Raw genomic sequence first — 72,089 nt, 5'->3', positions numbered from 1 at the left:
CCTAAATATAGAAGATAAACATAAGAAATAATTTAAAATGGAAACTTAAAGAATAAAGCTCATACGTACTCGATATAAGGTAGGACTTCCTCCGTATTCTCCAAGACATATAGATGTGCTTGATTCAACAGGTCCTGATCAACTACGCTCACTGTGCAACCTGATAATGGCTTTGAAAGTCCCATCTTTTGGCTTGAAGGCACTCCAACTGTACTAACATCAGATAAATGCTGAGTACAAAACTCTACCGCTTCTTCAGCTATATACCGCTCAGCAATGCAACCTTCGGGACGAGTACGATTCTGAACATACCCCTTCAGCACTTTCATATATCTTTCAAACGGATACATCCACCTAAAATATACTGGCCCACATAGACGAACTTCTCTAACAAGATGTACTACTAGATGAACCATGATATCAAAGAATGAAGGGGGAAAGTACTTCTCAAGCAAACACAGAGTAACTACTACATCTTCTTCCAACTTATCTAGCTTGGAAACATCAACAGTCTTTGCACATATAGCATTGAAGAAGAAGCACAAACGAGTTATTGCATACCTTGCAGGCTTCTCCAAAACAGAACGAATTGCCACAGGGAGCAATTGTTGCATTAAGGTATGACAATCATGTGATTTAAGGCCAAGAAGTCTTGAATCTTGTAAAGATACAAGATTTTTAATATTTGAAGAATAACCTTCAGGGACCTTCATACCATAGAAAGAATTGCAAACCTCTCTCTTCTCTGCTCTTGACAAATTCCAAGGCCCAGGAGGCAAACGAGTACGTCTTTCTCCATACTCGGGTTGCAAATCAGTTTTGACCCCCATGTTCAATAAATCTAATCGAGCAGCAATCCCATCTTTATTTTTTCCAGGGATCTCCAATAATGTACCAATGATACTATCGCAAACATTCTTCTCAATGTGCATAACATCTAGGGCATGCCTCACAGGAAGGTATTCCAATACTCGAGATCAAAGAATATTGATTTCTTCTTCCAACAAACTCTGTCACCATTTTCAACCATATGCAGCACTTCTTCTCCGGTTAATGGCTCGGGAGGTATGCCATATTCAGGTTTCCCATTAAAAGCTGCACGTTGCCTCCTATATGGATGATTGATTGGTAACCATTTTCTATGCCCAATGTAACAAATTTTGTGGCCATTTTTCAACCTGTGACTAGGTGTATCATCGCCGCATATTGGACAAGCTTTATATCCTTTAACAACACAACCAGATAAGTTTCCATAGGCGGGGAAATCATTAATTGTCCACATTAATGCAGCTCTGAGTGTAAAGTATTCTCCATTATGTGCATCATACACTCCTCTAATCCCAACCCACAAGGATTTTAAATCATCAATCAAAGGCTCCAAGTAGACGTCTATATCATTTCCGGGTTGTTTAGGACCGGAAATCAATAAGGTTAACATCATGAACTTTTGTTTCATGCACAGGCATGGAGGGAGATTATATGTAACTAAGATAACCGGCCAACAACTATATCTGCTACTTAGAGAACTGTGGGGATTGAATCCATCAGATGAAAGAGCCAATCTCAAGTCTCTCGGCTCATTACCAAACTCAGGCCATTTATCATCAAGAAGTTTCCAAGACGGGGAATCCGCCGGATGAGACATCTGACCGTCAATTGATTTTCTAGCAGCATGCCACCAAGTCAAACTCTTAGCTGTCTCATGTGATTGAAACATCCTTTTAAACCTTGGAATTGGGGGAAAATACCACACCACCTTCGCTGGCACACCCTCTTTCAAGATTGAATCTTTGCCTTCCTTCCACCTTGAGATACCACAAGTAGGACAATTAGTTGAATCCTCATACTCCTTCCTATACAAGATGCAATCATTGGGGCATGCGTGCATTTTCTCATAACTCAGTCCCAATGCACACAAAGTCTTTTTAGCCTCATACATGGAGGTTGGTATTGTATTTCCTTCTGGAAGCAAATCGCCTTGAAGTATCAATAATTCTGTAAAACAGACATCACTCATCCCATGTTTTGCCTTCAAATTATACAACTTCACTAATGCCGATAACTTCGTGTACTTTCTACAACCAGGGTACACTGGTTGATCTCCATCCCCAATCACATTGGCAAACTCATACGGATCCGAACCAAAATCACCAAAATCATTATCATCCATATCAATTTCTTCAGACACAAAACTGTACCTACTATGGCCATCATCTTCTTCAACATTTCTACTAGCATTAGTAGTTGCTTCCCAAGGTTCTCCGTGAAATGTCTAATTCTTATAACTTTGGTCAATTCCATTAAAGTATAAGTGATCCCTTATAATTCCAACCCCAAACAACTTCAAATTAACACATTTAACACATGGACAACGGATATGTGTTGTAGTTAGAAGATTTTCTACAGCAAAGTTCAAAAATGCTTCCACCCCAAATTCATATGCCTTCGATCTTCTATCCGAGTGCATCCATGACTTATCCATCTCCGACACTATAACCTATTATCTATAATAAAGTGAAAATACAGGCAATGACCATCACTATAGCAGATTATACAATGATCTAATCGCAAGTAATACACAACAGAGACGACGGGTTTTAAACAAAAACAGACGTATTTGGCATATATAGACGACGGATTTTCAACAGACGTCGTCTATTATAAGTAATACAAACGACGGTTTATGAAAAAACCGTCGTGTATAAGTAATACAACGACGGTAGTTTAAAAAAACCGTCGTGTAATCGTCGTCGTAAGCCTTAAAATTCGTCGTGTCTCAGTTTATTTTCAAGAACACAAAACCCATTAAGAACACAACATATATATGAAACCAAGCAAGAAACCAACATATACATGAAACCAAGCATGAAAACAATAAATCCATTCCCAATTCAACATAACATAGGGTGATTAAAAGATACGACAAAATTAAATCCATTCCCAATTCAACATAACAGATAATGTAATCCATGAACCCATTAAACAGAAAATCCATGAACCCATACCTATAAGCACATTATTAACAGATCGCAAAGCATACACATAAAACCCTTTAACAAAACAACCTAATATAACTCGAATCGTTACTAGAATCATCACTCGAATCCCCATCTTCATTATCAGTTTCTTCCTTCGTAGGTACTATTTGCTCCCCATCATTGGTGCACTTTGCACCTTCTCCATAGCGGAAAATGACAAGATCAAATAAAGGTGTACTTTTGCTGGAAATCATTTGGAAGTTGGTGATCTGTGTCTTTTTGTGTTGATTTCCAGCAAAAGTACACCTTTATTTGATCTTGTCATGAACCCATTAAACAGAAAATCCATGAACCCATACCTATAAGCACATTATTAACAGATCGCAAAGCATACACATAAAACCCTTTAACAAAACAACCTAATATCATTCAATGAATTTACAAGGGGAAGATATGGTTTGTACTTACAGGTTGGACGAGCTCACAGATTCGACGGAGCCTGGAGAGTGCAACTTTTAATTAGAGCAGAAGTGAGAGAGCGAAATGTTATGTCGCGCGAAATCTGAAAATTTTAGGTTTCAGGGTTCGAAGTATAAGAATAAGAGCCAAATCTAAAAAAATTTAGGTCGCGCGAAAATTTTTAGAGCTCGCGCGTTTTAAAACGTCGAAAGAAAAACCAAGGCGAAAGTTCTACAAGTACCGACGTAAATTTAATATTCCACGACGGAAACTTCATTTTTCGGATTAAGAACGTAAGGCCGTTCATTTTGAAGCTTCATTTTTCGGATTAATTTTAAATTTATTTTGAATTTTTTATATAACGACGACTGAAAAACCACGTCGGTGTTAAGAAATTAAAGACGTTGTAAATTATATAAACCGACTTACATATTAAAATGACGTCGTTTAAAGCGTAAACCATGTCGTATGTTTTTCTGTACGACGTAAAATATGTATTCCACGACGCAACCACCGTCGTTAAAAATTAATGACTTCATAGGAGTTGACTTTTCAATTTTCTGATTTATTTTAAATTTATTTTGAATATTTTGATATAAAAATAATATATACCCTAGACTACCCAAAAATTATACTTTAAAAATAAACCCCAATAAATAACAACCCTAATCTCTAAACCCTAGACTGACGTCGTTAAAATGAGAAACCATGGCGGCTATTTAACTATACGACGTAAAATATATATTCAACGACTTAACCGCTGTCGTTACATAAACGTCGTCGATGATACCCTGAACCCTTAAGAAATTGAAGATGTTGTAAACCATAAACGACTCAATTGTTCAAAGAACGTCGTCTAACTATATTTTTACGTCGTATTTGTTTAAAACACGAAACAACAAAATACGACGGTTTTTGACTTTATTAGGTCGTTGGAAAAGTATTACACGTCGGTTAAGCAATTTGTATGTTTGTTTTTTTTTTTAATTTAAGAAAACCTCAACAAATTTTTACATTACATATTATAGAGAAAATTTGTACATTATACATAAATATCAAGTGTTCAATAATTGCCCTGTTTAATAATTTGGAAAACAAACTCTGCCCATTCATTCCGGACTTCATCAATGGCTTCTTGGGGGTATGAAGCTTCCTGGTTTCCCTTGGCATACTGCATAAACAATGACTATTAGGGTTTATAAATAAAAAGAAATTCAATCACAGACGACGATATTTTTCATAACCGACGTAGTATATCCATTCAACGACGTTAATTTTACATGACCGTCGTTGATAATACAAAAAACGACGTGAAATGTATGAAGGTAATTTCTTCTTACCTTATTCTCAAACCCCAAGGAAGGATCCATGATGATGTCCCTCATGAAGCGCATCACATAATACCCGCATTCGACATTGCTGGGTTGCTTTGGTGTGCCTGAGAGAGTTTTTCAAATTACATTTTTACGTCCTGCTCGGGCTATGTGGGTATTATATATTTTTAAAGCACTGTTCACGATGTTTTTCGCCTCTTCGTCGACCACACGATGACCTGGCAGAGGATCCAGAAAATAGACGGTCTCCTTCTTTGCTCTTACAATCAGCAAGATCCAATGACGGCTGCACAAAATTAATATAAAAACGACGGTTATTTACAAAAACGACGTATTATAGTATTTCGCACGACGAAATAAAGTAGATAACGACGACATTATATATTTATCACGACGACAAATAAATACCGACGTGGTTAGTAGTTTCAAACGACTAAATAAAATAAAACACCGACGTGGTTAGTTTATAAGCTGTCGTTTATTGAAAATCATAAAAACAAAATCCTAAGGAGACTAACCCTGGATTGTAAGGCATCATGAAAATCTGTTCACCGTCTGTCTTCTGAAGTCGAGCTGCTACCAGTCGTGATCTTTCAGTTATTGTGCCAGAGTTGGCACTAACTGTAGCAGGGTCGATAAAGCCAACCATGCTGCACATATTGGCGTGTTTCAAAACATCGTGTAAGTACCTAAATACATAAAATAATATAAACAAGTCAGCAAAAACAAACACGACGGTTATGTATAAAAAAACGACGTATTATAATATTTCACACGACGTACTGAAATAGATGAGAACGTTATAATATATTTATCACGACGGTAGTTAGTTAAGACGACGTGGTTAGCTAGTTAAGACGACGCAATATATAAACCAACGAGTTATTATTTTAGAAGTACAAACCTCATATATACAGCCAATACAATAGCTCCAATTTCTTCCATGCCTGCAAATTGTGTAATATCTTCAGGCAGGAGGAAGGTATCGCGCTCACCACCAAACACCTCCTTATCAATTGTAAATTGGAGTGTCTTATCCTCAGGCAGGAGTGTCGTTTCCACAAAACGACAAAGGGTTTTTAAAGAAGATGGCGCCTCCATATTTGAATAAGCACCAACTTCAATAACCTGTTTAAAGAAATAAAAAAAATGACGTGGTAATTCAATAAAGACGACGGTTTAAGGAATAAAACGTCGTCTTAAAAGGATTTAAACGACGGTGAAAAAACTGTCGTGGTAATTCAATAAAGACGACGGTTTTATTAATAAAGCGTCGTCTGAAACCATTTAAACGACGGTGCAAAAACCGTCGTTTAAATATTTTATTACGTCTTAAAAAAAGTCCGCCGTCTAAGTTTTAAACAAACGACGGATTAAATAAAAATATCGACGTCTGAAATTTTGAAAAACAAATAAAAAAGGCAAAGTTATGTGAACATACCTTGTCGTCATGCTTTTCTTCATCTTCTTTCTCCTTTTCTTCTTCCTTCTCTTCATCTCTTTTTTCTTCTTCCTTCTCTTCATCTGGCTGATGTTTCCCCATTTTGGCAGTATCATCCTCCAAATGTAGGGATCTCACATCACCTCCAGAGCAGCTAGCTTTGTCAGACATTGGATTTTTGGGGCTTTGGCTAATTCTTGGTTTAAGCATGCTTGGATCAAAATTGGGAATTAATTGGGAAAGCTGACTCAGGAAATGCTCCCTCTCAGCCTCTACCAATTGTTTTGTCCTAGCCTCCATCCTTAAGGCCTCTTCCCTTGCCTTAGCCTCCATCTTTTTAGTCTCTTCTTGAAGGAGAACTCTTAAACTGTCCTTCAAACGGTCGTCAAAGCTCACTCTCTGTGGTTTGGGTAAATTGAAATATTGCTTTGGTGAGATCCCAGCACCTACTCCTCTGACTCTGCTTGGATGCTCGGGGCCCAAAGCCATGGTCAGCACATCATTGCTGCCAGAGACGGTGACTTTGCCTTCCGAGACTTGTTTTTGCAAATCATCCTGAAACAAAGATATATAAAAAAGTAAGAACAAAAACACACGACGGTTATTTATATACAAACGACGTATTATATAATTTCATACGACGCAATAACGTATAAACCGACGTTATTATAACTTATCACGACGGTAGTTATACAGACGTGGTTATTTATTTAAAACGACGAAATGAATAAACAACCGACGTCTTATGCTATAATTAAAGAAAACAGAGTAGTGATTCCTATTTAGACCGTTAACGACGTTTTTAAAAAAGTTTCGACGTGGTAATATCATTCAAACGACGCGAAAATGAACCACCGACGTCTTATGCTATAATTACAGAAAATTAGTAGTGATTCCTATTTAGACCTTTAACGACGTTTTTAAAAACTTCTCGACGTGGTAATATCATTCACACGACGAAAAATATAACATACGACGTAATAAGAATAATTCACAGTTTAATAAAAATTTAAAACAGAGTGAGTAGGCTTACAATTAATTTTGCTTTCTCTGCCACCTTTGGATCAGGGATGTTACCATGTTTGTCCTGTCTAGCTCTCTTCCATAAGGTAGATCGATCAATTTCTACCCCAGGCATGGTTTCCTCCAATTGATCCTCCAATCCAGCATATCCTTTTCGAGACAATCGATGATTGTACTGAGTTTCTCCCTAATCTGTGCATGTTGAGAATGCACAGACTCAAAATCTTTGGATAGCCTTGAAGCTACAAAGGCATCCCATTGTGCTTTCTCTATGAATTTATATGTTTCAGGGGGTTGGCTTAATTTCTCCCTGTCATTGGTGTATGGAAGGATATAATGCCTCGTTAGTGTACACTTGAAATCCTTCCATTTCTTGGAAGCAGAAGCTAAAACAGAGGTCTTGCCCCCTTGGCCTACGACAAAAGCCATGTCAACTGCTTCCCAAATCTGCTCCTTTATATCCTTGGGGATTTGGGACCATTTCTTGTCCACAAGTGGGATCCTGGAGCGTGCCAACACACCAATATACGACTGCATCTCAATATGTGCTTGGCCAACACCTTTCCCCCTTTTATTGTACTCAACAATTGGCCTCAGTTTCTGAAGCTTTCTCTTCACAACACGAGGCATTGTGCTCATACCTCGACCAGTCTTTGAATCATCAGAGATTGTTGTCTGGCTGGTTGGTTCTGTCTCAGCAGATGATGAAGCAAACTTCATCTTCTTCGAAGACTTCATCTCCTTCGAAGACTTGTCTTGAGGAGCTACCATTCCAAGCTTCTTGGAGCCAGAATCCTTAGTTTGTTGTTGAGAAACCATTTTAACAGACAAAACTGCAAGTGAAAATATTTCAGGAAAACATTAAGAACACAAACGACGGTATTAAAAAAATACGACGTATGATATGATTTTAGACGACGCAATGAAAACATTAAGAACACAAACGACGGTATTAAAAAAATACGACGTATGATATGATTTTAGACGACGCAATGAAATAATCTCAGACACCGTCGTGGTAAAACTATTATTTATATAACGTCGTGGTATTTATGTTCATACGACGTCAATAGTAATACACCGTCGTGGTATTAACTATTATTTATATAACGTCGTGGTATTTATGTTCATACGACGTCAATAGTAATACACCGTCGTGGTATTAATATTTTATCAAATAAGGGAAAAACAAAAACCATTGTTCAGAGAAATCAAACCTGCAATTAAACAAGCATATAAAAAAAGACGGGAAAAACAAAAACCATTGTTCAGAGAAATCAAACCTGCAATTAAACAAGCATATAAAAAAAGACTATTATTTTAAAAACAACTTTGTCAATTTTCAGACGACGCTAGAACAACTGACGAACCGTCGTGGTCTACCGTCGTCTTATTTAGTTGAGGTAGTTGTCTTCAAAGTTGGAAACTTTCCCTCTTTGTCTGTATATTTTATCAAACTTGGAAAGAAGTAAAATGATTTTGGCCAGAAAAAAGGTAAAAAGATTTTTCAAACAAAAAACGTATGAGCATGCAAAACAGTAACCAAAATAGTGAAAATGAAAGCTTACCTTTTGCGTGCAATGAAAGCAAGAGGAAGATGATCGATGTTTAAGTTCAGAGACGACGAAGAAGACGAGAGGAAGACGATGAGAAACTCTGACAATGCTCTGACAAGGAAAAAAGACGAAAAGGTTTCTCTGGGAGATTGAAATTTTTAATCGGGTTTGGAAACAGTGCATGTGTAAGTCGAAAAGTTGCTTACATATAAAACCATTTCAAAAAAATAATACGGCGGTTACATTTAACTACGTCGTTTTTAACTAACACGACGCAATATTTTCCGTTCGACGTGGAATCATTTCATTTAACGTCGTTAGGTTTAATATAACCGACGTGGATTTTAATTTTTAAATTATGAATAGAATTTTTTTTCCCGTGACCTTTCAATTTATTTTTCAATTACAGTGCGTTATAAATAGAGTTTTTTTTCCGGAGGAAATTTAAAACGAAGGAAATTAATATTCTGCAATATGTAAAGTTTCTTTTTTGGATGACAGATTTAAATAAAATAAGAATATAAAAACAACGAATGTGTAAGTCAAGTAGACGAAAAGTTGCTTACATATAAAACCATTTCAAAAAAATAATACGGCGGTTACATATAACTACGACGTATAAATTACAAAATACGACGGTACATTTAACTTCGGACGTGGTAAATAAATAGGACAGTAGTTTGTAGGTACCGTCGTAGTAAACTCAAAAATTAAAGTACATAAGTAATAACTCGCGTCATGGTAGATTATTTAACACGTCGTTTTTATTAATTTACCGACGTGGATTTCTGTAATATACGTCGATAATACCGACGTTGATTTTACAATTTAAACGGCGGTTTTTTTGTAAGGACCGCCGTTGGTTTTAAAAATTTATTCTATAAATTTGTCGCTTTCATTCATTTTCGGTTTACATTTAAGGTTCCAAATTCTTCCTCTCTCAGTCTCTCATGTCTCAAAGACAATAATTTGGATGTCTTTCTCAAAGAGAAATTGAGCTTACTCGCATCAAATATATGTCCACAAGAAGAAGCTTGTCAACTAGCCTTCTCACTTCCTTGATCAAGCCTGATAGGACACTTAGTGCTTCTGAATACTCCTTGCTTTCCATGAAAAGAGATGCAAGCCTGGCCTCCACTCGCTGTCGAAGGAAAGATCGCTTCTCAGGGAAATCTGAAGATCAGATGTGCCTGATCCTCTGCTTGATTTTCTTGCCTAAGAAGATCCGTCGGATTTGTGATAGCCTCTTCCTTTATCCGTAGAGCTTCAGAAGAAGAAGATGGGTTTCAAGAATGCGATAAAGAATAGAAATGGCTTCAGATGGCCTCTAAAGCATGAGCAATTGAATCAGTAGTTTCTGGGAGATATGATGAAGACATTGTTAATGCTTTGAACTATACAAGTCCTGCAGAAAGATAAAGGACCAAACTGTCAAAGAAACTGAAACAACGGCGGTTTTCTGTTCTACCGTCGTCTATATTAAGTTAAGATGGCGGTAGATTTATAATTACCGACGTAGATTATTTTGTTAAACGTCGTTAAGTGTACTACAACCGACGTGGATTTTATTTTTAAATTATAAATAGAGTTTTTTTTCCCGTATTCTTTCAGTTTTAGTTTTCAATTACAAAGCGTGATAAATAGATTTTTCTTTCCCGAGGAAATTTAAATGAGGGAAATTAATGTTCTAGAATTTGTAAACTAACACGACGCAATATTTTCAAATCTGTGTCATCTGTTAAGATTATGATGTGGAACAGAGTTCCATCTAGTAAGATTTCGTAACCCTTGGGATCTCAGACAAATCTGATTATGTCGGTGGTGTTCTATATAAACCGTCGTGGTTATTTCAATTCTTGTCATTAAGTAGATCTACCGACGTAGGATAAGAAAATCAAAGAAAAAAATTGTTAACAAAAATTCTTATTAAGACGACCGTTAAAATTAAAGGTACGACGTATAAAATGAATAAATACGACGTTAAATTTTATTGTACGATTTAAAGATAACGTCGTAGAACTATACGAGAATGACGTCGATATATTTATATTTTCCGTCGTTGTAAATTAATTTAATACGGCGATACTTTGTATTTTAAAGCCGTGGATTTGTTTGTAATTATACGGCGTCTTATACGAAAACCTCGTCGTGTTATTTTATGAGTAAAAACGGCAGTTTTTATTGAAATCGTCGTCTTTACTTTCTACGTCGGTCGATTCATAACTTCTGCCGTTCTTTGTTGGCATTGATTTTACACTGCGGAAATCTGTTTCAAATAGACGTCGGTTGTTTAATTATGTACGTCGTTGTTTTTGAACAGCCATTTGAATCTCCATTTTTTAGTTGTCTAAGGTTGTATTACACGACGGTGTTTTTAGAACCGTCGTCTTTTTATAAACCACGACGATTTTCACTTAGACCGTCGTTGTTTTCTGGTCGTCTTTTTCACTTTTTGTAGTAGTGCACCCCTGATTCTAGTTCACCTCTGCTAAAGAATTTCTTTGCTTCTGCACAAGTGTTGTGAAATCTTGTTTGTCCAGTTCGTGCTACAGAAGACATCATAGTAGACTACATCATTAAGAGATAGAACATATAATCAGACAGAGTCTTACTAAATCCACGGTGGCTATCATCCAATGACTACTGTAAGACCCTTACAAGTGCCATGGCCAAGTGTTGCAATAGCTGTGGAAAAGGGTTGGTAGTGCTTGTCGAAGAAATGTGCAAGTCTACCTTAGAAGCCTTGACACCGCATGTAGGACAAGTGCATAGCGCACACAGGCAACACAGGCAAACACATGGCTCGACACGCAGGCAATGCACGTAGGCTGCATGCAGCGAATGCTGGCAGATCGTGGGTAGTGGCGTGGGATGTTGCGTGCAAATCGTGGGGGCAGTTGGCTGGCAGGATGTGTGACAATTACTGGTAGTTTGTGTGGGCAATTACATGGGCAGTTGTGAGGAGAAATTCCAATAGATGTGCAGCGAGATTAAAGGGCATGTCTTGGCAGTTATGCATGGTAGTGGCGAAGTGGCACGCATGGGATGCATCATGTGGCGAAGGCAATGTCAATGGAAGGAGTGGGCAGTTACCTTGCACCTTTGTAGGCATACAACATGGCATGATGGCATGACATGGCCTTGACATTGACAGATGGCGCCATGAGCAAAAAAGAAGCCTTAAGAATAGGAGTTTGTGGGTTTCTTGGTGGGATAATGGCATGGCGGTTTTTAGGAGGAAAACTACCTACGCCATGGTGGTTGCGTGCATGGCAGACACATCACTTAAGTAGTTGGGGTTGTCAACTGTGATAATCTATAAATAGGCCTTAGAGTAGGCATTGTAGATGGGATGACAACACGAAAGGAAAGTAAGACACCAGAGTGCATGTACTGATCAACTAAGTGTCTTAAGCAAAGTGTATCCTTGTCTTGTGTAAAGAAAGGTTGGGGGTGTTGCCCTGTAAATTGTATTGTGGCTGAGACTGTTCTTGGTGCATAGTGCCATTACAAGGGTTGAAATTTGGGCAAAAATTTACCCCTTTAATAGCTGGTATCAGAGAGCCTAGTTGTGCATATTTGTTGCTAGTTTTGGAATGGCTAGTGGAAGTGATACGGTGAAAGACCGTGTTACCCGTCCTGAAGAGTTCGTTGGTACACCCTTGGTGAAGGATTCCGTATGTCTTGCTGCCCAATGTGCGGAGAGTGCCCAATGTCTTGCTGCCCTACGGAAGAGTCTAGAGGACTTCATGGCTGCAACAGACTCTAAATTCACCGCAACTGTGATAGACATGGAGTCCTTGGTGGATGTCTTCAAGTCTAATATCCGGGATATAGAGGAAGATGTCTCACTTTTGAAGAAGGTCTTGCATCTCAAGAGTAGAGGAGTCCTTTGTCCAAAGTGAAGGTGCCGGATTCGAAGCAATGCAGTGGGAACTGAAATGCTAAAGATCTAGAGAACTTCCTATGGGATATGGACCAGTACTTCAAAGTTGCCTGCATATCAGAGGAAGAGAAGGTGACAGTAACTTGTATGTTCTTGACTGGAGATGCCAAACTATGATGGCGTACGAGGGTGTCAGATGATGTAAGTGCTTGGCAACCGAAGATAGAGACATGGACAACCTTGAGTAAGGAATTGAGGGATCAATTCCTTCGTAACAACACAAGGTGGGTTGCTAAGAAGACTCTCAAAAAGTTGAAACACACAGGCACTGTTCGTGAGTATGTGAAGGAGTTCAGTTCTTTATCGTGAGTATGTGATGATACAGCAAGCAGTTCGAGTTCGGCTGGCTGTTTTCTTTGAGGGGGTCCCCATCCAGCCGAAGAAAGAAAAGCTAAGTGCCTTGGTAGCTGATCATCCCAATGGTGGTGATGATGAGGTGGATAAGGTAATGCCTCGATTGAACCCTTTACAATTGATCAATACGATCATCACTGTGGACAAACAACCTACATTTCAAGACGGCTTGATGTATGTGGCTGTGAAGATAAATGGTATTGAGACCTATGCCATGGTAAACTGGGGTGCTACTAATAATTTCCTTGCTAAGAGAGAAGTGAAGAAATTTGGCTTGGATCTTGCTCAGCGTTCGTGTCGAATCAAAGCAGTGAATTCAGAGGCGATGTCGGTTCCTGGGGCTGCTACGGCGTCTCTCAGGGTGGGACTTTGGGAGGGCAGATGCAGTTTTGTTGCTATTCCCTTGGACGATTTTAATGTCATCCTAGGAGCGGATTTCCTATTGAAAGAGAAAGCCGTTGTTATCCCTTATTTGAAATGGGATGATGCTTGCAGATGAAAGAAGCCCATGCTTTATTTCGAGTGTGGATCTTGGAAAGGAAAAGTGGTTGCGAAGAAGAAGATGAGTTTGCTTTCTACTATGCAACTGAAGTCGGGTTTGAGGAAGAATGAGGAGACTTTTCTTGCGGCATTGGTGGAGATCAAGCCAGACAAGATTGTGGAAGTCCCTGATTGTGTGAATGAGGTGCTAGATGAGTTTGTGGTCATTATTGCTTCATAATTACCCAGCAACTCCTTCCCCAACGAGCAACTGATTACAAGATAAAGTTGATCCCAGGTTCGAGACGCCCTGCACAGGCTCCTTATAGAATGGCACCATCCGAGTTGGCGGAACTCAGAAAGCAATTGAATGAGTTGTTGGAAGCCGGACTAATTCAACCGTCAAAGGCCCCATACGGTGCTCCAATGTTGTTCCAAAGGAAGGCCGAAGGAACTCTAAGGATGTGTGTGGACTATCGTGCACTAAGTAAGGTAACTGTGAGGAACAAGTATCCTGTTCCTCATGTGGCTGAGTTGTTTGATAGGTTGTCGAAGGCTACATACTTCACCAAACTGGATTTACGCTCAGGTTATTGGTAGGTGCGCATTGCGGAGGGGGATGAATCAAAAACTGCTTGTGTAACTAGATATGGTTCATATGAGTTTCTTGTTATGCTGTTTGGGCTTGTTAATGCCTCGGCTACTTTCTGCAATTTAATGAACGATGTCCTTTATGAGTATTTGGACTCATTTGTTGTGGTTTATCTGAATGATATTGTCGTGTATAGTGATTCGTTAAAGAGTCACTTGGACCTAGGGCTGGCAATGGGTCGTGTCGGGTTCGTGTCTTGTCAAGATTATATACGTGTCAGGAATGCTTAACCCAAATCCGACCCTTTTAATAAACGTGTCATACACAGGTTGACTCGTTAAGTTCTCGTGCGAGTTTCAGGTCGTGTCGGGTTGACCCGTTAAGTGGTAACAACTAAAAACTATTTTTAAAAAATTAGAAAAATGAAGAATAAACAAATAAACGGGTTAGTGGATTGACGGATTACATGGGTATTTTAGTGGGTTGACGAGTTACATTGGTATTTTAGCTGGTTGTCGTTTTGTTAAAGGGGTTTCATAGGTATTTTAGCTGGTTGGCGGGTTGACCCGAAACCCACTTGTTTATTAAACGGGTGATAGTGGGTTGACCCAAAAATGACCTGAATTGTAATCGTGCAGGTTGAACCCACTAAATTCTCATGTGGGTTTCAAGTCGTGTAACGGGTCATGTCTCAAATTGCCACCCCTACTTGGAACACCTTAGAGCAGTTTTCTCAAGACTTAGAGAATACCAGCTCTATGTCAAGAAGGAGAAATGCGAATTCTGTTGCCAAGATATCATGTTCTTGGGTCAATTGGTGAGCAAGGGCAAGATACGCATGGACGGAAAGAAGGTTCAAGCCATTCTTGATTGGCCCGCACCTACCAAAGTGCCCGAGTTGAGATCTTTCCTTGGGTTAGCTAACTATTACCTCAAGTTTATTGAAGGTTATTCCAAGAAGGTGAATGCTTCGACATATTTGTTGAGGAAGGATAGGCCACGGTGCTAGATGGAAAAATGCGATGAGGCATTTGAGAATATCAAGAAAGTTGTAGCTTCCGATCTCGTGCTCAAGCTACCTGACTTTGAGATGCCCTTCGAAGTGCACAGTGATGCCTAGGATAGAGCCATCGGAGGGTTGCTGGTCCATGAAGGACACCTCGTTGCTTTTTAAAGCTGTAAGCTCAAGAATTGTGAGCAACGGTACTGGACCCATGAGAAGGAGATGGTGGTAGTTGTACATTGCTTGGAGATTTGGAGACATTACTTGTTGGGTACTTAGTTCACGGTGGTGATAGATAATGTGGCGGACACATACTTCAAGACCCAAAAGAAGTTAACTCCAAAGCAAGCACGCTGGCAGGAGTTTTTGTCAGAGTTTGATTTTGCCCGGGTGCATAAGCCAAGGAAGCAGAATCAAGTGGCGAATGCGTTGAGTCACAAAGAAGTCCATGAATTCATGGCTACACTTACGTTGATGCAATCAGATTTCTTAGATCAGATTAGAGATCAGTCTAAGAAGGGCTTAGCCTACATCAAACTCCAACAGCAAGTCAAGGAGAGACTTGTGAGAAGATATTGGTTGGAGGATGATCTACTCTATGCCAAGGGAGGTAGAGTGTATGTTCCTAGTGAGGGTGGCCTACGAAAGGAATTGTTGAAGGAAATGAATGATCCGCAATAGGCTGGACATCCTGGTGTGGATAGGATGACGATGTTGGTTTCAAGGTCCTATTATTGGCCAATGTTGGAGGATGACATCGAAGCCTATGTGAAGACTTGCTTGGTGTGTCAACAAGACAAGTTTGAACGGAAGAAAGAGGCAGGACTGCTAAAACCACTTTCTATACCGAACAGACCATGGCAATCAGTGTCGATGGATTTCATCGCCAACCTACCAATGGTGGAAGGTATGCGGTCTATCCTTGTTGTGGCTGATAGGTTTTCAAAGTATGTGGTTTTCATAACCACACGGCACGTTTCTCTTGTGGATGTGACAGCAAGGTTGTTTTTCAAGCATGTGGTGTAGTACTTTGGATTCCCTAAGGATAGTGATCGGGATGCTTGGTTCATAGGCAGGTTTTGGCAAGTTTGTTTTACATGATGGGGTCTGGGTTAAATTTTTCCACAACTAATCATCCTCAAACTGATGGCCAAACGGAGAGAATGAATTAGTTGTTGGAAGAGTACCTTAGACATTATGTGACAGCAAGTTAAAAGAATTGGGTGGAGTTATTGGAGTCTGCTCAGTTTTGCTATAACCTATATTAGTCCTCAGCGAGAGGTTTGAGTCCTTTTGAGTTGGCAATGGGTCAACAGCCTCGAACACCTCAAGAAGTTGCAGTGCAACAGACTGGAAGGAAATGCCCCGTAACATACATATTCGCTAGTTCCAAACAAGAGTTGTTGGAAGAAGTTCGTGACAATGTGGCAAAAGCTAGGAGAAGGATGAAGAAGTATGAGGAAAAAGGGAGAAGGGCATTGGAATTCAAAGTTGGGGATAAGATATTGCTTAAACTTACTCTTCAAATTTGGAAAAAGCTAAGTAGCAAAGTAGTCCATAGGGGACTCATTCCAAAGTATGATGGACCCTTTGAGGTGATCAAATGTGTGGGGAATGTTGCTTATTGATTGAAACTGCAAGATCGGTTGAAAGTACATCCAACCTTCTATGTCAGTTTTCTTAAGCCATTCTTTGAAGATTCTGAGGATCCTTTGCGAGATCGAGCTTTGAGAGCACCTCTTGTGGTTCGAAAACAATTTGACAAGGAGGTTGAAAAATTTTTGGTTCATAGAACACAAGGATAGAGTAAGAAGAATAGGCAGACATATTAGTTGGTGTAATGGAAAGAAGGTGGTGAAGAGGATGCTAGCTGGGAGAGGAATGTAACTTCGTGGCAGTTTGAGGAACAAGTGCGGGAGTACTTGGGGAGGGCACCGACAAGCGTATCGGTCTCTTCTAATGGTGGTGGTGGTTTGTAAGACCCTCACAAGTGCCATGGCCAAGTGTGGCAACAATTGTGGAAAAGGGTTGGCAGCGGTTGTCGAAGAAATGTACAAGTCCAGCTTGGAAGCCTCGACATTGCATGTGGGACAAGTGCGTAGCGTAGCAGTGTGCAGCGCACATAGGCAGCACGCAGGCAGCGCGCATCACAAGCTGGCAGCGAATGCTGGCAAATCGTGGGCAGGTGTTAGCAGATCGTGTGGGCAGTTTGCTGACAGTTTGTGTGGGAAATTACATGGGCAGTTGTGAGGAGAAATTCTAGCATATGTGTAGCAAGATTAAAGGGCATGTCTGGGAGGTTATGCATGGTAGTGGTGTAGTGGCACGCCTGGGATGCATCATGTGGCGAAGGCAATGTCAGTGGAAGGAGTGGGCGGTTACCTTGCACCTTTGTAGGCATACAACATGGCATGATGGCATGACATGGCCTTGACATTGACACATGGCGCCATGAGGAAAAAGGAAGACTTAAGAATAAGAGTTCAGGGGTTTCTTAGTGGGATAATGGCGTGGCAGGTTTTAGGAGGAAAACTACCTATGCCATGGTGGCTACGTGCATGGCAGACACATCACCTAAGCAGTTGGGGTTGTTATCCCTTATTTGAAATGGGATAGTCTATAAATAGGCCTTAGAGTAGGCATTGTAGATGGGACAACGATACGAAGGAAAGTATGACAGCAGAGTGCATATGCTGATCTACTAAGTTCTTAAGCAAAGTGTATCCTTGTCTTGTGCAAAGAAAGGTTGGGGGTGTTGCCCTATAAATTGTACTATGTCTAGTATTTGTTTTTGAGAGTGTGAGTAGCTGAGACTGTGCTTGGTGCATAGTGCCATTACAGGGTTGAAATTTGGGCGAAAATTTACCCCTGTAACAACTACCATCACCAACAACATTGCTCTTCTAATAGCACAAGTCAGTAGCAATGTGCCACAATAAAATGCTCTGGTCATACTCAACATCAACAACGTAAGATAGTAACTTACTGAGCACCTTATGTTTATACTTATCACCATCTTCGACAACTAAATTACTGTCCTAAACAACCCTGTCCTCGAGAACCTAATCACCTTAGGCTAAACCTATTTTCTTAGCAGTTTCAGGATCATCTACAAGCAAGGACTTACCCTTTAACTCATCAAAGATGAATTTCCATAACTCTGCATTGAGTGGCTTGCTGGACCTATATTTGATCTTATCGCGGCAATCCTTGAAGCCAAAATATTCAAGGAATTTGATGAAGAAACTGCCACATCCGTCAAAAATTATTGGGGAGACTTTTTCACGTTCCTTGTGGGAAAAGTCTATCAAGCTGAACATGGAGATAGATCCATACCGCCTCCAAAATAGGATTTTCCTAGTCCACATCAAACACTTCGTTATTTTTGTACTGTTTTCTTGGAGGCCATTTGTTGTTTATGTACACAACAATGATGATCTCTTCAAATTGGGGTACTTTTCAAAAATATTACTGGTTTTAAATGATTTCATCAGAGAATATAAGCATGAAAACAGCTATTAGATCCAGGCCTATGGCATTAAAAAGCAAGGTATAAGTGACTCCAACATCAAATGAATGTAAAACCTCTTTCTCCAATTTATAGAAGAAAACAAGGGCTACGAAAATTGCACTGATGGAAATCGCCCGGAAAATGTATCTTAGCTTAGAATGCACCACAGCAGCCTTGGTGAAGAGAGCTTCATACAAAAAGTTGAGCTCGACCATGAATAATTTAAAAGCTTCTTCTGGCTTTCTGTCACTGAAAAAATGACGGCTCTCTTGGTGTTCTTGAAAGTTGAAAATGAGATCGACAATTAGACCCATGAAGATTTGAAAGAAGTGATAAGCATGTCTCACAACTGCAATATCACTCTCCAGCTCGTTTGCTTCAATCATGACTCTTGGTCCTAAATTCTTTGTTGCGTTCTGCTTTGAGTTCAATGTGAGTTGGAAGTTCAACCTCTTTTCTTGAGGAGTATTCTTCCATGAGCTTCCTTGAAACTGTCCAAGCTTGCACCATACAAACGTTGTATTCATTGGGCATACTTGATGATTCCAGCAAGAAACAGAAGGCACGTGAGGAGCCACAGCTTGTTTTTGTGGAAAGATTAACTGAAAACATAAAGCGTAGCTATGACCTGGAATATGAGGCCAAGTAAGTGCCTTTTCCCGAGGGTGCTGTCTTCAAGGGCAAAAGCAGTAATGTTGTCTGGACGGGCAAGGTGTAGCAAAAGAAAGGGAGCCCAAAATGCCAGAAGATCCTGAACTTTATTGAATTATAAGTCTATAGTTTATTTGTATTAGTGAAATAAGGTGAGTTTTATGTGTGTATTCACTTGAGCATATCTGCCAAGTGTGAGGTAAAAATAGTCATATGTAGTGATTCTAGAATTGAGACAGATGGATGGTTGAGATTAACAGTGACTTGTGTGAATCCAGCTAAGAGCAAACAATCATGTAGTACATGCTGTATGAGCTCATTCTTACGCATAGAAATATACAAAAATGTTTGCTCACAGACTTTGTGAATAAGCAAAGCATTTTTTCCATTATTCTCTATTCTTCCTTTCTTCTTTACCAGACCATTCGCAAAACCCAGCTAGAATACCAAAAACTCTAACATGGCTTCAGAGCCAGGTTCGATCATCTGAGCCTGGGCATAAATCTGTGAACCCATTGAGTTGAGTTGAAGCTCAATGAAAGCTGCCAGAGACCCATTATCATCTGAGAAGAGAAATCAACCCTTTCAGACCAAAGATGTCTGGATCTGGAGGCTTCGAAGTGAGAACTCCAATTTTCTCCGATGAGAACTACGAGTTCTGGAGAATCAAGATGATGAAGATTTTCAGATCACATGGGTTGTGGAATTTGGTAGATAAAGGAGTTAAAACTTCCGAGCGGAGAAGAAGAAGGCTGAAGGATCATCGGAGGATGATGTAGATGGAAAAATGGCTGCTGTGTTGATGTAAGATGCAAAGGCTTTGGGAATCATTTTGAATGTAGTCTCGGATCAAATCTTCTCTCGAATCGTCAATGCTGAATCAGCAAAGATGGCATGGGATTTGTTGTACGAAGAATATCACGGTGGTGATCAGGTACGATCTGTGAAATTGCAAAATCTGAGAAGCGAATTCGAATATGCTAGAATGCATGATGATGAAACTTTGTCTGGGTATCTTACTAGGCTAAATGAGTTCATAAATCAGATGAAAACGTTTGGTGAAATTCTATCTAATGAAAGACTTGTGCAGAAAGTTCTAATTAGCCTTGGTAAACCATATGATCCTATTTGTCTTGTAATTGAGAATACGAAGCATATAGAGACGGTTGAATTACATGAGATCCTTGCTATCCTTAAAAGCCAGGAACAACGTTTTGATATGCACACTGTTGATCTACTGATAAGGCATTTGCCTCCTTCTCTGTGGGCTCAAAAGGACAACAAAACAGGGGTAACTCTTAGTCCAGTGGTCAAAAGTCTAAAAGAATTGGAATCCTAAGGGGAAACCATGGGAGTCAAAAGGAAAGCCACATCAGAATAATCCTGCACCAAAGCACAGCTTCAATTCACCACAACCAGCAAACCAAGAAGCTGTAAAGCCTCAGTGCAAAGTGTGCTCTAAGTACCATTTTGGAGAATGCAGATACAAAGGCAAGCCAAAGTGCTACAATTGTGACAGATTTGGTCACTTGGGTAGAGAATGTACTGCAGCTAAAACAGTGCAAAAGGCAAACAGTGCTAACCAATTGGAGATGACAGGGAATCTATTTTATGCAAATAGCACAGTCACAGGACCAAGGGTGAATGGAGAGTGGTACATCGATAGTGGTTGTAGCAACCACATGACAGGGAATGTAGAATTGCTTGTTGATGTAAGAACCAACGTAGATGGCAAAGTTCAAATGCCGACTAGAGATCTTGTAAATGTAGCAGGAATGGGCTCATATGGTGATTGATACAAATAAGGGCAGAAAGTATGTTAATGTAATGTATCTGCCTGGTTTAAAAGAAAATTTGCTAAGTGTAGGTCAAATGGATGAGCATGGATATTTCTTGGTGTTTGGTGGTGGAATGTGCAGTGTGTATGATGGTCCATCACTGGAAAACTTAGTTATGAAAGTGAAGAAGAAAGTGAATAGATGCTATCCATTGGCTTTATTATCTGAGAACCAAGTGGTTTTAAAAGCTAGTGTCACTCACTCTACTGAGACTTGGCACAGGAGACTTGGACACACTTTGATGGTCTCAAACAATTGAGAGACAAGGAAATAGTGCATGGGTTGCCTCAACTTGAAGACTACAATGGAGTCTGCGAAGACTGCCAATTTGGAAAACAACACAGAGAAGAATTTCCAAGAAATCAAGCACAAAGAGCAACTGTTCCACTTGAACTAGTTCACATTGATTTGTGTGGATCTATGAAGAAGGATTCAATTGCTGGAAATAAGTATTTCATGTTGTTGATAGATGATCTCACCAGAATGACTTGGGTTTATTTCTTGAGGTATAAGTCTGATGCATTCAATTGTTTTAGAAAATTCAAAGCTATGACAGAGTTACAAAGTGGATTCAAGATTAAGTGCCTGAGAAGTGATAGAGGATGGGAGTTCAAGTCATCTGAATTCGATCTATTCTGTGAAAAGGAAGGAATACAAAGGCAATTCACTCTTGCATATACTCTACAACAAAATGGAATAGTGGAGAGGAAGAACAAGACGGTGATTGAGATGGCTAAATCCATGTTGCATGAGAAGAAAATGCCATATTTTCTTTGGGCAGAGGCAGTGCATACATCAGTGTACATTCTAAATAGATGTCCCACAAAGGCCTTGAACAACATCGCACCTTTTGAAGCTTATTCTGGAAGAAAACCAGGAATAGCACATCTGAAAGTATTTGGCTCACTATGCTATGTTCATGTCCCAGTTGAACGCAGGCACAAGCTTGAACCTAAAAGCTTCAAAGGAGTATTTGTGGGATATGCAACTTTTGAAAAGGAGTATAGGGTATTTGATCCACTATCTAAGAAACTATTCTTGTCAAGAGACATTGTATTTGATGAAGAAGCTGCCTGGAATTGGGAAGAGAACTCAGAGACAATATCCCCCAATACTGGAAGTTTTATTCATGGTGACATAAATACAGGAGGAAGTGAAAGAATGGTGTTGTCTCCTACATCATCTACATTATCTCCATCTAGGAGAGTTCTTAGTATTGAAGACTCTGAAGTTCAATTCAAGTTACCTATCTTAGGTGAATCTGCAAGCATGTCAAACTTAAGTGAAGGGCACAATCAAGCATTTGATCATACACCACTGAAGTGGAGGAACCTGAATGACATGTTGGCTCAATGCAATCTGTGCATCATGGATGTAGAGAAGTATGAGGATACCAAACAAGAGGAGTCTTGGCTAAAACCTATGGAGGATGAGATATTTATTATTGAAAAAAATGGCACCTAGACACTTGTTGACATACCAACTGAAAAACCTGTTATAGGGGTTAAATGGGTCTACAAAACCAAGTTAAATTTTGATGGCGCAGTGTTGAAGAATAAAGCAAGGCTACATCCTCGCAGGTCTTGGAACCATAAAGTTAACCGAGCCGTATTCCTCGCAGGTCTCAGAGATAACACTTAAATCTGAGCCGCAATCCTCGCACCACATGATTCAGGCATCCCCGAAACTCGTGGGGCATTATCAAAATAAAAAACTATCTCAAGGCAACTAGGGGGTACCCTCGCGACGGGTTTGAAAACCATAACTCGTCATTTATATAAATTTTAAATAGATTGGTTCTCAACTAAACTTAAAATATATACATATATATATATATATATATATCATAATCTGATAAAAGCCAAAAGCTAAGATTCATCCTTTTCAACTACTGAATATATATATATATATATACATATATATATACAGAGAGCTTCCATTGAGGGATCCCTCAAATAAGTTATTTGAGGGACACCCCTTGTAGGGCTCACTCCGGATTGTATTTCACTAATCCAAACCTTCTATTTTGTAGATACACATTCAAAGATCATCTCTACAAAAAATCACTTGAATCCGATATCATTTGACCATTCAATTGAGTTATTGAAATTTTAGTACTTTCTTAAAGTACTGTGTTCGTTGATTATGTAGGACACAATTGGATGTCAAAACGGTTTCCAATTTGTCTGATTTTTTGTAAGGATGATATATGAATGAAGACCTAAAAAATAGATGGTTTGGATCATTGGAAAAAAAAATTATAGGGTATCCTAAAGGGCGTCCCTCAAATAAAATTATTTGAGAGATCCCTCAATAGAAAGGGACTGTATATATATATATATACTAAATACTTCGCTAGTTTGTTAACTATCTCGATCTCTGCTTAGCATACCATTCCAATATTATATTTTACTCCTACCACACAATTAACCATATGAACATATATAAACAGGTGATAAATAAACAGATAATTAAATACTCATCTCGAAATCACAAAACATCATGAAATTAGAACTACAACTAAACCAAGTGAACACTCGCACACACATGAGCTTTCTAAATGCTCAAACATATCACGGGGAGTTCATCCTCATTATTTAATCCAAAGTCCTGGCCCTGGCCCCTAGAAGTGCGTGCATTGTATTTGAAGTCATTCTCAAGCCTATGTAAACTTTTTCAATGATTAGAACGGTCTAGGAGTGTCTCGGGACTCAAAAAGCGATAAGTCCCAAAAAGTCAACCCAGCACCCCGTGGGGTCTACGACCTCAAAATTCTGATCCAAGAGTTCCTAGAGGTCATAACATGCCTAGGATACATGTCCCGAGAGTTTGGTCTCAACTGGACGGTCGGATTGATCACGGTCGCGCGATCGGACGGTTACTATCAATCTAACCCTAGGGTTGGCATTTTCTGAGTATCTGAGTCTCCGTTCGATCCGTCAAGTCCTATACGATCCTGGAATTGTCTAGATCAACATATATAAAATTGACTACAATCCAACGGTTCAAACGTATTGAACCCGAAAATCGCACAATATGCGAGATCCGTTCGGGGTCTAAACGTTGTCCAAATTAATATCCGCGAATTCCTACGGGCTCCTGAGGACCAAGAGATCATTTTAGGTTCTGAAAGTGACTTCACTATGCTGCCCACACGCCGGCAGCGCGTGGGTGGCTTGATCAAATTTCGGCAACTGGAAATCTTCAAAACTGAAAACCCAGCTTCCTATCCTAGGTAAAACACCCTATTTAGAACCACTTTTGTTCTTGGAATTACCCCAAAAAGTGACTGGAAGTGGCCGGAATCGCGGTCCCAAAACCGGCTGAAACCCAAATCCAAAATCGAACTACCTAGGCTCAAACTTGATAAATCCCTACTCAACCATCAGCTAGATCATGAAAAATAGTTGAGAAAGCATACCTCACTCGTATGAAATGGTAGCCGGAGGAGGGAGAACGAGCTAGTGAAAGTTTACAGAAAAAACTGTCCAACACCGCCTGTTTCTTGGCTGTTTCCGACGCCTACGATGGCGGATCGGGGCAACTAGAGGCTGGATCTCGAAGAGGGAAGTCTGGTGGTTCTAACGGGACTGGTCTACCTTCAATTTGTGGCTGGAGTTATGAGATATCACCTTTGGAAGTTAGCTGGTCGAGCTGCCCAGAGAGGAGAAATCTGGGGTTTTAAAAAAAATTGAACTTCGAAATATTTACGATTATGCACTGAACTTCTTTTGATCGCCATTTCTTTGTTACAATTCCGATTTGAATCCACTATGTGTCTACGAGCTCGTTTTGACATTCTCTAAACAACAATATAGTCAAAATTTCCAAATTCTTTCCCAAACTCAAAATGACCTTTTTGCCCCTTTTAATATTAAATAATATTTTAATTTCTCAAAAACCTTAGTTAATTCAAATCATTTTATTTTAATGTTTACTTCAATTTATTTCCTCATTTAAATTTATTGTCTCTTACTTTAATTATTTTAACACTTTTTCGGACCGGGATGTAACAATTTCAACATGTAAACCTATTAAAATATTCTAGGTATATTGTCTTTTCCTTTAATAATTTCGTATTTAATTATTAGTTTAGGACCGGGTCGTTACACAACTCGTCTTGTAGCTACTGAGAAGTTATCTAAAGATGATGGAAGTGGATCTGCGAGTGAGGAAAGGTATAGAAGCGTTGTGGGAAGCCTTCTATATCTCACTGCTACAAGGCCGGATATAATGTATGCAAGAAGTTTATTACCAAGATTTATGCACTGTCTTACCAATAAACACTATGGAACTACAAAGAGAGTACTCAGATACATCAAGGGAACCTTGGATTATGGCCTGGAGTATGTGAAGGGAAGGAAAGCTTGTTTAATCGGCTTCTGTGATAGTGATTGGGGTGGCTCATTGGAGGACAGCAAAAGTACATTAGGATACGCATTCTCATTTGGGCGTGGTGTGTTTTCTTGGGCTTTAGTCAAGCAAAACTGTGTTGCACTTTCAACTATAGAAGCTGAATATATAAGCGCATCAGAAGCCACAACTCAAGCAATATGGCTGAGGTTCGTTTTGGAAGATTTTGGAGAAATACAAACTGAAGCTACTCCTCTTCACTGTGATAACACTTCTGCCATTGCCATTGCCATTTCCCTTACCTCTTCCTCGAAAAGCTCTAGAAAGAGCAAATTTAAAGTTACTTCTTACAAATTTATATTCATATATAGGGCAATATTTGTCAATCAACATCACATGCATGCAAAACGTCAACTGAATTCCTATCTTATCAAACTTTTTATTTTATTTATATAAGTGATATTTTAAATTAATCTAATTTATAAAGAGATGAGTATAAGGAAGCAAGCTCACTGCAATCTTAATAAAAATGTTGGGAAATAGCCCAAAATGCCACCATTTTTATAATTGTAATTGAAAATACCACCCTTTTTAAAAAAATTTGGAACTATGACCTATAAATAGAATTTTATTGTCCCCTTATTGCACAGATATCACTTTTGCTGAAATTTTATTGTCTCTGTTTTGCTGAAGTTCTCTCTCGCCTCTGTCTCTTCGCTGCCCTCTGTTTCTCTTCACTCTCCGGTGGCTTTGCTCCGAATCTGTGGTCCTTCAGCTCTCAGTCTCTCCTCACTCAGCTCCGACTGTCTCTTCTCTCTTCCTCTCCCAGCGACAGGTACTGTTCATCGGCATTTTCTTACAGTTTAAGGGTTTCTCTCAAGTTGTTTTAGGGTTTATGCATTTCTCTGAAATTGGCTGAGGGGTTTGTTCGAAATTGGTTGAAGGTTTAGGGGTTTTGCTAAAATTAGTTTAGGGGTTTGTTCGAAATTGGTTGAAGGTTTAGGGGTTTCTCTGAAATTGGTTTAGGGGTTTCATCGAAATTGTTTTAGGGGTTTGTCTGAAATGATCTGAGTATGATGATTCCTTGTTTCAAACAGTGAATGGGTTTGTTCTTTGTGGACTGATGCTTGCACTGCTGTTGTGTTGCTGTTGCTGTTGCTATTGCTGTCGTATTGTGTTTTTTTGCTAGTGTATTGCTAATGTAGTGATGTTGTGTTGGCATTTTAGTGCAGTTGTATTTTTAGTTTTAGTATGGTTTTATTATGATTTTTGTAGCAGTTATTGAATGGTATTTGGTGGCTTAGTATGAGTCTTTATGAGCATTGCATTTAACCTTCTTAGAAGTCTAATTGGTATCTATTTTGTTTGTTGAAGATGATATCTAAAGTGTAAGACAATTAACCTGTGTATGGTGATTTCTTCTCTGTGGATCATTACCAAAAAATACTCGCTGATTATATTTTACGTAGAAAATGTGGCCATGAAAAGAATTTGTGGCTAAAACTCCATGATGGAAGCAACCATTTTGAAATATCTTAAGCAAACTGTTGGTGGCTTGCTAATTCCTTAATTTTTTTCTCTTTATCTTCCAACGAGGTAGTGACCCTTCACATTACACTCAATTGTGCAAAGGATTTGCATGGTTGTCTGATGGAATCGAAGAATAATTTACATAGAAAGAATTTCCTTTGTTATCGTTCGTAGTTTTTCATATATGAAAGAAACTTCTAGATTGATAAAATATCTCAAGACAGAGTTTGACAAAATCAAGTATTGTATAAATATTTGAACTTGTAAACTCCCAACCATATCATACTTTTTGTTTGAGAATAATGCTTGTTAATTCGACATATTTTTGTATAACTTTGTTTACTAAGTTTAGGGCTTGCATATTGGATATGGATGAGTTTTGTTTAGAACCATATGTGGTGTAATATGAGTTGTTTAAAAGTTTGCTGTTTTGTGCTTGATCATTGTGTGCTTAAAAGAAAGCGGGAAATGAGTGAAGATAGGAACCTACCAGCAGCAGCTGTGGTTTAGAGAAATGGGGACATTGATTTTGCTATAAGCTAACTGTTTAAGCTTTTGCTTTTGTTGTTTGTGTATGGATACTTAGAGAAGTCTGTTTCTGAGGAGAACTTATAATTTTGTAATTGTACATGTCTTACAAACATTTTATACCGTTTTGATGGTTTATTTATGAATTTATCTTTCATTTTTTGTTAAGAAAAAACTGAAGGGATGGTGCCAATTTCTTTCATTTTCTTTCATTTTCTTTCATTTTCTTATAAATCACCCAATCATTCTTCTTGATTGGCCGCTCGAATATAAGAAAGGCGAGAACCAAACAAATGCTGAGTTGCTTAAAGAAGAAGATTGGGGAGTCCTGCTACAATTGGAAGAAGAATACATCGAGAGGCTATGTGTGCAAATATTGAAGTTTAAACCAGATGTGGTTATCACAGAATATGATGCATCATTATTATTTTGGTCAGAATATGATGCATCATTTAGATCTTAACCACAATTTTTTTTCCATAGCATGCAAATGGTGAAAAATCATGGATTGGCATTGATGGTAACACTGGTGTGATAACTGATGTGAAAGAGAAAAAGATAGGTGGATATCTTTTTGGCTTACTATTGTTGCTCTCTTTTATTTCCTTCGCTATCTCAATATTCACATTTGTTGGGTGATTTATATTTGCTGAAAGCTCTGAAATAGGACTTTTAATGTAGTATTGTTCTCAAATGTATCCATTATATGTCCCTTTATTGATATGGCATAAGTGTCAATCTTCTGGTTTATATTGTCGATTTGCTTCAGTAGTAGTTCTAGTTTAGAGCTTCTCCCAATATATTTCGACAGCACTCATGTGAGGGGAAGTGCTGTTGTCGTGGTTATTAAAAAATTTCCCAATAAATTTATTTTGTTGGTAAGGCTGTTCATTTTGAGGAATTATGATGTCAGATATGGGATGCCTACAACGTGAAGGGCCAGAGTTTTAAAACGGCCATAGAAGCTGCTTGCCTACTTCTCAGAATCGATGACATTGTGAGTGGGATGAAGAAGAAGCAGCCTCCTGGTGCCAAAGCTCCTTCCAAGCCTCAAGTTGAGACAGAAGGCGATGCAGATAATGAGCAAATAATTCCGGAGTGCTTATGGAGAGCACGTGGTTATCTCAGTTTGAATGAAGTTTTGCTTTAAAGAAGAAAAAAAGGAGCATTATAAGTTTGATGAGGATATTTTATAGGTTTGTAATGTCACCTTAACTTGGTAGTGTGTGTTTTGTCCCTCTTCTTTCTTTCTCAATCGACGAGGGGTTGGAAAGAAGAGAAGTCTTCTTATTGGAGAATGCTAATGTTAGTTTCACATGTCATCTGTGTATCGAACACAATTTCTTTGTTCAACTTCGTGGATTGGCACAGTGGAGCTTATTTCTACCATTCTTCTGAATGATTGTTAACAGTCCAAACTTAGTTATTGACACAAATATGTACTTTTCTAAAAGTAAGAAAACAAAAAGTTTTTCATGGCCAAGCATCAATTTTAATAAGCCAGTGTGGCACCTAAAACACACAACGTACGGCACTGTACACAAACTTGTGGAGGAAAGGATTCATATTGAGCATCTATTTTATCCACTTAGGGAGAGTAAGAATTGATCTTGTCACTCCCATATTCAGCCAATATGCCACGTATTGATTCAAAGCAGAGCTTAAAAATGAAACGAAAGCAGATAAAAAACCCTAGACACGGCCAGCTGATGCAACTGAAATTGGCAAATAGCAAAGATGACATGAAGTCTGGGACTTCACAAGCGAGGCTGAACGAGGATGAAGCTGTGAGGGTTGCATACAAGCATGGGACGCCTCTTGAAGGAGGCAAAATTGGTGATTCTGTGCCTGTGGATTTATTTTCCAGTCCTCATCATATTCCAAAGTAGGGCAATATGCCTACAATACAAAGGCAATACGAAGGCAATACGAAGGCAATATGACCACAATAAATATACAATACGAAGGCAATAGTAGGGCAATATGGCCACAATAAATATACAATACGAAGGCAATAGTAGGGCAATATAAGTACAATATAAAGGCAATATTAGGGCAATATACATACAATACATACACATTACAGTATTAAGGGAATACAAACACAATACAAATGCAATATGAAGTCAATGTACATACAATACATACACATTACAGACAACATTTCACACATGCGAAAGAAATCGCCTCCCAAACTGAACAATACTATCTATCCCGCGAAGGGAAAATGAAGGCAACAAAAGATCCATGTACTCGGGTGAGATGAACTGAAGCAGCATTCACCGTTACTACAGGTCCATCAAAAGATCCCTGTCTTTGTCCTTTCTTCTCGCTGCATGCACGAGGCTATGATGAGCCATTCCATCAGAACCCATATTCAGTACCTGCCAGACACCAGCTACATCAATTTCACTCCAATTGTGGTCTGGTGAGATGACCGAAGCATAATCTCGGAACATTTCGAAGCCGTTGTTGAAACATTCAACCATTTCATGGTTATATTCTTCAGATTGTGTGAATGTTTCGAGGGCATTTTTCTTTGTGTCTTCCAATTTCAACTTCAAGGACTCTAACTCTTTGCTCCGACTTTTTGCTTTAAGAGCTTGCTTCACCTCTCCAGCGTATGCTTTGTTCAACTTGTTGGCCAAGTTTCCCATAACTTGCCATGAATATCGCACTTACTCTCCCACCAATCCGTTGCCTTTGACATATATTGGTGGTGGTGCTTGACGGCAGAGATTTTGTCAAGCGGATCATGAGTGTCAGCCTCACTTCCAGATGAAGTGGGATCATGATTGGGAGTCCGAGGTGGAGATGGGAATGGCACATGCCAGGGCTGGTCCCCCGGGTAACTCACATGCTCGTTAGGAGGGCGTACATCTGACATGTTGAAGTATTACTGGGGACAATTCACAGCTGTTGCCTGCAACCAAACAAATAGAGGTACATTCAGTCTCCAGTTGTAAACGACTATATGGTTAGGTTGAGTGGAGAATATTTGCCTTTCAGTAAGACTAATTACCTTTCCCGTTAAGAAGGTGCCTCTGTTGCAGTTCTATATAGGAAGGTTCAGTTATATGTACGAACTTATATGAGGTAAATTGGGTTTTGTGTTGGTGCATTAAATTGATGGGATTCAAAACTACACCATTAACTCCTTGGCTGTAAGTTACAGCAGTACAACATGACATTAACAACAATAAAATTGGCTTCCAAACGACAAAAAACCAAACCTGAATGGGAGATAGGAAATTGTGGATTGGAACCCAAAATAGGACTATGTAAGTAAGCATTTATTGCGAATTTCAGAACACAAAATTGGAAAATAGGAAAATAGCAAAACACGAAAATTGGAAATTTGGAAAAGTGAAAACTTAAAACTTGGATATGGGAAATAAGGAAACTTGGAAAATTGGAAATTGAAGAAATGGAAAATTAGAAAATTGGAAATACGAAAAAATGGAAAGTTGGAAAATTGGAAAATTGGAAAATTGGAAAAAGGAAATAAGGAAAAATTGGAAACAGGAAACTAGGCAATAGGATCAAATGACAGTTGGAAAATTCGAAAATTGGAAAAAGGAAATAAGGAAAAATTGGAAACAGGAAAGTAGGCAATATGATCAAATGACAGTTGAAAAATAGGAAAATTGGAAAAAGGAAAAAAGGACACTTGGAAAATAGGAAATTTGGAAATTGTAAATTGGAAAAGAAAGCAACTTGGAAAATTGGAAAATTTGAAATTGGACAAAACGAAACTTGGAAAATAGGAAAATAGGAAAATAGGAAAATAGGCAAAAAGGAAATAGGAAATAAAGGAAACTCTGAAAACATGAAAAGTCGAAAATTCGAAATAGTAAATAAGAAAAAAGGACACTTGGAAAATAGGCAAATAAGCAAATTGGGACATTGAAAATTGGAAAATTGGAAAAATGGAATATTGGATAACTGGATAAATGAAAAATAGGAAATAAGGCAACTTGGAAAATAGCAAAATTGGAAATTGAACAAAAGGACAGTTACCAAAATGAAAAATTTGAAATTGGAAAAAAAGGAACTTAGAAAATAGTCGAATTGGAAATAAAAACATTGGATAATTGGACAAAATGTTAAATTTTGAAAAATGGAAATAGGAAACAGGGACACATGGAAAATCAGAAAACTGGAAACGAATTGAAATTGTGGAAATGGGAAATAAGACAATTACCATATTGGACAATTTTAATGACTGTCTGAATTAGGCAAAGTAGGCAACTTTTTTTAAGTACATAATGGGGGGAAATGGGAACATTGAAAAATTGGACAACTGGAAATAGAACAAAAGGAAACTTAGGAAATTGCACAATAGGAAAATAGGGAATAGGAAAAAATAATGAAAAATTGAAAAATTGGATGACACATGGAAAATAGGAAAATATGAAAAATGGCAAAATGGAAACGAATTGAGATTGCTGAAATGAGAAATCAGACAATAACCATTATTGGTCAATTCGAATGAGGTGGTGAATTAGGCAAATAGGCAACTCCCTTATTTCAAATACATAATGGGAAAATTACCAAGTTCGGAACGTCCAACATACAAATATATTACAAAAAGGCATAAAGTCAACCTGGGTAATAACTCCCGCCCATACTATCCCGCCCAATACTATCCCGCCTAACACTCCCGCCAATCCCTCCCGCCAATTACTCCCCCTAATCCCTCCCGCCAATAACTCTCTGACTTACTGGTTTGGTCATTAAAACCTGCCTATATTAATCAACCCAGCTGTTTGGCTCAGAAAACTTCCATCACATTAACTGCTGCTTACAGTCATTACCTTCCCCACTGATTTCACTCACATCGCATTTAGTCCCCTGTTGTTCCAAGGAAGTTGTAGACCAGGCAACAATAAATATCAAAGACCATGGACCATAACCTCACACCAAACCCAACGCTTTCAATTACTGAAGGAGGGGAGACTGAAACAGAAGCCAAGTCACCGAATTCACTCCCTGCAGACTTGGTCCATGGCATACAGCAATGTCGAGGCAATACCATGTTTTGGAAAAATCTTCATGCAGAGATAGTTTCAAAAATTGTGGAGGGCCAAGCTAGATGGGGTGTCATAAAAAACCGCACAATTCGCTCTCGTTATCATGCGCGCATGCATCTCCTACATATAAAGAGAATGAAATAAAAAATTGAAATTGTCCCTGCCACTGCAATTATGGTATTCAAGGAATCAGAAGCAATGGCCAAGTTGAAGCAAGAACAAGTGCAAAGGGGATTCGAACTATTTCGTAAATTTGCAAAAATTGTGGATCCGGCAGGAAACTGGGCCAACATCACTGTGGCCGGGGTCATGAATTTCATGGGTCGCGGTCACCGCACTTGAAGAGTATGCAACTTCGAATTTGTCAGCAGCAGGGAAATGGAACTATGAGGTGGCGTATTTTTGTATTATGTAACGATGGGGTGGCCTGTTGTTGTATTATGTAAGTTTGGAAATAGGATTTTATGGAATGATGAAGCCTCATTTTGTAGGGAAATGGAACTATGAGGTGGCGTATTTTTGTATTATGTAACGATGGGGTGGCCTGTTGTTGTATTATGTAAGTTTGGAAATAGGATTTTATGGAATGATGAAGCCTGTTGTTGTATTTGTATTTATGCGTATACAGTTTATCGGTCTCCAGTTCTGTGGCGATATAGCAGCAATAAATATGCAATAAATATGCGGATAGTGGCAATATTATGTCAATATCAGTACAATAGAGTGGTGATAGAGATACAATATGATCCTATTACAGGACGTACTGCATCAGAATAAGTTTTAAATTATATGGTCCAAAAAAATACTAATAAATAAACAAAAAAGTAATTACAACCTGGAAAAAAGGATGAATTATACATCCCTTAAAAGACAGATGGCCTACAGTACAGACCTTCAAAATGAACTCTATATATATATAATGCATGCCTTGTAGCACCATCACATCCCCCCCTAAATTACAGAAACATGACACCCCAAAACCTCATGCTCCTTCCTCTTTCAACCCCTAAATTATCCATTGGATGCCCAATACTAGATCACTGCTTGGGGGGTGGGATACCCTGCAAGTCCATAACAGAATTAGTAGGGGAGAGTGGTTCTGGGAAGACGCAGCTTTGTCTCCAACTTACGGTACGAGCTCAGCTCCCACCCTCACATGGCGGACTAGAGGGCTCCTCCGTCTACATATTCACAGAATTCAGCTTCCCATTTCGTCGATTGCAACAACTAGGCAACCTTTATCATGCATCATACCCCAACTTAATAAGGTTGGAGCCATTGGAAGACATATATGTTCATGGTGTTCATGATGCTCAAGAACTCATCCATGTCCTTGGAGACATAGAAGCATTTATTGCCATTGATCACACCCGCCTACCTGTGAAACTCATTGTCATTGATTCCATTGCTGCATTGTTCCGATCACAGTATCAGACAACACCGGCAGATTTGAAACGGCGGTCTGAAATGTTCTTCAACATATCTGGGACATTGAAGGGTTTAGCAAATAAGTTTGGGTTGGCGTTGGTTGTCACCAACCAAGTGGTGGATTTTATTGGGCCACATGATGGAGTGAATGGGGTGAGGTTGGGAAACTTGGAGTCCCTGGACACATCAGGCAGACGGGTGAGTCCAGCTTTGGGATTGGCTTGGGCACATTGCATAAATTCAAGAGTGTTCTTGGCAAGACATGAGCAATCTATTGAGGTTGACATTCGTAATGCTCCTTCAACAAGTATATGCAGTCAAACACACAGGACATTTCACCTTGTATTTGCCCCACATCTGGCCTATGCATCGGCCGAATTTGTAATAAAAAAAGAAGGTATAGTCGGAGTATCACAGTAACTGTGTAATATAGGAATTCTAAGAACTTTAATGTTTAGGATCCATTTGGAATTACATTCCAGTCCCTTTAATTTCGCACTGAAATTATAATAGCAATCTGGAGGCAATACCGGTACAATAAAAGGTCAATATAATAGCAATCTGTCAGCAATACAGCATGCTATAGCAATGCAACCCAAATAATGCAAATTTAAAAGAATTCCCATTCACCATAACACGAAACCCACCACAAATAAAAGTAGAGTTTACATGACCTACTAAACATTCCAGTCCCATCAATTTCGCACTGAAATTATAATAGCAATCTGAAAGCAATACCGGTACAATAAAAGGTCAATATAATAGCAATCTGTCAGCAATACAGCATGCTGTAGCAATGCAACCCAAATAATGCAAATTTAAAAGAATTCCCATTCACCATACCACGAAACCCACCACAAATAAAAGTAGAGTTGACATGACCTACTAAAGCAACACAAATCATATTGTCTAAGCTACATTGCGCAATGGAATATTGCTTTTACAGGTGCTTTTATTGTGGCCTGCAGAACCGCACCTTGAGCACTTTCTTCTAATGGTGCCCTCTCCTTGCGAGGGAATTCTTAACTTCTTTCGTCTGCCTGGCATGACCCTTGCCATGGGAGGCAGCACAACTCGACTTCAAACATCTTCAGGAGTATCCCACATTCCGTGAGGTTGTACCGGGTAGATGCTATCCGAATAAGCATCCATCCAGGTTTTCCGAGTGTAATACCGAGAAGCCTTTGTGTATACACTTACTTTCAAGAAGCGGCAAACTGCAACTACATGCTTGCAAGGTAGCTGCTCAAGCTGAAACTTTCTACAACTACAACTGTTGTTCGTCAAATCTACGAGGCCGTCCATATCACCGTCCAAAACATTATACTGTGCATTATTAACTTTAACCACATTCATCCTTGCAGCATCCTCCAACCTGTTCCTCAACTTCTTCTCTCCAAAATTGGGGCACAATGTTGTTGTGCAATTCAAAGCCAACTCACGACGTTCGGTGAACCATTTCACAAGGAGATTAACAATTTCCCCTAGCAAATGAACCACTGGCAGCATTCTTGCAAACCTAAGGACTGAGTTGATTGACTCCGCAATATTTGTTGTCATTACATTGTAGCGGCGTCCATCCATGTGAGCTCTAGACCACTTATGTAACCCTGCCTCTTCAAGATATTGAGCAACATGTTCCTTTCGCTTTATCTTGCGAAAATGACAATCAAATTCAGCAATGGAATAAGATTTCGCAGCCTTCTCAAAGTGCATAAGTATGTGATCACGCTTTTTCAACTTGCAAGTGCGTTTCATGTTCCCCTTCATATGATAAAAGCATATGCCATGTTGTGCAGTTGGAAAAATTTTGTTCCACACATTCTCTATGCTAACATTGCGATCAGAAATAATAACAAGATTGGGACACTCACCAATGGCTTCATGAAGTTTAGTGAAAAACCAATGCCATGATGCATCCGTCTCCAAATCCCCGATCCCAAAAGCAAGAGGATATATATTTCGATTACCATCGAATGCATTTGCTACAAACATAACACCCTTGTACTTGGATTTTAAATGAGTGGCATCCACGGCTATCACTGGGCGCATGGAAGAACGGAACCCTCTAATACATGCGCCAACCGCCATAAATAAATACACAAAGTGATTGTTCTCATCAGTTCGGATGTGTGTTTTTGTGCCGGGATTCATACGCTCCAATTCATAGCAATAAGCTGGAAGGATATAATATGCCTCCTCCGCTGATCCTCTAATGGACAATAGAGCTAACTCCCTTGCTTTCCAAGCTTTCGAATAATGGATGGTGCAACCAAAGTTGTGTTTCACATCTCTCATAATGTCACTTGGTGTGTATATTGTCCGACAATCCTTCAACTTCCTTTTAAGTGAAGTGGCTACAAGTGCTGCGGTTGCTTGACGATGCTTGTCACTTACGAACCTCAAATCACATTCATGGACAGTTGTACACCTCACAATCATGAAGCTGTATTCTCCAATTCTCGATGCTCGGACCCGCCATGGGCATGGACGTTGACAACAAACCACAAGCAACCTCTTAGTGCAAGAGAATTGCACCTTAAATTCAAAGTGGCCTCTTAATGCCGTCAACCGTAACTCCGTTAACAATGCTTTCTTACTAGAGAAAATTTGCCCAACTGTAATTTTTGGATTCCAATCGCTTCGTGAAAACCCGCTGTCCAAATATGCTTCTTCATCATTTACACCGACTGCATTATACCGATTTTGTTCACCCATTTGACTCCAATAATGTTGACGAGTGGGTTCAGATTCTCCTCCTAAACGTATTTTTGGCAACTGGGCAGCTGTGTTCAAGCACCCCAAATTAGGAGGGGCAGAGTACACTGACACTTCATTTCTTTCAGTACCATTATCACCACCATGCATCTCCTCCACCTCGCTAAAATCAATCATATCCATAAAATCTGTCCCTACTTCACCTCCCAAATAAGTGACATTTGTATTATTCCAAGTTACTTCATTGCTTTCAACAATGGCAACTGAAGAATGACCCATCCGACTACTATCTGTCGTGATATGCATCTATGAACTACATCATTTGTCAGTCCTTTATCTTCTATACTCACGAGTAAGGGAGCTAGTTTTGAAGGTGTTACCTCGGAATTGTACTTCATAAAAAAATTGACATCATCATCGTCCTCAATCTTTATGTGCTTCCACTCATTCGAGGCCACCAAAACTGAGAATTTTAAGCAAACCTTGTCTTCCCTGCTGTTTGTATTACCAATCTGATGCACACGGTCCAACAGTTCAGCAAAATTGATGGTCCGTGGAACTATTAAGCCTTTTGAGTCACCCCCTTCGTATTTGCACATCTTCTTCGAGGTGACCCATTTTCCATTGTAGCACACGAGAATAACAATTGTCTCCATTTCTGACCATGACAAAACAACATTTCATTCACACAATATAACCACAATAACCATACAATACAATAGCAATATAACCACAATATAACAGCAATATATAGGCAATATAATGGCAATATAACAGCAATACGACTGTAAAATAAGAGGAACACATCAGAATCACACTATACAGATCTACTACATCAAATAGAAATTCCCAAGTTTCAAGATTCACATATCCAGACCAATCTAAATGCAATTGGTACAAACCCAGATGAATGAGCATGAATATTCAACAAAACCTAACCCAAATAAATTAAAGCTAAAACGAATTTAACACAAACCCAAACAATCAAACTATAACCCATTTCACATAATACTGATATTAAGAAAATAACCATCAACACTACCTTTTCGAGGTCGGCAATCCAGTAGAGCTTCAAGGTTGCAAGCAGTTATTCAGAAGACATAGCTAAAGGGAGGGGTTCGCGATTCCAAACAGAGAGCAAGAGATCGAATAGGGGAGAAAGGGACATAACGAAGCTAGAGAGAGACAGCTGCGCTATGAGAAACAGAGCAAAGAGAGAGACAGAGAGAGAGCCAAGAGAGAGAGAGCCAAGAGCGAGAGAGCCAAGATAGAGAGAGCCAAGAGAGACACAGAGAGCTGTGATAGACAGATACCAAAGAGAAAGAGAGCTGTGCCAGAGAGAGAGAGAGAGAGAGCTGTGTGAGCTTCTTCTCTCTAAAATTTTTGAACTTGTGAAAAATCAGCAATAAGTGGGCAATAATTTTATATTTATAGGTGATAGTTGTACAAAAATTGGGAAGGGATGATATTTTTAATTAAAATTATGAAATGGGTGTCATTTAGGGCTATTTCCCAAAAATGTTTATAACCCGTATTATAACTGATGAGCACATAATTATTACATTTGTTATCCCTAAATTTATATTGTTAGTGCTTTAGTTAATTTTATTTAAGCTTTTTAATTCATTTTTTAATCTTTTTAGGTGGAGCATCCAAACAACTAACAAATGCAGTTGGAGTTTGGGAGTAAACAAATAGATGAATGAAGAAGGGGTGATGGCATTGATATAAATAAAACAAAACCACGAAGTGTGGCCAGCCACTAGCAAGCAATATTATAAGCACATGCTCTTGAAGTGTGGCAACCAAACAAATAAGGATGAAGATTTGGAGGGTGCTGCCAGAGCTAGAGTGAAATGAACAGACAAAGCAAATTGGTAATTGGCTTGGCTGCAAGTGGAAGACATATTCAATTCATGAATAGAGGGATTTGAAACAAAATCCCATTTTCCTATAAATAGAGAAGTCCTCCACAATATTCAAAACACACCAAACTCCACAACTTCTTGAGCTTTCTCTCCTTCCTCCATCTTTATAGTTCTAAATTTCGATTTTAGTTTTATTTTATTTTACGGGGAACAAACTCCCTAGCTAAGGAGAAAGCTTTTAATATCAGTGTGTAATTTTTATTACTTTGACCCAAACTTAAGTTTTCATGTGAATTTGTAGTTTTTTTTTAGCTAATTGATGAATGTTTGATAATCTATTTCATGGGTTCAATCGTATTTTTCCCATTGTATAATAAAAAAATTAATGCATTGAAAAGAGGAGAGATGTAATAACCCGATCCTAAATTAATATTTAATTATTTATGTAAAAGAGAATTTTATCCCAAGAATATTTTAATAGGCTTAAAGTTGGCTTTTTGTTCGGGAAAGATTTTGGGGAATTGAATGGCACCATGACATAGATCGCGTCATATGAGCCTGTAAACATGTAGTGGGCTCAAATCAGGGTTATAACGAAGAAGTTACGATCAATGGAAGTGCAATGACACAACCGTAAATATTGCGAAGTCAGAATTTTTAAAAATCCAGATTTTTTCCTCTCTCTCCCCCCTGGGAAACAACCCTCCTCACTCTCTATCTCTCTCTCTCTCTCTCTCTCTCTCTCTCTCTCTCTCTCTCTCTCTCTCTCTCTCTCTCGCACATGTAATATCCACCCTTGAAAACCTCAGATTTCTCCAGATTTTGGAATCAAAAATTGACCAAAAACTGTCAATTTCGCCGGATTTTACATAAACTTTCCGACGTTCGTTCCGGCGATTCCCCCCACCAAATTTGTCGATCCAGGTATGCTTTCTCATCCTTTCAACGTGACTTAGCTGATGGTTGGGTTGGTTCGAATCGAATTTGAAGTTTTAAAACTTAAAGACTTAAAGTTTGGGCTGGTTTTCGGATCGAGTTTCCGGCAAGTAACGATCACTTTTTGGCCATGGTCCAAGAACAAAAATTGCTCTACTCATTGTCCTAATCACGTAAGTATAGGTATTGTGGGGTGTTTCGGGAATTTTCTTGTGGTTGGAATTTCTCAAGACACCAACGGGCTGCTAGCGCGTATGGCAGCACGTGGGCCATGTCTGGGTGGTCAGTTTGGTCCTAAAATAATCCTCATGTCATCCCGAGCAAGGTGGTATGCTTAGATTTGAATTTGCTTATCATTTGAAGGTCGAACGGATTTTTACATATTAGGTGATATTCGAGTTCGACTTGTTCAGACCGTTGAATCGACTCCAGTTTCAAATATGTTGATCTAGGAACCTCTAGGATCGTGTAGGTTCTCAAGGATTGGGAATCGAAGTTCCGGATATTCTGTACCAATGATTTAAAGTTACATAAAACGGTAACCATCCGATCGGTAACCATCCGATCTGTAGCAATCCGCCCACTCGATTGAGACCAAACTCTCGGGACATGTTAACTAGATCTTGTCAGACTTATAGAAATGTTCAGATCAGAAGTCGAAGGCTATGAGCCCCACGGGCCCAAGTGGTCAATTCCGCAATCGGGGTCAATCCAACTGTTGGATCGTGACGAGACTTTTAGAATGAGCTGAACTTTTGGTTATGGACCAATAGGAATTGGTAAATAAAAAATTGAGGTCGTGAGCCCTATTAGTACAGTGAATTTAGATTGTGGGCTTTGTCGGCTCGGTTGAGGCCATTAGTAGTTTTCTTTAAGAGAATTTTGTTGTTCTTTCTTTCTTTGTAATTGGAGGGTTGTTTTAGAATGATATCCTACTATGGAAGATTTTTTAAACGTTATTGAGTTATTATGCAATCACTTCTACTTTTTGAGCATTTTATATTATGTTTAGTTGTGAAGAGTTGGGAATGGTTTGTTAATCAGATTTTGAAAGAATAATATTAATTAAATATCTAAGTATATGTCTATATTTAATATATACTCAGTGGTTTGAAAATGATGAATTATGGACACTAGTTCTCAACAATATGTGGTGCAATTTAAATGTAGTTGAGAACTGATTTTTGAAAAGTTGAGAAAAGATTTGGAAAATGGATTTGTGGAATAAGGAAAATTTTATAATAAGTTTTGGAATATGGTTTTCAAACCCACCACAGGAGTGCCTCCCCTCAGTTGTTTTTGGAATAGTTTAGTCATTTATGATAATGTCCCACGAGTCTCGAGGATGCCTGAACCGTGTGGTGAGAGGGTATGCGATCTCGGGCTGACAACGTGTCCCCCGAGTTCTGTGAGGTTATGCGTTCTTGGGCTGACTACATGTCCCCCTGAGTTCTGTGAGGATGCAACAGACATGGTACTTGGAATTGACGTAATATTAGTGGAATTTTGAGATGTTTTAAACTAAAATTGATTATTTTATCTCGATACTTATTGGTGAAGGTTTTAATACATGTTTTCCGATTTAAGAGACAAGGATTGAGAGTTTTCTAAGTTTTAAGGATTTTATATATTTCACAATTATTTACTTAAGTGATGAATTTATTTTTACATGTGAAAGAGGGAAACACGTTTTATTTAAATTGTTGATATTGACATTAAGGTTTCACGTGGTCAATGCTATTTTAATAATTTTCTCATTTTCCTACTTATCTGTAATAATAATTTTCTCATTCTCATTATGCACGTATGGGATAAGTGGAAGATTGTTCTGAAATCAATAGCCTTTGCTTGAGTTTCAGCTGATTGATTTCAATTACTTATGAAGGTTTTGAATTTCATTTGATTAAGTTACCTCTGTATACTTATAATTTATGTTGAAAGTTGGAGAAATGAATGGTTTTGTTCTTCATTTGCGTACATGAGCTTTATGTGAGTTTTGAAGGAAAGATTAAAAGTGTTTTGTGAGCTTGTTTGTTTTTATATATAGTTTACGCAAGTAAAATATAAATTAATTTATGGACTTGAGGAAATTTTTTGAGTGGCCTATTTATGTGCAAGTATGAACTGCTTTGAGAGTTGGGAAAGTTGGAAAGCATAGTTTTGGAGTTTGTGAATATTATTGAGCATATCACTAATATGAGAACATGGATTAATTTGAAAATTACATTGAAAAATAACAATTGATAAAGATATACAAGTCCAAATATAAAAAGCGAAAGAATTACGTGTGGCTTGATCCCTTGATAAGGGTACGTAGGCAACCTAGAGTTACCAGGTGCAACCACAGAAACAAGTGCTAAAAATTTGCTTAGTTTGGTCATATTGGCAATTGATAATGTATCCATGCTATTGTAAGAGTTGAAACCAGATTCAGATGGCTGAATGATTTATGTGGTATAATGAGGTTTGAGGCCATTCAAATTTATTTGTCTGATGCTTTGCTGAACGATTGAGATTTGATTTTCAACTTTAACTGCATATTTTTTACAGGTGGAATTTTTTTTGGGAAATGTCCGTTTTTCAGGGGAGACCATGCCAGTTTTCTAGCATAAGTTAAATCTTGAGGGTATTTTTGTTTTGTGGTTCAAAGTAAGAAGGGTAGTTTGGACAATTGTACCTGACACCTATCAGGTGTTGGACATGCATAGGGTTCGACACATATTCCATAGTGGAATTTGGGTCGGGCCCTGTCAAGAGAATTACTAAAATTAATAGAATTTCAATGAAGACTATTTTTTGAAAGTTTGTTGCCAATGGTACAAGTTATGCTTAGAATACTTCTAAAGGAAATTAAAAAGAGCTTTAATTAGTTTGAACAACTACAATGGAAAATATTTCGCTGATCAAATTAATAAGAGTTGCATGCTTATATTAAAAGTGGAACCACAACGCTTTAGTGTTTTAATCAATTAAATTTTCTTTAAATCAAATTTTGCTTAAATATACTTCTCTATTTTAATTGTTATGTTTTAGCAATGTGATTTTCTTTACATTGCTCTCCGTGTATATAACACTCAGACTTCTAAACTACACTGCTATACGACACCTCCCCTTAAGTTTTGCAAGCGGTCAATCAATTGGCACTGTTACCAGGGAGTGGCTAGTCAAAGGGTACAAAGATCCCCTTGGTTGAAGGTTTGCTAGTTATGTGAAATTCTTCACATCTGGTACACTCTTTCCAAACTCATCTAATTGTTAATATTTTTTTAATATATTTTTTATTGTTTTGTTTTTGTTTTTTGTTTTTATTTACTTTATGCGACCTAGGGACCATCTAGGAAGATTTATTAAAAAGTCTGAAATTGTTAATTTAGAACATTTTGCTTCAACTTCTTCACATGAAACTGTTCGCCCGTTTTATGTTTGTTCATGTGATGGTAGGGTAAAGTTCCCCATTGCCTTAAGAATCATTGACTGGTCAACAAGTCAACTTTCTTTAGTGTGCGAGCGTGCCACTGTTAGCAATGAAAATCCTAACAGACTTCTTACAAATAGATTAACTTGAGCCCCAAGTTACTGACTTCTAAACAAGCGATTGTGAATTTGAGTGAGGAATATCTCCCAAGTAAGTTCTTTTCTTGCCTCAGTCTGGGGAGGACTTCACAATTTTTCACTGTATAAAAATGGTAGTTCTTGTTGGAAAAAATGATGATAAAACGAACTGTTTTTAGGCATAAGTGCCTTTTACAAAACTCAAAAGGAAAAAACCAACTCTAGAAAGACAAACAGAAGGCTGGACTTCCATTTTTGCCTAGATAGATGCTTCTGATCCGGTTTGGACTGGGTATGCCTGTACTGAACTGGATTGTCAACAGCTTCAACTATCAAGTTTTAGCTGTAAATCGATACCAAAGTTCGAGTTTGGCAGAGCTTTAATCTATTTCAAGCCTTGGAAGGCTTTTTGAACGGGCAGAATTGTGGCATCTTCAGTATGAAAGGGGCAGGAGTGGTTGGACTGAGGATTACTGAGTTGGAACTGCACTGTGGTACCTGTTCTGCTTGATCAGGGCCCTCCATAAATTTGTTGAGGTTATCATATTGTGAAACCCGAACTCTGCTTGGTTTGGCTTTTACTGAACCAAATTTATAACGAGAGAAATCTCGTTTTGAATGACTTATTTTTCTAAATCTAAAACTTGGAAGTTTTGACTTGTAGCTGGCTTCTCTCTTGTGGCTCAATGAGCTTTTGGTTGCTCCAATTTGTTTGAAGGTTCTTTGAGATCAAGTGATCATTTTGCATTTTTGTCTTTGATTGATTTTTTTGACTGTGTGATTGTCCCCTTGCTCTGTTCACCCTCTCCTATATTTATAAGAAAATATTTTGGAGTGGGGTTTCTAATTCTTTTAATAGTGGGGGGCAAAAATTCTCAAAAGATCTTTCATTTTTAAATGCAAAGAATAGGGAGTTTTATCAATTATGGCAGATAAGCCCTCAATAGTCAGTTCCTAAAGTCAATCACTTCCCAGATCTTTCATTTTTAAATGCAAAGAATAGGGGATTTTATCAATTATGGCAGATAAGCCCTCAATAGTCAGTTCCTAAGTCAATCACTTCCCTGTTTTTCTTGAAAGAAAACCTAACCCTTCTTCCAATTTAACTGCTCTCTGTAAGAGCTCAGACTGTGATGGTTAGTTTTATTTTCTAGATGAACAACTCCTTGCACCCTACTTATCTCCCAAGACGCAGTCTGCTTATCTCTTGAAAATGGTGCCTTCTTTGGAGTTGAAATTTCTCTGAATATATAAAAGGGATTTTAGTCTCTTCTCTGTCTGTGAAAGACAGGAGAAATCTTGTTGCAAGACTACCTTCATTAATTCTCTGTCAAATTCTCTTGTGACTTAGTTGAAATAGGTGACTTAGTTGAAATAGTTGACTTTTCAAAGTCAGGTATTCACGTGGGTTCTGAGAATAGACCTTCCAAAAAATCTGATGATCTTTTACTCTAGGCTTTGAGATCAATGGTGAGTATTCAAAAGCTGGGCTTTGAGATCAATTCTTCTTTCAAGATCTGCTTCAGTGGTCAATTGCCATTTAATTTTGACGTTTTTACAATTCTGCCATTTTCGTAAAAGATATGGGAAAGCCCAGTCCTTTGTTCTTTTGTTCTGTGCGCCTTTCTTTGCGAAGATGGGCTTGCGCGTGAATTTTTTTTTGGTCCAAACAGAAACATCGACAAATTTGAAAGCATGGCAGAAATTGTGAATAATGATGAAGAAATTGTAAATAATGAACAAGAGGCTAATTCTCAGATTGGGAATAATGAAATTCCCATAAGAGAAGAAGTAGTTGCATCTACAACTTTAGAGACATTATGGCATCCTATTCGTGCACCAAATCCTTCATGCACCATGTTCCCACCTAACATGCTAAATTATGATTTTAAAACTGGAATGATTCAATTGCTACCTATTTTTCAAGGCATGGAAAGTGAAAATCCATACGTGCATGTTAGGGAATTTGAAGAAGCTATTGGCACCTTTTACAATGGTCAACGTGATAGGATTAATTTCATAAGGTTAAATTTTTTTCCATTTTCTTTAAAAGAAAAAGCAAAAAGTTGGCTATATTCCTTAAGGACTAAGTCTATAGGTTCTTGGGTGGAGATGACTCAAGCATTTTCTAAAAAATATTTTCCTAATCACAAGACAATTGCCCTTAAGAAAAGAATCTCAAATTTCTCTCATAACGAAAATGAAACTTTATATCAAACTTGGGAAAAATTTAAAGAGCTTTTGAATTTGTGTCCACACCATGGCTTTGAAAACTGGCATCTAGCTAGTTATATCTAAGAGGGACTTCTCCTTCGTGATCGCCAATTTGTTGAGTCTATGTGAAATGGAAATTTTATGCATAAAGACCCTGATGATGCCTTAGAATTTTTGGATGAAATTGCTGAAAAAGCTCATCAATGGACTGTGCCCAGTCCAGTTGAGACCACTGATCGGTCAAGAATTGCCACATCTTCTACTAATAAAGGAATTTATCAATTAAAAGAAGAAGATGATTGGAAATTAAAATTTGAGGTTTTTACTAAAGAGATAGCTGCTTTGAAAATGGAAAAATCAAATTTGCCTCAACCTGTTTATCTAGCTGATGTCAATCAAGTATGTGATTCTTGTTATGAGATTGGTAATATTGTTAAAAATTGTCCAATTTTTCAAAAAATGAAAGGAGCTTATGAGGAGCATTGTGCTGCTGGTGGAAACTTCAAACAACAATATTCTCCTTTTTTCAACATTTACAATCCAGCAACAAGGAATCATCAAAACTTTCGTTGGAGCAATGATTCACAACCTCAAGTAAGTGATAGAAATTCTTTCATCATCAGTTTCCTGCAACTAATGCCTTTAATGCTAGACCTTCTTTGAGCGATACTCTTCAAGCATTTATGCAAGAACAACAGAAGCAAAGTCAAAGGTATGATACCTTGTTTGTTCAATTGGTTGAATAAAATAAAGAATGTTAATTCATGTGAAACCTCAATTGAACATGCTTAGTCTGTCATTACTCTTAGAAGTGGTAAAATAATTGACAACACACCTTCACCAAAGGAAGTTGAAGAATCTAAGAATAATGATGAACTAAACAAGTCCAAATTGAGTCAATCAAATGAATATCATTTTCCTGCTCCTTTTCCCCAAGCTTTAAATCCTTTAAAGAAATTGAATCAAAATTCTGAAATTTTGGATGTCTTTAAAGAACTCAAAGTTAATATTCCTCTATCAGATGCTATTAAACAGATCCTTTCTTATGCTAAATTTTTAAAAGATCTGTGCACATTTAAAAGAAAGCATCAAGTGAAGAAAACTGCATTTTTGACTGAACATGTGAGTTCATTGTTGCAACATAAGGTCCTTCCTAAATACAAAGATCAAGGAAGTCCCACTCTTTCATGTGTAATTGGAAAAAATTACATCAATTGTGCTTTGCTTGATTTGGGGGCTAGTGTAAATTTATTGCCCTATTCAGTATATTTGCAGAGGTCTTGGTGAATTGAAGCCCACAACAATGAAGTTACAACTTGCTGATCGTTCTGTACGAATGCTGAGAGGGGTAATTGAGGATGTATTGGTCCAAGTGGACAAATTTTACTACCCTGTTGACTTTGTTATTTTGGATACATAACCTGTTTTTCATTCTGAAAATGAAATTCCTATCATTTTAGGACGTCCCTTCCTTGCTACATTTGACGCACACACCAGTTGTAGGAGTGGAGTAATGAAACTTATTTTTGCCAACATGACATTGAAAATTAACGTTTTTTAATGTTTTCAGGAGACCTTATCAAGCTGATGAATGTGCAGTGGTGAACTTGATTGAAGCTCTTGTGTGGTATTTCTGAACCTTTGGAGGCTCTTTTATTGAATTCTAATGAATCTGAATTACTTGAGGATCCAGAAATTGCTTATCTGAATTCATTGTTTAATTCCTTGTAGATTGATAAATGGACGCCAAGGTTTGAGAAGCTTCCACCTCGAAAGGAAAAGACATTGCCATGAAATGTGGAAGTTCTTAAGCCATAATTGAAGCCTTTACCCACGGGACTTAAACATGCATTCTTGGGGTCTAACAACACTTTTCCAGTGGTAATATCATCTGAACTTGACTCTTTGCAAGAAGGTAAGTTACTTAATGTATTGAATTATCATAGATTTTCCATTGGTTAGACTCTTGTTGACATTAAGGGAATTAGTCAACTTGTTTGTACTCATAAATTTTTTTTAGAGGATGAAGCCAAGTCATCTAGTGTTGAAATATAATCCTGCAGCAGATTTCTTAGAGCTGAAGCTATTCTCCATTTGTTCTGTTTTTGGTCAGCTTATTTAAATGATGTAAGGAGAGCCATTAGATCATAGTCTAGGTGGATTCTCTAGCTTAGATTTGCTATGACAGGTGTAAGAATCTAATAGGATGACAGCTGTAATTCTGTTAGAAGAGAATCATATTTCTCTCCTAGCAGTCACACTATGTAAGCTGCAGTTTTGCAGAAATCAATACAACAGTGCATTTTTCATATTCTCCTATTCATTCTCTCTATCTAAAAGCTCTAGAAGAGTAACTCTTCCTAATCTGAGAAAGAGATAAACTCAGAATGATAACATGGCCTCAGAGCCAGGTTTGATTGTTTATTGGGCGTGAATCTGTGAGGAAGGAGCTGGTGCTTGGCTGAGCTGACGTTGAGCTCATTCAATACCTTACGAAGCCTGTCTAGCTGCGTCTGATGTCTAACATGGCAGGATCAAGCTCCTTTGAGCTTCGTACACCAGTGTTCAGTGGAGAAAACTATGAGTTTTGGAGCATTCGATTAAAGACCATTCTGAAATCTCATGGACTGTGGGATTTGGTTGAAAATGGATTTGATGCTTCAGATCCAACGAAGGAAAAAGGAAAGGAAGAAGGATCTAAAGCTGCTGAAGAGGAGAAGTCTGTAACGGCTGAGACTTTGATGAAAGATGCTCGTGCACTTGGATTGATCCAAGGTGCAGTCTCAGACCAAATTTTTCCCAGAATAGTGAATGAAGAAACCTCAAAAGGTGCATGGGATATCCTGAAGCAGGAGTTTAGAGGTGATAAACAGGTAAGAAGTGTGAAACTACAAGGCTTACGTAGAGAGTTTGAATACACTCGTATGAAGGATAGTGAATCATTTTCTGTTTATGCTGCTAAACTGTTTGATCTGATTAATCAAATGAAGAATTATGGTGAAGAGTTACCTAGAGAAAGAGTTGTGCAGAAATTGCTTATTAGCTGCCTAGATCTTATGATTCTATATGTTCTGTGATTGAGCATTCAAAGGATCTTGACACTCTTGAAATTCAAGAAGTGGTTGCATCTCTCAAGAACTTTGAGCTCAGATTAGATAGGCACAATGAAAATTCCACAGAAAAGGCTTTCACTAGTCTGAACATTGAGAGTAAAAGCTCTAAGAATGGAAGTTCTTCTGGAGGTAACAAGTCTCAGAAGAACTGGAAGGAAAATGGGAAGAATTGGAATAACAAGTCCAATTCAAATCCCAAACCAAATGCATCAAATGATGGAACTAAAACACCCTGCAAGCACTGTGAAAAACTGCACTATGGCAAGTGTTGGTTTGAAGGAAAACCAAAATGCAGAGGATGTGGAAAGTTTGGTCACATGGTTAGAAATTGCCATGACAATCAATCTGTGCAGAAGGTGAACTATGCCAATCAGGTTGAAGAAACTGGAACACTGTTTTATGCATGCAATGCTGTGACAGATGTGAAATTGAGTAACTCTTGGTATGTGGACAGTGGCTGTAGCAACCATATGACTGGAGATGAAAGGCTACTGATAGACATTCGAAGGGATGTAACTTCCAAGGTGAAAATGGGGACTGGAGAGACAGTTCAAGTCGCAGGAAAAGGTACTCTTGTGATAGAAACCAAAACAGGCAGAAAACACATTCAAGAGGTGATGTTGGTGCCTGGTTTAGAAGAGAACTTGCTAAGTGTTGGTCAGATGATGGAACATGGGTATTGTTTAGTATTTGGAAAGGGAATGGTGACAATTTTTGATGATTGGTCACTGCAAAATCCTATAGCTAAGGTTCAAATGACAAGCAATAGGTGTTTCTCTCTCACAATGGTACCTGCTACTCAGTTGGTGCTGAGAGCAAGTGTGACTCACAGTTTGCAGACTTGGCATAAAAGGCTGGGTCATCTTAATGATCAAAGCATCAAGATGCTAGCAAATCAAGACATGGTTCATGGACTGCCTAGTCTGGAGAAGGACTTAGCAGTTTGTGAAGGCTGCAAGCTGGGAAAGCAGCATAGAGACTCATTTCCTGCAGAATCTACTTGGAGAGCTCAGTCTCCACTTGAATTAGTTCCCACTGACATCTGTGGTCCAATGCAGATTGCATCAATGTCAGAGAATAGATACTTTCTGCTATTCATTGATGACTATACAAGGATGGCTTGGGTTTATTTTCTCAGAAATAAATACAATGCTTTTGAATGTTTCAAGAAGTTCAAAGCAATGACAGAATTGCAGAGTGGACACAAAGTGAAATCACTTAGAAGTGATAGAGGTGGAGAATTCATGTCAAATGAATTCCTTGCATACTGCAGTGAGGCTGGAATACAAAGACAGCTGACTGTGGCATATTCTCCTCAGCAAAATGGAGTTGCTGAGAGGAAGAACAGGACAGTGATTTAGATGGCAAAGTCTATGCTACATGAAAAGAGTCTTCCTTATGAGTTTTGGGCAGAAGCTGTTCATACAGCAGTCTACCTTCTCAATAGGTGTCCTTCTAAGTCTCTTGAGAAAATGACACCATTTGAGGCCTACACAGGAAGAAAGCCAGGTATTGCACACTTGAAAGTGTTTGGATGCCTATGTCATGTGCTTATTCCTTCTGTTTTGAGACACAAGTTGGAAGAAAACAGTCACAAATGCATTTTTGTGGGCTATGGATTGTGTGAAAAGGGCTATAGACTGTATGACCCTAAGACAAGAAAGATTATCTTGTCTAGAAATGTCTATTTTGATGAAGAAGCCTCATGGAAATGGGAGAATCCTAGCAATGCAGATGTGGGAATACCTATGCCAGATGGAAATCAAGGTACTGCAGAAACTGAACAGAGGGTATTAGATGAACAATCTCAGTTCTTGGATACTCAAATGCAGATGGAAGAAGAAATTGCACCTCAAGGGGAAGAAATGTTTGATGAGACTCAAAGGCTTGATCATACACCTCACAAGTGGAGGAGTATTAATGACATCATGGCACAATGCAACATGTGCATTGTAGAACCTGACAGCTTTGAAGAAGCAGATTTGGATGAATCATGGAGATGTGCAATGGAGGCTGAACTGGAGATGATTGAGAAGAACAATACTTGGAAATTAGTTGACAGGCCATCTAACAAACCAGTAATAGGTGTTAAGTGGGTCTACAAGGTCAAACTGAACCTAGATGGTACTGTGCAGAAGAATAAAGCTAGGCTTGTGGCTAAAGGCTATTCACAGAAGCCTGGAATCGACTATAATGAGACATTTGCCCCTGTGGCAAGACTTGACACCATCAGAACTTTGATAGCTCTTGCAGCATAAAAGGAATGGAGCCTATTTCAATTGGATGTGAAGTCTGCCTTTCTCAATGGCATTCTAAAGGAGGAAGTTTATGTTGAACAACCTCAAGGATATGTTCAAGAGAGCAAGGAAACCAAGGTGTTCAGGTTGAACAAGGCTCTATATGGACTGAAGCAAGCCCCAAGGGCCTGGTATGATGAAATAGATGCCTATTTCAACACTGCAGGTTTCAAGAAAAGCTTAAGTGAAGCTACTCTCTATATCAAAACTAGTGACACCTCAAGTATTATCATTGTCTCCCTCTATGTAGATGACATTATATATACTGGAAGCTGTCCTAAAATGCTTGAAGAATTTAAACAAGATATGATGCAACACTATGAGATGACAGACTTGGGTCTGTTGCATCATTTTCTTGGCATGGGAGTGGAACAAACTGACAAGCATATTTTCATTCATCAAAAGAAATATGCCATGAAAATTCTTGAGAAGTTTGGAATGAGAGATTGCAAGTCAGTGGCAATTCCATTAGTGGTGAATGAGAAATTGTGTAGAGAAGATGGGAGTGAAGCAGCAGATGAAAGTGAATTCAGACAGATTGTAGGAAGTCTCCTTTATCTGACTGCCACAAGACCAGATGTCATGTTTGCATCTAGCTTGCTTGCTAGATTTATGCACAATCCCTCAAAGAAACACATGGGAACTGTTAAAAGGGTGCTGAGATACATTCAAGGCACATTGGATTTTGGAATTGAGTTTGCAAAAGGGAAGACAGCTACTCTAATGGGGTACTGTGACAGTGACTGGGCTGGGAGTGAAGATGATATGAGGAGCACCTCAGGATATGCCTTCACACTAGGCTCAGGCATGTTCTCTTGGGCTTCCATCAAGCAAAACACAGTTGCTCTATCTACAGTCGAAGCTGAATATGTGAGTGCTGTAGAAGCAACTTCACAAGCTAAGTGGCTGAGATTTGTGCTTGAAGATTTTGGTGAAGAACAGATAGAAGGGACTCAGATTCTATGTGATAACACCTCAGCAATTACAATGGCAAGGAATCCAGTCCATCACCAAAAGACAAGACACATCAGTAGGAAATTTCATTTTATCAGAGAAGCCATTCAAGCAAAAGAAATTGAACTGATATACTGGAAAACAGAAGATCAGATAGCAGACATCTTGACTAAAGCTCTACCTAAGGATCGGTTTGTGAGGCTGAGGAGCTTGCTTGGTGTGAAATCAGCTAAAGGATTAGAAGGGAGTGTTGAAATATAATCCTGCAGCAGATTTCTTATAGCTGAAGCTATTCTCCATTTGTTCTGTTTTTGGTCAGCTTATTTAAATGATGTAAGGAGAGCCATTAGATCATAGTCTAGGTGGATTCTCTAGCTTAGATTTGCTATGACAGGTGTAAGAATCTAATAGGATGACAGCTGTAATTCTGTTAGAAGAGAATCATATTTCTCTCCTAGCAGTCACACTATGTAAGCTGCAGTTTTGCAGAAATCAATACACCAGTGCATTTTTCATATTCTGCTATTCATTCTCTCTAGCTAAAAGCTCTAGAAGAGTACCTCTTCCTAATCTGAGAAAGAGATAAACTCAGAATGATAACATCTAGGGGGGCACAACGTAGGTTAAACCCAATCATGAACGATGTTAAAACTGAGGTGTTGAAATTAATAGATGCATGTATTATTTATTCCATCTCTGATGGTAAATGGGTAAGTCCTACTCAAGTTGTACCTAAGAAATCTGGCATAACTGTGGTTGAAAATGATGCAAATGAAATGATACGTACTAGAGTTGTTTCAGGTTGGCGCATTTGCATTGATTATAGAAAGCTGAATTCTGCAACTAGAAAAGACCATTTCCCTTTACCTTTTATCGATCAAATCTTAGAACGGGTAGCCGGTCATGAATTTTATTGCTTCTTAGATGGACACTCAGGTTATTATCAAATTGAAATTTCCATTGAAGATCAAGAAAAAACTACTTTTACATGTCCTTTTGGTACTTGTGCTTTTCGTAGAATGCTTTTCTTAGAATGTTTTTGATGATTCTTTTGATAATTGCTTGAGTAATTTGGAAAAAGTATTGGTTTGATGCCAGGAGACAAATTGTGTTTTAAATTGGGAGAAATGTCATTTTATGGTTTCTTCTGGAATTGTTCTTGGTCATATTGTTTCTTCTAAAGGAATTGAAGTGGATGAAGCTAAAATTGAATTCATTTCAAAACTTCCAGTTCCAAAAACTGTTAAAGATGTCAGATCATTTTTAGGTCACGCTGGTTTTTATAGGAGATTTATTCATAATTTTAGTGCAATATCTAGACCCTTGTGTAATCTCCTATTAAAAGATAGTAAATTTGAGTCATCTGATTCATGTCAAAAGGCTATTAAGAAATTAATTGAAATGCTCACATCTGCTCCAATTATGCAACCACTTGATTGGACTTTATCTTTTGAAATTATGTGTGATGCAAGTGATTATGCAGTTGGGGCTTTTTTAGGGCAAAGAAAAGATAAGAAGCCACATGTCATCCATTATGCAAGCAGCACCTTGAACAATGCTCAGATGAATTATTCTACAACTATAAAAAAAAAAAACCTGCTTATTGTGGTATTTGCTTTGGATAAGTTTCGTGCTAATATAGTTGGATCACCTATTGTTATTTTCACTGACCATGCAGCTTTAAAATACCTTCTTGGAAAAAAAAATGCTAAAGCTCGGCTGATTAGATGGATTAGGGATGGCAAAAATCCTAGTGGGGCAAGTTCCCGTCGAGTCCCCAACCTTAACGGGGGGAGATTTCGGGGCCAAACGGGTATTGTGTATGGGGATCCCCGACGTGTATTGGAAGGGGATGGTATTGGCATCTCCATCCCCGAACCCGACCTAAAAATATATATGTTTATATTTAAAAATATAATTATAATATTTATGTTTAACCCTAAGTTAACCTCCCTCTCCTAATCCTTCCTAGTCTTCTCTAGAATTTCATATTGATGTGATTTTGAATAGTTGAGTTGAACATTATAGTTAATTTGGATGTGTTGAATGATAATTTAAAATGAAACTTAATGTTACAATGTATGATAAATATTTTTTATGCAAAAAAATTAGGGAATTCGGGGTGGGTATGGGGGATAGTCCCCCGTGGGGATAGGGACGTGGTTTCCTCGAAACTTATTAAACGGGGATGGGTTCGGGGATGGGGACGCAGATGAAAAGTGGGGACGGGGATGGTATTGTCATACTCGGCCCCTACATGACTTGTTGCAATCCCTAAGCTGGATCCTACTACTTCAAGAATTTGACATCACAATCAAAGACAAAAAGGGAGTAGAAAATGTAGTGGCTGATCATTTGGCCAGATTGAGTTTTGAGGATTCCATTGAAACATTGCCAATTAATGATTCTTTTCCACATGAGCAATTATTTGCTATTTTGGAATTTCCTTGGTTTGCTAACATTGTTAATTTTGGACTGCTCAAGACAAGAGAAAATTTCTAACTGAGGTTCGAAATTTCTTTTGGGATGACTGACTCCTATCTGTTTAAATATTGCCCTGATCAAATCATTAGGAGATGTGTGTCTGATAATGAAATCCATGCTGTAATTTATTTTTGTCATAGTTAAGCATGTGGTGGTCATTTTTCTGTAAAGAAAACCAATGCAAAAATTTTGCAGTGTAGATTTTATTGGCCTATGCTTTTTAAAGACACTAATTTTTTTGGGTGGTGATTTTCCCACTCCTCTTCTATCCACCTGCACTCCTTTTTTATTTTTTAATACTTTTTACTATAAGATAAAAGGGAGTGTAAGTGAACAAAAGAGGAGTGAGAACATACAATTTTTTAAAAATAGAGTGTAAGTGGATAAAAAAAAAGGAGTGGTAAAATCAGTACCCATTCTTTTTGTCGAACTTGTGATCGTTGTCAAAAGTTCTGGGCAATTATCCGTAGAAACATGATGTCTTTGAACCCAATTGGTAATTGAATTATTTGATTGTCAGAACATTGATTTTATGAGTCCATTTCTTGTTTCCTTTGGATATCTTTATATCTTGGTCAGTATTGTTATGTTTTCAAATGGGTAGAGGCTGTTCCTTGTCGACATAATTGTGGGAACCGAATTTTAACAAAACCCTAGGTCAAATATTTCCTTCTATTTGGGGATTATTTGAGATTTGGGGATTCTTCCCTTGAATTAGGGATTTAATTCTCATTAAATCCCTAATTGATTTAAATCTCCTAAAATCAGAAAAATAATTCATTTCCCAACAAGGATTATTTTTCTCCAAACCCTAACCCTACGAGGGTCTATAAATACGAGGCTATGCAAGGCATGAGGTAAGCCATTCTAAGCTCACAAAAATACTGCAGAAATCCCCTCCTTGCCGCCTCCTCTCTCTCTCCCTTACATAAGCCTACGACCACCACACATGGCTCCGCCCGTCCGGTTCACACCATACATACATCTCTGTACCCTTTTTAGCTATTTTTTCTCTATGAATCAATTGAACTAGCTTAGGTATTGGAGGGCCTTTGGCCAACATCCCCTGGGAGTGGTGCTCTTATTCCGATGTGTTTTGCAGGAAGAAAGAGACGACCAAGAAGAAAGGGGAATCTATTAATCGAATTACTCCGGTCTTTTTTCAAGAATCAAGGAGGAGAGAGAAGGAAGATCAAACAACAATGGATCTAGAAGCGAATATTCTCTCGCGAGATTATTTGCACAAACAATAATGATCATAAAACCGTTTTGCGGTTTTTAAAAGAAACCATTTTCACAAGATTTGGAACACCTAGAGCTATTATAAGTGATGGGGGAAAACACTTATGTAATAGACCTTTTGAGGATTTAATGAAAAATATGAAGAAAGGGGGAATCTATTAATCGAGTATTCTTGTGGGACGAAAATCGCTCCCACAAACTGGTGCTTCCATTGAGAGTGCGAAATAATACCCAACGCATGCTCAAGGAATCCATTCCTCCTATTTTCCAATTCATCGAAGCCTTCCAAACAACCATGGCTGGAAGCGAATGTCCCAGGAGCAAAACCACCACGACGACGCACTTCGGAACGACCGAAACCTCACTGCCACCACGAGGTACAGCTGCTACTAGCGTTTTGCAGCAGCCTCCCACAGCTGCCAACGCTTTCTAGCAGCCCCCTAGCGAGTTCTAGCAGCCCTCCATGGGTGCCCATGCCATCCAACCACCTTCGGAGGGCTCAAAACCCCTCCAAACAAGTTCTGTAGCAACCGGATAGCCACCAATCCATGAGGCCAGCTCCTTGCAGCTGCAAATCACTTCCGTGAACCACCAAATAGCAGCTGGAATTGCCGCACCAAGCCATGGGCCCATGGCCTCCACCACTTTGCCACCGCAAGGACCAACCCACGGCAATTATCAACGCCTTCGTTCATGCATTTCAAAGGGAATTCTGATCCTGAAAGCCATCTGAAACACTTCAAAAGAGTTATGATCCTCTACAAGGCCTACGAAGCGTTGATGTGAAAGGTGTTTGCAATGACCTTGTGAGGAGCAACCCAAGACTGGTTCCACACCCTACCATCCGGGTCGATCAGTAGCTTTAAGGAGCTAGCTTACGTCTTCACCAAAGAGTACACTTCTGTACAACCTGTAGAACATGCGCAAGAAGTCCGATGAATCCCTTCGAGATTGCATCAAGAGATTCAAAGCAGAAAAGGCTAACATTGTCGAATGCGACGACCGAATCACGTCTTCTGCTTTCAAGAAAGGTCTTCCAGTTGAGCGCGATTTATACTGCGAGCTAACTATCATTCCTAGCCAGACTCTGGTAGAGGTCTTCGTGATTGCGGAACGCTACGTGCTCTGGGATGACCTTTCTACCAAGTAGGAAGATCAGCTAACCAAGCAGACAAGCCAAAGAAGCGACATGAACAAGGACAAACGTAGGTCGTATCCATAAAGAGACGCTACGGCAGAAGAGAACTACACCAAGTTTTCCATCCCCATACATTAAATCTTAGCCCAAGTGAAGGACAAACCTTGGTTAAGACGACCGCCGCCTTTGAAAGAAGATCCGGACAAAAAGGATACTAGAAAATAATGTGCCTTTCATGGGACGGATGGCACACTACGAATAACTGCTTTGCTTGGAAAGCGCACTTCAAAGAACTTGTGAGAGAAGGTCATCTAGAAGATTGAGGACTGTGATATCTCCAAGGAGCCACCCTAGAAGGTCATAAGGGTTAACACAATCCTAGCCGACTCCAAGGACTCTAGGTTGACCAACAAAGAAAAGAAGAGGAAGATCAAACAAGCCACTATGATCTCCCAAATCTCGATCCGCCTTCCACCAGTAGAAGAGGATCCAGTGATCGGCTTTCGAAAGAGAGATCTAATTTACTAGCAAAGAAAAGAAGAGGAAGATCAAACAAGCCACTATGATCTCCCAAATCTCGATCGGCCTTCCACCAGCAGAAGACGATCCAGTGATCAGCTTTCGAAAGAGAGATCTAATAGGCCTTGATATGCCACACAACGAGGCGCTTGTCATTAGCATTAAAATCTCTCAGGCCTTGGTCAACCGAATCCATGCAGACGAGGGCAGTGCAGCCAATATCCTGCAACTAGCCGTCATCCAGCAGATGGGCTTGGAGACAAAGATCAACAAATCAGTCAGGTCGCTGACTGGTTTCCATGGCGCAACAACGGTTACCGTGGGCACCATAGATCTTGACGTCTACTCTCTATCTGTAATCAGCTCCCAAAAACATTCATGGTCATTCATGAACTCTCACCCTACAACGGCATTCTGGACAGACCATGGATCGGAAAGATCAATGCCATCATCTCTGCCACACATCTAAAAATCCGTTACCCAATCCCTTAGGGCGGTGTAGGCCAGATCAACAGCGACCAAGCAATGGTGAGAAAATGTTCCACTCAAGGGCTGAAGAAAAGCAATTAAACACAGTTCCTCTCTGTGAATCAAGAATCTTTGATGGGAGTAGAACAAACAGATCTCACTCCTAGCAATTGAGCAGGTCAGTAAGGAAAGGGAATAGCTACCCATTTATAGCAATCAAAGCATCCAGACCAAGCCGAGGGAATTCGTTCAGAGGTCTCTCATGAAAAAGGATGGAAACTCAAAGAGGACGTCGAGCTAGTACCCTTGGATCCTGATAAACTAGAGAGAAAAGCGCGGATTCGCTTGCGCCTAAGCTAGGAGGACAAGGCAAAGCTTGTAGCCTTCTTCCAAAATAACAAAGACGTATTTGCATGGTCGACATCCGACATGCCAGACATCGATCCCCAGATCATCTACCATCGACTCCATGTCAACCCACCTATCAAGCCAGTATCACAAAAGAGACGCAACTTCCCTCCCGAGCAAGTTGTCATCATTGAAGCCGAGATCAACAAGCTTCTAGCTACCGGTTTCATAGAAGAAGTCTCTTACAGAGAATGGATGGCGAATTTTGTCCCAGTAGCGAAGAAAAATAAAGGCTTGTGGAGAGTTTGCGTCGACTACACCGACCTCAATAAGGTATGCCCTCAGGACAACTTTCCACTGCCAAGAATAGATCAGTTCGTCGATTCAACTTCTGGTAATCAGCTGCTAAGCTTTATGGATGCCTACTCTGGTTATAATCAAATCCTGATGGACGAGGACGACAAAGCAAAGACCTCCTTCATCATCGAAAGAAGAACCTATTGCTACAAAATCATGCCCTTTGGGCTGAAGAACGTCGTAGCAACCTACCAAAGGCTAGTGAACAAAATTTTCAAGGAGCAAATTGGCAAAACTATAGAGGTCTACGTAGACGACATTCTATTAGAAGCTCCCCAGCGAGCAAACCACATCAAAAACCTTGTCGAGGTATTCAGCCTGCTCTGAAAATACAACATGAAGTTGAACCCGAGCAAATACACATTTGGAGTCTCATCCGACTGATTCATGGGATACTTAGTCACCCCAAGAGGAATTGAGGCACATCCTGATCAAATCAAGGCTATACTCAACATGAAGTCGCTTGCCACAACCAAGCAGAGACAAAGTCTAACGGGTAAAGCAGCAGCTCTCAACCGATTCCTCTCAAAATCAATCGACAAATGCAAGCCACTCTTCAAAGCCTAGAAGAATGGGCAAAAGAACAAGTGGGATGACGAGTGCGAAGTAGCTTTTCAAAATATCAAAACCTACTCACTTCACCTCCCTTACTCTCAAAATCGGTACCAGGTGAAGACTTGTACATCTACTTGGCGGTGTCTGACTCAGCTGTTAGCTCAGCTCTCATCTGAGAAGAGTTGGGGGCACAACATCCAATATTTTTCACTTTCAAAGCTCTCCTCAATGCAGAGACTCACTACCCGAAATCGGAGAGGCGCATTTTGGCCCTTATAGTTTCCACGAGAAAGTTGCAACCCTCCTACCAAGCTCACCGAGTCATCGCCATGACCGACTTTCCTGTCAGATCAATCCTCCACAGCCCTGACACTTCTCACCGGTTCATGAAGTGGGGTATAGAGATAAGCCAATACTACCTCCTCTACTGGCTAAAGACTGATATAAAAGCCTAGGTTTTAGCAAACCTTGTGGCTGAATTCACCCCATGAGCAGAAGAAGAGAGATGGTCAATAAAAAGAAGGAAAGTTCGAGAGCAGACATGACCTTCGCCAAACCAGGCCAACCCAGAGACATGTGGCAGTTGTGCATTGATGGAGCGTCGAACCAAACAGTAGCTGAAGCAGGCATCGTCATCATCACCCCGGATGTAACCCTCTTAGAGCAAGCTATCATGCGTAGCTTCTTGGCCTCAAACAACGAGGCAGAATACGAGGCATTACCATATGGCTTGCGCTTGGCAAAGAAGCTGTCAATCAAGAAGTTGGCCATCTACTCAAATTTCTAGTTAATCACGAATCAAGCCTCAGGTAAGTACAAGGCAAAACACCCGAGAATGATCCAGCACCTCGAAAAAGTCCAAGGACTTTTGAAGGAATTCCCCACTTTCACCATCCAACAAGTTCCGCAGGCAGAAAACACTCATGTAGATGCATTGGCAACCCTAGGATCAACGTTGGATACCTAGTTCAGACACTACATCCCGGTCGAACACCTTGACTGACCAAGCATCGAATAAATACAGCTGATCGACACAATGCAAATTGACAAGGATCCCAGTTGGCAAGACCCCATCATCGACTACTTGATGAATGAAAATCTGTCGACGAACAAGTCCGAATCTAGGAAGTTCAGCAGAAGGCCGCGAGATACTACATGCAAGACAATAAGTTCACCCGCAGATCATATTCCGAACCTCATCTCACCTGCATAAAGTACCCTCAAACACTTGAAGTTCTCTACAAAATTCATGATGACGAGTGTGACAACCACTCTAGGGGAAAGTCACTCGCCGAGTGTGGCAACCACTCTAGCACCACGACTCAACCGAATATGTCAAGAAGTGTGATCGCTGCCAGCCTGCCGAAGTCTACCATCCGCAGATCAGTCCATGGCCAATCATGCAATAGGCCATTGACCTAGTAGGTCTCTTGTCACCGGCACCCGCCAAGAAAGACATGATAATCGTCTCCACTGACTACTTAACTAAATGGATCGAGGCCAAAGCTGTATCATCTACCAAAGAAGCCGACGTGGAGCGATTTATATGGAGAAACAACATCTGCTGGTTTGGCTGCCCACAATCACTGGTTAACTTTAATGGCTCGCAGCTCATTGTCAAGCAGATCACCGCCTTCTTTTCAAAATACAAGATCAAGCAACACATGTCCACCCCGAGGTATCCACAAGGCAATGGACAGCTCGAAGCATCCAAAAAAGTCATATTAGATTGACTAAAGAAAAGGTTAGAAGGCGCCGAGGGGAAATGGGTAGATGAGCTCCCCAAAGTACTATAGGCTTATCACACCACCAAACGAAGATCGACTGGCGAAACCTCATTCTCCCTCGTCTATGGGACAGAAGCGATCATCTTCCTCACATCACTATCCCCTCCAAAAACCTTGAGGTGGGCAAGTTGATTAGAACTCCGAGCAGATGAGGCTCAACCTTACTTAATTGAGGGCGAGCGCGAGAAGACCATTATCCGAGTCGCCTCCTATTAGCAGCAGTTGAAGCATTATTATGACAAAAGAGCTAAGATCAAACAATTTCAACCAGGGGATCTCGTGCTAAGAAAGACTTTAATCACTGCACCAAGACAAGGGTCAAAGAAGATGAATCATAACTGGGAGGGTCCTTATATGATCAACTAGTTTGGGGGCAGAGGAAGCTACACACTTGACACCATGGATGGAAAGGAAATTCCACGACTATGGAATTCTTACCATCTCTGAAGATATTATCCGTGATGCTTCCTCCTATCTGCTCTGTTCGAAATAGATGACTGAGCCCCGTACATTTTTGAAGAAGAGAAGCAACTGCTGGAAGTTCCATAGTGTCTCAAACGGTTGCCCATAAGGAGCGTCCTAAGGGAGACACAGGAAGACGACCAAAAGTGTCCTACGGAAGACGCAGCTCGCAAAGAAGCATCCTCAAGAAGACGCAGGGTGAGCCAGAAATTTCCTAAGGGAGGTATCTAGGTTCCTATCTGTTTCCTAACGGAGGCAGGATAGTTATACAGTTGCCCATAAAGAGCGTCCTAAGGTAGACGCAAGGCGACGACCAGAAGCGTCCTACAGGAGACGCAACCCGCGAAGATTAGTCTTCACCCCAATCCAACACCAAGATTGTTCTGCCTCTCCCTCAATGCAACCAATTATTTTTTAAGATCTTTAATATGTTTCTCCAGTTTATCAACAGCAGACTTGGTCTCTTTGTAATTTGCAACCAACACATCCAGTTCTTCCTTCTGTTTTTGATAATTTGCCAAGTTGGCTTCATGAGTGGTCTTACAGAACTTAGAAGCATTAAAAGAGGGCTTGAGATCTTCATAGCAGTTGGGAAGGATAGGTTTGGGAGCCATGTTCTCCCTATACAACAAGTCCAGATCCTTCATCAACTGATCAATGGCTTTCTTGTTCTCATCCAAATCAAGCTCAGTTAACTGCCAGATCCTCACTCTATCCACTACTTCATCCACTGCTCTGGACTTAGCCTTGCTTGGAGTAGCCCCCAGGTTCTCAAGTTTCTGTAGCTGAGCATCCATGCCTGTGACTTCAAACTCTGCCAATTCTGGATCAGTAAAGGAGGTCGTGGCAGATGAGGCAGGAACAGAATGGATAGCCATATGCAGAAAATAATTTCAATTAGCTCCGTGCAAAACTTGGATAAAGAAAGAAGGAAGCTGAAGCCTGATGACACTTAGGCACAATCGGAGGTTTGAGAGGACTGGTCACCATAGCCAGATCCCTAATAGTTCTATCCTCCTCCACTTAGAAGAGCAGAAATATTGGTTAAAAGGAGCAAGAACAAGGCATAATTAAGAGATAAAAACGGGAATTACCTCAGGCTCGGGGACAGCAGCAGAATTTTTTGCCTCCACATCATCAAAAAGAGCCAGTTCTGAGCTTGTGGGTTCTCCCCTCTGAGCCTCATATCGTTGCTTAGCCAGCTCAATGCTTTCTGCTATCACTTCAGCAGGAATTTCCTCCTACGGAAAGACAGAACTCAAGTTAAAAGGGGGAATACATTACAGGAACAAGTCGATTCCGTGCAAAAGGAAGAGAGGATCATTTCTGCTATAAACTCACCTCTTCTTCTCCTTCTTTGGTCTTTTCTTTATCTCATTTGGAGACCTCCTTCTCATGTTCCATAGCATCAAAGGCCTCTTGCAGCTCTTCATCAGTCTCTGAAGTTGTCGTGGGAACTGCTGCAGGCTCTTCTGTCTCCTCACTCAATAACAGCCCTCTTTTTAAGCCTTTTTGCGTTGGTAGGAGGAGGAGAAGGACTTTCAATTGCAAGCATACAAGGAAAGAAATCAGAAATCTACTCGAAACTAATCAAAAAGGAGATAAGAGTCTAAAATACCAAGAATTCTACCTAGGGGCTCAGGCTAGATGGCACTGTTCTGAGCCTGGGTGGTTTCTTTTCTTTTGTTCTTTCTGGCAGAAGGAGTTGCCTCAACAATTGTTTGTTCTGCCAGAGACTTGTAATCATCCTCCTCACCGCCAAAGGGGAGCTCCAGATCTCCAGCAACAATAACAGAAGTGAATACACAAAGGAAGGAAGGATTAGCAAACAGTCTAGCAAAAAATAAACATAAAGGCCGAATTTAGAAACTTAACAATCACTTCCCTAACCTGGACAGCTTTTCCCCGAAGGTTCCTTGTCATGGAAGGATCTAGTACAAATAGACAAAACAAAATTTAAAAATCATCACTTGGGCAGGATAAGATAATTACTGGCAGAATAGAATAAAAAGGGCAGAATTGAAAAACTTACCTTCAATCACTTGGGCATTTATGTCCTTGATCGTCTGCACCATAAATTTCTTGGCCTCTGCCCCTGCATGAACAGTCCAAGAATCCCAGCCAGCAAAGAGCACCTTTATGGCAGAACTGGAGTCAGGCAGACCAGTAAACCTAGCCTTCCACTAGGCATCAAATTCACCAGAACTGTAGGAATTAGGCTCCCAGGAAGGATAGAGGGCATCTACACTGTTGTTTCTTTTGTTCACTGAACATCTGCAATCCTTGTGCAGGTCCAGATCATCTACATCTCTCCAGGAAGAACCTCGATTACAGCTTCTGTAGGACTTCAATAGGATAAGTTGAGGGCAGCCAAGGTGCCTAGCACAGAAGTTGGGGTGATAGACCTCTCCACCTAGATGATAGTTGGGAGGCTCACCACCTCCAAAGGGCAGGTCCCGGAGCAACATTACACTTAGGAACTTCTTCCTAAAGTCAATTTTGGCCTCCTCATCCTCAGGCTCTTTCTCGAACAATCTGTATCCAGGCTGGAACCAAGGATATGTTCTTCTGAGTGCCGCCTGCCACTGAGGAGCAGACCTCTTGGTGCAGTGCCTAAAGAACATAAGATATTCTTCAAAGGAGCACTTGGGCACTTCTGCTGACATCAAGGAGATCGCCATAACCTAGTCTTTAGGCAGAATAATGTCTGGAAACTTCAGTTCTGGGAAACAAACCTGTAGACAGACCTGGATCATCCAAAATGCGCTAAGAGCATAGATGTTCAATAGATTCCCCAAGGTGGCACTGTGAAGGTTCTTGTACAAATAAGCCAGAACTGTGGGACCAAGCCCCACATCAACATGGTTGTGCAAAGCTTCTGCCAGATGCTTGTATTCCAGTAGCATTGCTGAAGAGCGGTTAGGGAAAACGAACCTGTTCAGCCAATATAGGAGGAACAACATATGTTGTGATCTTTATCTCTCTCAATGCTGAGCTTCTTCAAGTAGTTGGAGAAGGAGCAGTTCTGGTTGATCGTGGCAGCAGAAATGGTGGAAGGTTTCACTAATCTCTCTCGATTCTTCCCTCTATGGTAGTCACCAACAGGATTAGTAGGCCTTCAAGGGGGCTGAGCCCAAAAATCTGAGCCATTTCCAACAAGGTTGGAGTCATAGGGCCTACTCGAAAGTCAAAAGTGTTGCTAGAAGAATTCCAAAAGCACAAAGCAGCAACCAGCAGATTCTCATCCCTGTTCATAGATTGCTTGGACAGAAGGATGGCATCGTATATCCCAGCCCTCCTCCAGTGATCTCCAAACCTCGAAAGAAATTTATCAATCCAGTCCAACCACTTCATTGGAAGGATAGGATCGACTCATGTTCTTGTTGACCCAGGTATGAGAGGCCAGAGTAGAAGAGCTTTGAAAACACAGAGGAGCCTCAGTATCTTCTTTGAACAATTCAACCATTTCCCCAAGGACAGTGCCAAACCAGTGAGGACCCAGAATGAGAGTGTTTTCAAACAAGTAGAGAACATTTTCATCCAAATTCATCTAGGTAAATGGGTGCAGCTTGCTGCAAACTTTAATCGCGTGTTGATCAATGCCTACTCCAAAGATATAGGTAGGAGTAAGAACGGAAGAAGAGGCCTTGGCATGAATTTTTGGGGAAGACATCTTCGAGTTCAAACAAAAACAAGGGAGAATTGAAGAATGAGCGAAAGAACAGAGGGTTTCGAAGGGAAATGGAATCTGAAACAGAGTTAGGTTTTTGGATGAATAGGAACAGGGTTTTGAAAAATATTATAAAGAGCCATTAAAAATACCCACTTCCCCACAAAGTCTAGTTGAATAGGCAGACGTGCGCTAGAGCAATGGCAAGAAATGGCGCGCGTCACTTATTGGCCAATCATTAAGTCTGGAACCGTTTTTAAATGATTCAGACTTAGGGGGGCATTGTTTGGGGCAAAATTATGCACGCCAGCCCATTTTTTTGGTCAAAAGCCCACGAACGAAACATGTTGGGCTTTTTATCTAGGGGAATTAGAAATCAAACCAAGAAAGCTAAATTAAGCCCCAGCCTTTTTAGCAAATTGTGAATATAGCCCTAGTCTAAAAATATAAAAGAACCATTATTGGCCATTTTAAGAAAAATCTCACTCTACCCAAGGAAAAAGCAAGTCAGTAGATGTTTCTAAAAATAGGTTTCTCCCAAGAAATCCCACGTGACTTTTTGACCTTGGAAAAAGTCAAAATTTTTAACTATCACAGAGGAGGTGATAGGGAGTTAATGAAGGCAGGTCTTACAGGAGGATTTTTCCATTTTCTACAGCCAGGGAAAGATCAAATCCCCTTTTATATATAGAGAAACTCTGCACCAAAGCAGGTGACCTTTCCAAGAGATAAGTAGGGAGCAAGGAGGTTGCTCACCAAGAAAAGCAAACTGACCATCATAGCAGATTGTGTTTTTACAAGGAACAAACAGAGAACAAGAAGAGTTGGTTTTCTTTCAGAAAAAGCAAAGAAAAGACCACCATGGGAATTGACTATTGATGGTTCTTCTCTGCCAGAAAAATAACTTCCTTCCTTTTTTTTGGGGGCATTTAAAAGAAAGATCTTTTCGAAAGATCTGCCGCCCATTATTTGCAAATCAAAAAAACCACACCCCAGCATTTCCTATAAATATCAAAGGACAGCCAAAAAAGGTGAATAGATCAAAGGACAGCCAAAAAATCAATCAAAACAAAAAACTCTCAAAGTCATAATTGACAAGCTCAAAAAGATCAATTGATCTCAAAATCCTTCAGACACTAAAGCAACCAAAACTCTTTGATCCATAAGGGACAAACTAGCTAGAATTCAAATCTCTGATTTCAATTCAGTTCAGAGGAATAGTTTTACAAAGCGAGATTTTGTCTCGTTACAAATTTGGTTCAGCACAAGCCAAGTCAAGTAGAATCCAGGTTTTAACAATATGAAAACCTCAACAAATTTAAAGAAAGCCTTGATCAAGCAGAACTAGCACCATAGTGCAACTCCAGCTCAGTGATCTTCAATCCAGCAATTTCTGCCCCCTGCAGATTAAGGAGGCCTCAATTTTGCCCGTTCAACAAGCCTTCCATCGCTCGAAATAAATTGAAGCTCTGCCAAACTCAAACATTGGTATCGATTTCCAGCTCAAATACATCCAGTCCAGTCCAGTCCAGTCCGGTTCAGAGGCAGCTAGCCAGGCAGAAATCGAAGTACAATGTTCTGTTGTCTTCTTCGAAGTTTGGCATTTATCTTTTGAATCTTGTAATAGGCAGTTCTGTTTAAACAGTTTTGCTCTTTTTTCATCTATTATGGCTAGAACTACCAGTTTTATACTGTGAAAAATTGTGAAAGTCTTCATCAATAACTTGAGGTGCAAGTTATCTACTTTTTAGAAGTCTACTAGGGTTTTAAACTGCTAGCAGTGGTTTTCAAATGGTTTTCAAGCCAATAGGGAACTTTACCTTACCATCACATGACTAAATCAAAACGGGTGAACAAGACTTGCTACACTTTTCTCAAGTTAAGAAGCCTCTTATTTTGCTACAGTTTTCTCAAGTTAAGAAGCCTCTTTCTCTAGTGTTACGGATGTAGGTGGTTGGTGGAGGATCTGGAAGGTATGCAATAGTTTAATTTTTCATGGCATATATAGTGGTTGGCCTGCCAGTGGTTCTACAATCCTTATTGAGTAACTTGGAGAGTTTACTGCAGCCTTCTCTATGGATAGGGGATGTGTTTTCTATAGATCAAGTGCACGCAGTACAAGGTTGGTGGAGGTTCCAACGCACGGCCAGTAGACTACGACGCGTCGTGGCACGCACAAGCGAGTCATGTGTAAGAGGGTGGTTTAGAGGGATCATGGAATGATATCTAGAGAGACCACATTAACTCAGTTTTGCTAGTCTAAGTTACTCTACTGCTCTGGAGGTTTTGTAGAGGATTTGAACAATCTGCAGTAGTTGTTATCAAAGCAGGACTGAAAATAAAAAAAAAACAGTATGCGTCCAATTTGGAGAAAGATGGAGAGCAAAAAAACTTGGGGAAAGACGCTGCCGAAAACCAAAAATCCCAAGTCTCAATACAAAACGTGCTAGACACTATACAAAATCGAGAACCACCGCCAAATCGAAACGATAAAAACCAAATCAGAAGAGGAAAGGACGAGATCCAGATACCCGATACCAATCCCGAGAGCACTAGGAGAGACTATTTCAAGAAAACGTAGAGGACCAATACTCTTCCAGTGGGAGATAAGGAAGAAACCCTAGCCATCAAGACTCTCCTCGTATAAACGAGAGAACGACCCAAGAAAAATATCTCGGCATGCTTTTAAATTAAAATATTAGATATTAAGCAATTCCATTTTTTGAACAATCATTAATAAAATATAACATTTAAAAATTAAATTGGTTTTAATTTCCTTATCTTTCGGTTAAAGTTTACCAATAATAATTTTAATCAAGTAATAATTTGGATTAAACAGCATGAAACATATTTTGCTTAAAGAATTGAAACTTGATGCCTTAGCATTTCCATTATTGATATTTCATTTTTAAACTTAATCTCTACAACACTCAAATCAAATTAATTTTCCATTTTTCTTGTCACTTTTATTTTGGTACGTTTAATTATTTCTTTGTGTGCAGACATTTGCCTTGAGGATTCGATACTTGAACTTCCAATATTATTACTACGTGTGACAACTTGTATTTAGGTAGACGCAACATTAATCTGTTGAGGAGTTATCTGTTTGTAGTTTTATCTTATTTTAGTTTCTTTAGGTGATCTGCGTATTCCCTAGTTTGGAATATGTTAGAGTTTGTATAGGAAAATACAGTTTGCCTTAGTCCAACGTTGGAAGGGAGTGGTTTCCTTTCATGGTTTATAATCACCAACACTTTAGAATTACTAAATAGGATATGGGCCTAGTGGAGGCAAAGTTATCATCTTTGTTTGGGCTTCAAATAAATAAATAAATATATATATATATTGTCAAAAGATGGGCCCTGGCCCTGTTGATTAAATTAGTATTTCTTTTTATTATTTGAAATTCGAATATATTTAAACAGTTATTGCAACTGTTGGATGAAGAGGTATCGGACCTCTATATATTAACAACTCGTCCAAACTAGAAAAACATAGAATTTTGGAATTGCATTATGATTCTCCACATTTAAACACTTCCTGAGAGAAAGCATATCGTTGTTCGATAGAAATCAAAGCCACAGCAGTGACTTAGCTTTGATTTGTGATAGTTTAATCCCAGGCAGACTCCTATCAAACTACAAACACAAAGGTAGAGGAGAAATACTGCATAAAGGACATTGTAACTCTATAGGACTCTATCATCTATCCAAGTCAGTATTTTGTATTTCTACTCATGTATTGATTTGATTATTTATATAGAATATATTTCGTATTGTTTTTGTTATGTTATTTGGTTTTATCCTGATTGTTCTCCAATGGCTATCATTGTGACAGATGTAGACCAAACTCAAGCCTCCACCTAAGAAATGTCAGAACCTCGCTGCTTTGAACGCTTTACTTGTGTTGAAAAATTCTTTTAACAACAATCTCAGATATTTGAGACTGAAATATCAGACGAGGCAATATATGTCAAATAATGAAATTCCAAGAATACAGGAAGTGAACCGTTGAAGATGGAATGAAAATTTGTGACAAACCGCACAGCCAAAAACATGATCAACTATAGAATGGTACGGTATCACCACATTAGCAGGTGATACTTCCACTCAAATATTGACATGTGTATTTTTCTAAAGAAAATTTAAATGTTTTTCCAGCTAGAAATTGGGTCTCTATTTTACCCTTCAAAATAAAAATAAAAATAAAAGATTTAAAAAATATTATACCACAGCCACTTCTATCCAGTTCACAGTCTCCCTTCGTTGTGCCCTACCCTCCCACCTCTATCCACTTGCAGTCCCACTCCACTTCTCCCTCCCTCTCTGTTTGTATTCCCTTCCCTCCCCCCTTCCCCCAACAAAGGCCCCAAATCCTTCAATCCCCTCATCTAGGTTGCCATCATCTCCCTCAAAACCTCCATATCCTAAGTTCTCTTTATCCAATTTTGAGAAGATTCGAGAAACACATATCCAGAAGAAAACAACACTAAAAAACAAAACATACTTCCATTCATAATTCATGGCAAACCTAACAATACAAACTAACCGTAGACAATTTTCTCTTAAAGTATTGTTCCATGTTTCTACACATCAATTAATTCAACCAATCAATAATTTTTATCCAGATTATCACATTAATATGAAAATATCAAAAATCCACTACTAATAATTTCCAAGTACATTATCAACATAACGATATCAATATAAAAAATACACCATAATAATGTCAATCAATTATGAACTCTAATCCAATTCAAATATCAATCAATTAATTTATAAATATCAATCAATTCTAATCCATAAAAAAACCACTACACATTTCTATCAATTTCATAAAATAAAAAAATTACATTGGATTCACTTGATATTCAGGAAAGCAGCAACAAGAGGTGCGATTAGCACCGGCGGAGTGGTGGTGGGGGTTGATGGGTTGGGGCTTAAGGTTTGAGAGAGGGAGAGTTGGAATCTAATTTGGGTAAAAACACCTGGCTCAAAACGACGTCGTTTTGATGCCAGGTCATAAAAAAAATTTGAATGCGCATGGACCAAAACAAAGTCATTTTGACCAGGCATTTATAAAAAAATAATAATAAGGCGCATGCCTTTCGTCGAGCAACTTGTGTGAATCTTAGGGTCGCTTGAGGACCTCGCATCCATTTTTTCCAACAGCCATAGGGTTGCCTAACCCCAATTGTCCCATTGTGCATTCGCCCTTGTTTGTATATAAATAAATAAGTAAAATAACACAACCGGTCCGGTTCAAATTGGACCGATTTTTTCAAGACTTCTATAGAAGTTTACTTTTTAGGTTTTTTTTGTTAGGGTTAATTTCAATTTAGTACCATGAACTCTTACTATTAAGGCATCTCCCTCTACTCTCAATTTTAAAGATTTCATACCCTCATCTTTCCAATATGTTCCAATTGAGTTCCGGCATTGCTTTCGATGTCATATGTGGGTCCCACGAATATGATGCTTTCAATGTCCCAAAAAATAAGACACGTGGCTGCAGTTAATTGGGCCGAAATAAAAAAATTAAAAATCAAAATTAACAAAAAATTAATTAATCAATATTGAAAATGCAAAAAGGATATTTTGAGCAAAAAATTGGGCGAATTTGCATATTGAACCCAAATTTCTTCTTCTCTTTTCTTCACTGAAGTTGGGCAACTTTGCATTGGACAACAAACTCATTGTTTGTGCAAATAATCTCACGGGAGAATATTCGCTTCTAGATCCTTCAACCTTCGATCTTCCTTCTCTCTCTTCCTCGATTCCTGTAAAAGAAGATTGGAGTAAATAGACCACACCCGCAGGGTGTTGGGCAAAGGCTTTCCAATGCCTAAGTTAGTTCGAGTGCTTGTGGGAAAACAATAGCTAACAAAAGGGTACGGAGATGTATGTATGGTGTGAACCGAGCGGCCGGAGCCTTGTGTGATGGCCGGAGCCGTGTGGAGAAAATATGGAGAGTGGAGAGGGAGAGAGATTCAGGTATTTTTCTCGGGTATTAGGAGTACGTTTTTTTGAAGTACCTTGAATGATGAATGAAGTCATCTATTTGTAGGAGCTCGGGGCTGGGTTTCATAGAGAATAAACTCTTATTAAGAGGAGTTTATGCTTTACCCAAATTCGTAGGGATTGAGTTGAACTTGATTATATCTCTTTATTAGGATAATATCTGAATTAATGATATTATCTTATTAAATAAAGATAATATCCTATTAATTAAGATATTATCCTTATTAATTAATTGGCCAAATAAATTGGTTCAATTAATTAATTTAAGGGATAATCTTTTTTTCCACGTGGTGCACTTTGATTGGAGATGAAAATATTTGCTCCCACAAATGCCCCCCCAGCTTCTGCATGGCGTTTGGGTAGCATGTAGGAGATGAAATTATTTTTCGGGCTCTCCAACTGTGTCTGGGCTTTCTTCTGTGAGTTGGACTTCTTTTACAGATCGAATTCCCAATTGGAGTAGGCTTCTGACTGCTCTTGGAGTTGGATTCCCAGTAGGAATGAGCTTGCGATTCCTTCTTGACCCGGGTTGTCCAACTTGTATAAATACAGGGTTTCTCTTCACTCTTTCTCACATTGCAACTTCTCTACTTTCTAGCTTGAGAAAGATCTTTGAGAATTTGTACTGCTTGTCGAAGAGAGGAGTTCCCGTGCATCCCGAAGTAAGTCGAGCTCGTAAAAAAAATATACATATATATATATTTCTCTAAGTTTTGGCAGCAAGGTGGTGGTCCAGCATGAGTTGCAAGTTTGTGGGCAATAGTTGACAAAAGTTTGGAATGGATTTGCAAGGCCAGCATGCGCTAGGGCCTAGAGCTGATTAGAACTGGGCTTGTGTGCGTTGAGGCTCAAAGAGAAAGCATGGAGGCACTAGGCTTTCGAGCAGGGGTAGAAAGGCGCTGGGCCTGTCGCGTCGTGGTCTTGTGCTGGGCAAGCAGGGCACGTATGCTGCATGAGCCTGGCGTGATGTAGGCCATGCTAGGTGGGCTGCGATGATGCTGGACGGCAGTTTGGGCTGTGATGGAGCTGTGCGAATGAGCTCAAGATGGAATGGAGCTGGGCTTCTTTGCAATTTGGGCTGCTCCATGCGGGACCATTTTTTTTCTACTGCTGCCTTTTTGTTTCTTTCTTTTTTTCTGCCAGCCTTTTCCTTTCTTTCTTTTTTTTTGTATTCTAACTTGTAGAATTTTCTTCTCTTCTTCCAGTTCTCTATTGACCAAGTCTTCTAAAGATGGTAGCAAGTTACCAAGCTCCCAAGTGCCTTTGTATCTATAGGAAGGCTCCTAAGTGTACAAGAAGAGGTTTGTGGCCAATCTGCACCGCGTTACAACTGAAGCTTAGTTCTAGAA

General features: G+C 39.3%; 2 protein-coding genes across 2 annotated transcripts; one reads left to right on the top strand and one right to left on the bottom strand.

The window, feature by feature from the left end:
• LOC109946755 (DNA repair protein XRCC3 homolog) lies at positions 32,849 to 34,458 on the top strand. Its single transcript, XM_020555470.1, has one exon. It carries the CDS (start codon positions 33,577 to 33,579, stop codon positions 34,456 to 34,458), a length of 882 nt encoding a protein of 293 aa, XP_020411059.1. The 5' UTR covers positions 32,849 to 33,576.
• Positions 35,119 to 36,756, bottom strand: LOC109946753. Its single transcript, XM_020555465.1, has one exon. The coding sequence runs from the start codon at positions 36,754 to 36,756 to the stop codon at positions 35,119 to 35,121; it is 1,638 nt and encodes a 545-aa protein (XP_020411054.1).

The sequence above is a fragment of the Prunus persica genome, chromosome G1 (genome assembly GCF_000346465.2).
Source record: "Prunus persica cultivar Lovell chromosome G1, Prunus_persica_NCBIv2, whole genome shotgun sequence".
Lineage (NCBI taxonomy): Eukaryota > Viridiplantae > Streptophyta > Magnoliopsida > Rosales > Rosaceae > Prunus > Prunus persica.
Note: the sequence above shows the minus strand (reverse complement) of the source record. Positions and strands in the feature narration are given on the sequence as shown.

What these genes read in the sequence shown, in the direction of transcription:
- LOC109946755 (XM_020555470.1), top strand. Translation starts at nt 33,577, where the DNA reads ATGACACCCCAAAACCTCATGCTCCTTCCTCTTTCAACCCCTAAATTA.
- LOC109946753 (XM_020555465.1), bottom strand. Translation starts at nt 36,756, where the DNA reads ATGGGTGAACAAAATCGGTATAATGCAGTCGGTGTAAATGATGAAGAA.